The sequence below is a fragment of the Hylobates moloch genome, unplaced genomic scaffold (genome assembly GCF_009828535.3).
Source record: "Hylobates moloch isolate HMO894 unplaced genomic scaffold, HMol_V3 SCAFFOLD_6, whole genome shotgun sequence".
Classification (NCBI taxonomy): Eukaryota; Metazoa; Chordata; class Mammalia; order Primates; family Hylobatidae; genus Hylobates; species Hylobates moloch.
This window is the reverse complement of record NW_026652281.1, coordinates 4,272,639-4,335,497: the sequence shown is the minus strand read 5'-3', so window position 1 is coordinate 4,335,497 and position 62,859 is coordinate 4,272,639. Positions and strand designations below refer to the sequence as shown.

Genomic DNA, 62,859 nt, shown 5'->3' with positions numbered 1-62,859 from the left:
GAGAACCACATCCCAGTAACTATGGAGACCACCACCCTGACAGGAGAGGCCCAGGATGTCTGTTTAAACACTGCCTTCCTCCCAAGGCCTCCAGTGGGTGAGGAGCTCTGGGTCTCTGGGACTCTCAGGCACAGTTTGGAAAATTGCCTCTTATTGCAGAAGTAATTTAGCACAGAGCTCAGCTGACCTCAGGGCAGCCATTTTACCAGCAGGATCTGCAAATGGTTTTGAGCTCCTCAGAAAGCTGGCACTGAGAGAATCCCAGGCATCGCAGGTGATTCACAGAACAATCAGATTCTGGGAGGTCTTGCTCTGAGCTCCAGGGCAGGACTGGTAGAGGCAGTAGGTGATGACATCCAGGGTGGGACTATAGCCTTTCTTAAAAGCCCCCCAGAGGAAATCCACTCAACAGTGCAGGAGAGATCCACGGCTGAAACCCTCAGACCAAGAACCACTGCTCCCTATGTGCCCAGGCCAGGTACTGAGGCCAGAGTTTCAAATATATTCAGGCCTAGGACTGAAAGAGGCAGTGGAGGCTGCTGTTTGTTTGAAGGCATTCTGACGCTCAGTCACACGTGTGAAATTGTCCTGGGATATCCAGGGCACTTGGACTGTGCACATGAAGAGGATTCTGCTTCTAAACATTTTCTTCCCATTAAAAAACAGACTCATGGCCCAGTGCGGTGGCCCATGCCTATAATCCCAGCACTTCAGGAGGCCGAGGTGGGCGGATCACTTGAGGTCAGGAGTTTGAAACCAGCCTGGCCAGCATGGTGAAACCCCATCTCTACTAAAAATACAAAAAAATTAGCCAGGCATGGTGATGCACACCTGTAATCCCAGCTACTGGGGAGGCTGAGGCAGGAGAATTCCTTGAACCCGGTAGGCAGAGGCTGCAGTGAGCCGAGATCGTGCCACTGCATTCTAGCTTGGGCGACAGAGCAACAGTCCACCTCAAACAAACAAACAAACAAAACAAGACTCATAGGGTGGCACGGTGGCCCACACCTGTAATCCCAGCACTTCAGGAGGCCAAGGTGGGCAGATCACTTGAGGTCAGGAGTTGGAGACCAGCCTGGCCAACATGGCAAAACCCCATCTCTACTAAAAATACAAAAATTAGCTAGCTGTGGTGGTGGATGCCTGTAATCCCAGCCACTTGGGAGGCTGATGCACAAGGATTGCTTGAACCCGGGAGGCAGAGGTTGCAGCTGAGATTGCGCCACTATGCCCCAGCCCGGGCAACAGAGGGAGACTATTTCTTATTTCTTTCTTTCTTTTTTTTTAGACAGAGTTTCCCTCTTGTTGCTCAGGCTGGAGTGCAGTGGCGCGATCTCGGCTCACCACAACCTCTGCCTTCCGGGTTGAAGTGATTCTCCTGCCTCAGCCTCCCTATTAGCTGGGATTACAGGCATGCACCACCACGCCCGGCTAATTTTGTATTTTTAGTACAGATGAGGTTTCTCTAAGTTGGTCAGGCTAGTCTTGAACTCCTGACCTCAGAAGATCTGCCTGCCTCAGCCTCCCAAAGCGCTGGGATTACAGGCCTGAGCCACTGCGCCTGGCCGAGACTATTCAAACAAAAAAAAAAGGAAAGGGAAGAAAATAGACTCATGGCCAGGTGCCATCGTCAAAGTCTGTAATCCCAGCACTTTTGGAGGTCAAGGCAGGAGGATCACTTGAGCAGTCCAGGCCACGCGAAAGAGTGAGACCCTATTTCAAAAAAACAAAAACAAAAACAGACTCGTTCTCATTTGGCTTCTCTTTGATGACATTAGTGAGGCAATTTTCATACGTTTCCTAGCCATTTGAATATCTTCTTTTGAGCCGTGCCTAATCTGGAAAGAAGCCTTGTATTGTTTTGTTTTGTTTTGTTTTGTTTTTTGGAGATGGGGTCTCTCTCATGCAGGCTGGAGTGCAGTGGTGTGATCATAGCTCACCGCAACCTCAAACTCCTGGGCTCTAGCGACCCTCCCATCTCAGCCTCCCAATTAGCTGGGACTACAGGCGTGTGCCATGGCACCCAGCTCTGGAAAGAAGTCTTTTGCTGGGTAATTGCTGGGTAATTGTATTACAAATATCTCCCACTGTGGGATTTCCCTTTTCACCACCCTGTTTTTTAATGAACAAAAGTTCTTAATTTTAATGTAGCACAACTTATCATTTATGTGTCCTGTTTAAAAATCTTCGCCAAGCCCACGGTCAGGAATATATCCTCCTGTTATTGTCTAGAAGACGTATCGTTTTACTGTTCATATTTAGACCAGGAATCTGTGAGATACTACTACATACTACCAACATGTCTAAAATCAAAAAGACTGATGGCTGGATGAAGTGGCTCACACCTGTATGGGAGGCCATGGCAGGCAGATCACTGGAGCCTAGGAGTTTTGAGGCCAGCCTGGCCAACAGGGCAAAGTTCTGTCTCTACAAAAAAAGTAGCTCAGTGTGGTGACGCACACCTGTAGTCCCAGCTACTCGGGAGGCTGAGGTGGAAGGATTGCTTGAGCCGGGAGGTCAAGGCTGCAGTGAGTTATGACTGCACCACCGCACTCCAGCCTGGGCAACAGAGTGAGACTCTGTCTCAAAAAAAAAAAAAAAAAAAAAAAAAGGCTAATAACACAAAGTTCTGAAGATCTGAGGACATGTGGACTCTCAGACACTGCGGGTGGGAGGTTCAGCTTGTACAATCACTTTGTAAAACTGGCAACATATCTTGAAAAATGAACACACACACACTCCCCTAGCAAGTCCACACTACATATCCTGAAAGAAAAGCATACACAGGTGTGTGGCAAGGCACGTGCAGGAATGTTAACTGCAGCATTAGCTGTATCAGCCCAAATCTGGAAATAACCCAAATATCCATCAACATAGAAATGGATAAATTGGGATACATTGATACAACAAAATAACACACAGCAGTGAAAATGAATAAAAGATTGCTACATATCAGGTCACAGGTGAATCTCTCTCACACAGTAAGAATACTTATTGTCTGCTCCTGCTTACATAGGCTCAAAGCCAGGCAGAACGAGTCCAGGGTGTGGACACAAGGGCTCCTGGGTGCTGGGGCATCTTAGAGCCTGTCCTTTTGCTCACCTTATGAACCTTCGCTGAGCTATACACTTATGATTTGTGTCCTTTTCTGGGTAAATATTCAATAAATACGTTTTATTTTCAAAAACACCCTCTGCCAAATATATCTAAGATTAGGAAACAAACAAAATTTAGGGTATTCACATAGTGGGGTCCAAACAGTGGTTCTAGAAATGAAGTGTTTACATAATCCTGAAAATATGAATTACAATTTTTTTTTTTTTTTGAGGCATCTCATGTGTTCCCGGCGGTGGAACACTTTTATTGGCAAGATTGTAATTCAAGGCCGGGCGCGGTGGCTCACGCCTGTAATCCCAGCACTTTGGGAGGCTGAGGAGGGTGGATCACCTGAGGTTGGGAGTTCGAGACCAGCCTGACCAACATGGAGAAACCTCATCTCTACTAAAAATACAAAATTAGCCTGCATGGTGGCGCATGCCTGTCATCTCAGCTACTTGGAAGGCAGAGGCAGGAGAATTGCTTGAACCTAGGAGGCAGAGTTTGTGGTAAGCCAAGATTGTGCCATTCCACTCCAGCCTGGGCAACAAGAGCAAGACTCCATCTCAAAAAAAAAAAAAGCGTTCTGGCCAGGCATGGTGGGTCACACCTGTAATCCCAGCACTTTGGGAGGCCGAGGCGGGGGGATCACGAGGACAGGAGTTCGAGACCAGCCTGGACAACATAGTGAAACCCCATCTCCACTAAACATACAAAAAATTAGCTGGGCGTGGTGGCGGATGCCTGTAATCCCAGCTAATCGGGAGGCTGAGGCAGAATCACTTGAACCCAGGAGGCAGACGTTGCAGTGAACCGAGACTGCGGCATTGTGCTCCAGTTGGGTGACAGTGCGAGACTCTGTCCAAAAAAAAAAAAAAGGTGTTGTACCATACATCTCTGTCAACAAATTTAAATGTCAGACTTCACAAGTCAAAAATAAAGAATCCCAAGATTTAGGAGAGAGATGATTAGAAGGATATTCAGCCAATGGGGGGATTTTAGGTGATTTTGCTTTTTTAGTTTGTACCTTTTTGTGTTTGGATTAAAAAAACCAAAAAACCAACAAGCCATTATCCTGGTGACAAAGGTAGAGCTATTTTGAAGGAAACAGGGATCAATACCCTGTCTCTGGGGGCATGTCCTGCACATGCAGGGACTGGGCCAGGGCCCGACACCAGACAGGCAGTTGACAGAGAGGCCTTGCTACAGAGCTGCCTGCTGGAAGTGGGGAGTACGTGACAGACTACAGACCCAACTTCTCAAATATTAAGTAAAAATAACAACCACAGGCGGGCGCGGTGGCTCACGCCTGTCATCCCAGCACTTCGGAAGGCCAAGGCTGGCGGATCACCTAAGGTCAGGAGTTTGAGACCAGCCTGGCCAATATGGTGAAACCCCATCTCTCCTAATAATACAAAAATTAGCCAGGTGTAGTGGTGGGCACCTGTAATCCCAGCTACTCAGGGGGCAAAGACAGAAGAATCGCTTGAAACCGGGAGGTGGAGGTTGCAGTGAGCTGAGATCACGCCATTGCACTCCAACCTGGGTGACAAGAGTGAAACTCCATCCCAAAAAAACAAACAAAAAAACACCAAAAAACAAGTAGGTCTTCTATGTGTAGGATGCTTTGGGAGACAGAAAGCAGTGTAAAGCCCTGTCCTTTCTTGCCATCCTGGCTCCAGGGCTGAGATGGCTCACAATCTGTCCACTTTATATTGCTCCAATGTTCTTTTTTTTTTGAGCTGGAGTCTCGCTCTGTCGCCCAGGATGGAGTGCAGTGGCGTGATCTCGGCTCACTGCAAGCTCTGCCTCCTGGGTTCACGCCATTCTCCTGCCTCAGCCTCCCAAGTAGCTGGGACTACAGGTGCCCGCCACCAAACCCGGCTAATTTTTTGTATTTTTAGCAGAGATGGGGTTTCACCGTGTTAGGCAGGATGGTCTTGATCTCCTGACCTCATGATCCGCCTGCGGCAGCCTCCCAAAGTGCTGGGATTACAGGTGTGAGCCACAGCGCCCCCATGTTGCTCCACTGTTCTTAAGCGAGATCACATTCACACATTCTTTGTGAAATAAATTTTGAAAGAGCAGAAAATCAGACGGCCTCCTGTGGAGACAGATAACAGGGTTCATTCAGGAGGCCTGAATTCTGTTAGGTCGACTCCTATGAAATTGCTGATGTTTGAGGTTTTGACCTACTAAATTAGCAATTTCATAACGTTCAACCTTATGCCCCAATTCTTCAGTCCCTGGTTGAACATGTGCCATTGGCCAAATTGCTTATTTCTGTATATCTGAAATTCGTAGGACAGGTGCGGTACCTCCTATCTGTAATCCCAGCATTTTGGGAGGCTGAGGTGGGAGGATTGCTTGAGGCCAAGAGTTCCAGACCAGCCTAAGCAACATAGAGATCTTGTCTCTATAAAAAATAAAAAAAATTAGCCAGGTGTGGTGGTACGCACTTGTGGTCCCAGCTACTTTGGAGGCGGAGGTGGGAGAATGGCTTGAGCCTGGAAGGTCAAGGCTATAGAGTCGTGATTGTGCCACTGCACTCCAGCTTGGGTGACAGACCAACTCTGTCTCAATAACAATAATAATAATAAAATGAAATTCTTCATACTAAAATGCAGGTTTTGGTTAAAGATCAGGGTTATTTATAGCATGGCCTGAATCCACCTGCTAAAAATGCAGGATTTGGGCCCCAAATCTCAATGAATCTGAATTCTCTGGATCTGAGCCCAGGAATCTGCACAAACTTTGTAATATTTTACTGGTATTTATGCCTTTTGCTTTTTTTTTTTTTTTTTTTTTTAAAGAAATGGGGTGCTGCGTGTGGTCGCTCAGGTAATCCCAGCGCTTTGGGAGGCTGAGGCAGAAGGACTGCTTAAGCCCAGGTGTTAAAGACTAGCCTGGGCAACATATCAAGACCCTGTTACCAAAAAAAAAGAGAAAGAGAGAGAGACAGATGGGGTCTTCCTCTATCACCCAGGCTAGAGTGCCGTGGCATGATCATGGCTCACTGCAGCCGCAAACTCTTGGGCTCAAGCAATTTTCCTGCTTCAGCCTTCTGAGTAGCTGGGACTGCAGTGTGCCCCACCACGTCTGGCTAATTTTAATTTTTTTTTTTTGTAGAGATGGGGTCTCAGTATGTTGTCTAGGGCGGTCTTGAACTCCTGGCCTAAAGTGATCCTTCCACCTCTGTCTCCCAAAGTGCTGGTATTTCAGGTGTGAGCCACTGCACCCAGCCCACCTTTTATTTCTTAGATTACATTGTAAGCTCCTCAAATGCAGGCGCCATGCTTTCCATTTCTTTGTATCTCAGGATCTGGGACAATAAAGGTGTTCCCGAAATCCCTGCCGGTTCGACTACTTTCTTTCTTCCTTACACTTGTCTAGTGAAGGAGGGGGCATGGGAGAATGGAGATATTTTTATTTTTTCTTTGATTTTCTACCATGAACATACATTGATTTTGTAGAAAGGAAGAAAATGTATTAAAACCGGGGTAGGGGGTGAGCAAGAATGGGGAAGGGGAGGATGGAAAGTGGAGGAAGAGATGGCTTTTTGCTGGCAGCAGTGGGGCTGCCCTGTGCAGTCCTCTGCCACACCCTCTGCTGCTTACTGGGTGTGCGGCCTCAGGCAGTCACTTCTGCAGCCTGGGCCTTGGTTTCATTGTCTGTTCAAATGGAACTGTCATAGGGTTGCTGGGAAGGCAGATGTAAAGTGCTCTAATTTGGAAATGAATGGTTGGATTCACTCATTCAATAAACGTTCACTGAAAGTTTCCTATGAGTAAGTACCTCTCAGGTCAGTCTGGTCAACAGAATGTTGACAACAACAAAAAACCAGTTAAGAACTTTTTTCATCATGGCTCTAATATTCTAAGTATTAGCAAAAGCGTTCTGGTCTCCATAACACCCATGCAAGCAGGTGTTATCACTAAGAGGTAACTTGCCCAAGGCCACAGAGATAGAAAGTGGTAGAGCTGGGATTCACTCCCAGTAGGCTTTGGGAGCAGCACCCTAACCCCCAGCCACACTAGCTCCTCCTGCTAGTGGAAACCGCAGGGGCTGTCGCAGCTCTGCCGGGTTATCTTAAGAATGGGGGCCAGGCGCGGTGGCTCATGCCTGGAATCCCAGCACTTTGGGAGGCCAAGGTGGACGGCTCACTTGAGGTCAGGAGTTCGAGACCAGCCTGGCTAACATGGTGAAACCCCATCTCTACCAAAAATATAAAAATTAGGCAGGCGTGGTGGTGCGCACCTCTAATTCCAGCTACTCAGGAGGCTGAGGTGGGAGGATCACTTGAACCTGGGAAGCGGAGGTTGTAGTCAGCCGAGATCGCACCATTGCACTGCAGCCTGGGTGACAGAGAGAGACTCTGTCTTACACACACACACACACACACACACACACACACACACAGAGAATGGGAAACAGGCACTGCTGGAAGCAAGAACAAGATTTTTTTTGAGAAACTCCAGCCTTGAAGAAGAATCCGTATTCTTAGTAATGAAGGGAATGCAGAGAAGAGAACCTGGAGGCTACTGAATCCTGGCCCACCTTACAGGTTTCACTGAACTCCTCAGTGACGGTGGGCACCCAGGGTGCTTGGTGGAACTTGGGGGTCCTGCCTCTGGGGGCCGAGAGAGCAGGCACTTGGGCCACAGAACGTCATGAGTATTCTGAACTGCAATTCTTTAGGTGTATTGATGGAATCTAGAATTTTTTCAGCCAGCACTAAATACAGGATGCTAGTCTGCTTTACAAGGTAACACAGCAAGTGGGAGCCGAAGGGCTCCTCTAGTCAAACTCAAGTGGCCGCTGTGCGAGCGCCTGTAACTTGGCTCTGAAAGCAAAAGACCAAGAACATGATTCTTGGCTGTTCTAAAGCTGGGCTAGAGCTCCTATTCCACAGAAGTCTTCAGATCGCTTCTCTAATGACAGCACTTCAGAAACCTGCAAGGAAACATCTTCTCTGAGAAGTTAATCCTAAAAGGGAAAAAAGGCTCCTCAGAAGAATGGTGATTCACTTCTTCTTCTTCTTTTTTTTTTTTTTTGAGACACAGTCTCGCTCTGCTGCCTAGGCTGGAGTGCAGTGGCATGATCTTGGCTCACTGTAACCGTTGCCTCCCGGGTTCAAGCAATTGTCCTGCCTCAGTCTCCCAAGTAGCTGGGACTACAGGTGCACTCTACCACACCCAGCTAATTTTTGCGTTTTTAGTAGAGAGAGGGTTTCACCATATTGGTCAGGCTGGTCTCAAACTCCTGACCTCAGGTGATCCACCCCTCTCGGCCTCCCAAAGTGCTGGGATTACAGGCATGAGCCACCACGCCCAGCCGGTGATTCGCTTCTAAGAAATAACAAACTGGATTAGATATTATGTCCCATTCAAGAATATTGTGAGGATTTTAAGGAGTAACGAGTCAACTTTATGAGGATGAAAATATTTACATTATCTCCTGGATTCTGAGATGTATGGAAATGAAGTCAGATTAAGACACCACATACCTGAGAGTTGGCAGGGGCAACGCTAGCAATTCCTACCAGGCATTTGATTGAACTGAAAAAAAAAAAAAAAAGTCCAATGCATAAGAGGCATTAAGAGTTGATGGGAAGCCTGAAGAAATGTCAATTACTAAAGCGGAAGTCTATTTTTAAGTTCAGCTATCTTCACTAAAATTGTTAAAAATGTCCATAGGGTATAGAGTTTGCTGTTCAAGGCTATTTTTCTGCTTCCATTTACCATGATGCCATAAAGTACCTACTGTGGCAAGAGAAGTATAACGCTAAAAACGAGGTTGTGGAAACACTGTCTTGCCAATGCAAATCACAACAAAAAAGGCAGGTGTGAAAAGCTGAGAAACACACTTTGCAGAAACAATAGGTTTTTCAAGACAACTACCAGAAAAATACGCGATTAAAGTAGTATCAGGATGGAGTAGAGGATCACTTGAGCCCAGGAGTTCAAGGTTGCAGTGAGCTATGACCCTGCCACTGCACTCCAGCCTGAGCGGGAGACCCTGTCTAAAAATAAAATAAACCAAAGCTAATTATACAAGGACTTTTTACATCCAGGAGGCTTACAAACACCAGATCCATGGAAAATTGACTTGAAAATTTAACTAAGATTTCTTAGTTTTCTGCTCTAAAGCCATCCAATTTCATTAGCAAAGTTGACTTTTCCTTAGTAAGTGCACTGCTTTTTAGGGTATTTATGAGGTTACTGCCTATCTTTCATGTTTAGTATCCTCGGATCTTAGAGGTAACCATGACTAGAAACAGAATATGACATTTTCATAAAACCTAATAATGTAGTGTCTTACTTCTTAATGGATGGACGCTATGAAATATGAAAATGGCCACCAGAATGACTGTAAGCAGATGGCTGGCTCTAAAGGAAGGTGTCTCTAAACGTACGTCAATATAGGTGTAACCCCTTTCAGATTTAGTTTAAGAGACAGGGTCTTGCTTGTTGTCTGGGCTGGCCTCAAAATCCTGGGCTCAAACCATCCTCCTGCTCAGCCTCCTGAGTAGCTGGAACTACAGGTGCACGGCACTGGACCCTGGCTTCAACATTTTGTAGGGCAGCTTTTCAACATACATACTTTGTGTTGCTCCTGTAAGTCTTTGCCACAGAAAAGCAGAGTGTGAGTAAGTCTCAGGTGACTCTGCAACAGGCTTGTTCTTTCATCCCCGGTGGGGCAAGATAGAGCCTAAGCTCAGGGCCAGACTCCGTCTTTTTGGGGAGGTGGTAAGAGGGACGCAGCACAGGCCACCCAGCACAGTGTGTGGAGACCGAGAGAGAGGGATCAGCACAGGGTCTAAGGGGTCAGCAGAGGCTTCCGCTATTTTTACAAGGAATATAGGAGCAGGTATCTGCACTTTGGAAATCTGTTTTGGCTTTTCACAAATATATCCTTCCCTTCAGGGCATCTCATATGCTTTCTTTAGAAAATTTAAGCCTGACTCAGCCATAAACAGGGAACAGGTTATGTGGCTTAAGCTTTGGCCTAAATCCCAAATAGAGGACAGCGCATGCTCCTGGGAGGCAGGAGGAGAACCAAGGAAAAGAATTCCACAGGGAGGTGGCAGAGGGAAAGCCACCTTGAAGAGTTTTAGGGAGGCTGTGTCGTTAAAATGCCTCCCAAACTAGCCTTCACCACACCTTCATTCGAAGTAGCCTGCCAGTTCCCCTGGACTTCTAACTGGAGGGGGCCTACGCTGCTGTTTCAGTCTCAGGACAAAACAGCTTCTTAGTGCAAATGCTGGAGCTGATTCTTCTCCCTTTATGAAACAAACCCAAGCCCATTCAGAACAAGACTGCCCACCTCGCTCCAGCTGTGATGCTTTGGCATCTAAGGGCAGGGGAGAGAAGGGGACTGCACAGGCACCTCACTCTTTCCTGTTCTCCGCACGTGAAAGAACGCCAGTTTAAAAAATCAAGAGTAAGAGGTATTTGAAGAAAGGGGAAGAGAGAATTTGGTGGATCAAATAAAGCACATTTATTGTAGTGATGTGTGAACTTTTTTCCTGTGTTAAGAGAAAATAGTGACTGCTGTATCACAAACCCTTTCAGTAGGTCACACTGATCGTTACAAATTCCTCCATGGAGTCGAAGAAAAGACAGTAGGAAAGGTACCGCTCTCTGAACTTTGTACAAAATAATTCATATAAAAAGGAAAAAAGGTAAAGGTGCCATGAAGATTCCCTCTCAATTTCCTAAGGTTTCGTTAGAAAACTTGACCAAAGGTTCTAAGTATAAAAAGTACAGACGTCATTCTGTACAACTTGGGAAGTCTAAGTCTTGTTTTTCCTAATACAAAAGAAACGATCATTTCCCTTTCCTGGCCCTGCAGGCATGTGAGCTTTCTGGGTGGCTGAAGAGCACCACAATGAGCTCCTGTTACCAGAGATGTTTGCTTTTGCCCCTAACGATAAAGGCTTCTGTGGCATCACTGGTGTCACTCCCGCTGTGCACAGCTGCGGTGGCTCTGTGAGCCGACACCGTGTGGAGCAGTGCTGTTCACAGCCTGGCCTACCTGACCACAGAAACACCCACACAGAGCTTCTCAAACAGCTCAGCACCAGCAATCCACGTGTCTACCCTGATCCCAGGACGACTGGACGACATCAAAATTCAAACAGGATAAAAACTCACAAACACACTCATTGGAGTATAAGATGTGGGCTTTTTCATTTTTAAAAAAGATAGTTCAAAAGCCTTAAAAAGTATTCTCTCCAGATTATAAAAGGTTAGTTAAAACTGTTTAATAGGAACAATCTTGCACAAGCAGAAAGAGCTTTGATTTGGAGGATTATAGCAACATACAACTGAGAGAGTCCACAGGGACAGTCAGATGGGATGTCTGCACCTCTTCTAGAGAATCTGTGTTAAAAACATGACCGACTGAACATTCTGCCCCCTTTCAAGGCACATGCCACTTCTTAAAACGGTCATCTTTCCACACAAGCTACAAGGTATTTTATTTACATTTAAAAATAGGTTTTCTTCTTCAACGTAGTAGAAAGGCCCGGAGCCCAGTCACAGCGGTGCCTGCCTAGCACAAGTGCAGGACAGCTTTATTGATCTCTGGGTTTGTCCAGTCATTCCGAATGTCATCCAGGTGGTTATCGAAATCCACGAGCGTCTCGTAGGACCGGCTGTCCAGGAGCGAGGCTGAGATCCTCTGTGCCTCTGGCCAGTCTTCACAGTAGTCACTACGGGTCAAACATGAAGAAGTCAGCATCTAACAGTGAAAACGGGCGGCTTGTAACAGCATCAAGAGAGAAGGCCAGCCATATGCACAGTGGTATGAGCAGAGATGATGCAGAGTACTGAGAAACGTGCATTTCAAACGCATGAAGATGTACACAGAGCATAGAAAACATGGTTAATACATGGAAGGGACGCCCTTCACATGGAATTCTGAGAAAGTTGGAGGCAGATGACTGAAGCTTTCTGAGTGGCCACAGATACACCAAAGCAAAGGCCTGGGAAGAGTGTCTGTGCCCTAGGGCCTGGGGTGGGAAGACCCGTGAGTACCACTGAGGTTCCCTCTACTGCCTGGAAGCGCTGGAGCACTGGGGCCTACAGGAGCCGGGGAATATGCTTGGTATCGTGCCTCTGGAGAAAATGCTAACTGAAAACACAGGCTGGGTGAGAGTGGCTCTCACGTGGCCGAGCGCTGGGGGAGCCCAGCCCGCGCGGCAGCATGGGGCGCACTCACTGGTGTGGGTCTCTGCACCGCCATCTGTTCTCATGGTGCTCGTACACGTGGATCGTAGGCGCTACGCAGTCCATCGTAAACTTGGTGTTGTCTACCTGAGCACAAGGCAAAGGACACGAGAGTGAACAGAATGCTAGCCAAACAGCAGCGGCAGGCGCCTCCTCGGGGCTCTCCCTGCAGCAGTGCCCACGCCGGCTGGGGCAGAGACTCTTCCGACAGAGCCGGTATGGAGAGTGGCGCGAGTGTCTGGCCTGAGGAAAACTGTTGTGTTATGCAGGAAAACGTCAAGTCCTTCATTGTTTTTTCACAAAAGCAAAGCTTCCAAACATGACTTCTTCCTTCATCCTAGGATTCTGTCTGAATCAAGGCTGTTCAGCAAGGCCCTCGATGTCATCTGCTCACATACAAGCACCTTCCTTCCCTGCGCCCCTAGACGCTGTGCTGGCTCTTCTAATTCTGTGCTTCTCACACTTGGCATGTTCAGATCAGAATCATCTAGAAGGTGTGTTAACATGGACTACTGGGCCCCACCCCCCCCATTTCTGATTCAGTGGGGTCTGGGGTGGGTGCCTGGGAATTCGCATTTCTAACAAGTTCCCAGAGGCTACTGCTGGCAGGGGACCCCACTCCCACTTGTGTAGTGATGCAGGGGCACAGAAGCCATGGCCTGGGATTCGAGTGGTCTGCAGCTGGGAGAAAACTGCAAGAGGCGGCAATGGTCTCAAGCAGATAAATGAGTGAAGGGGTTAGCGGAGAGGAAACCGCCGCAGAGCAAGCTCCAGGTTGGTCAGAGGAGGTGCAAGGGCCTCCCACATGCTGCACAGAAGTGACTTACCATGATGAGCGCAGTGTCGCTGAAGCCCTCGGCGATTCTGGAGGCCACTTTCTCTGCAACCTGGTTTGGACTGTCAAAGAAATAGTCAGGCTACCACATTCCAGTTAATGCCATTCAACACTGTTTACAAAAGGCACAGTCAACACCACTGAGACTTAACAAGCAATGACACAAAGACTGGCAGAGCCAACAGGCTGCACGTGCTCGCTTCGCCAGTTTACTTACTATTTAATTTTTTGGTAGAGATAGGGTCTTGCTCTGTTGCCCAAGCTGGAGTGCAGTGATGCAATCATAGCCCACTGTAACCTCAAATTCCTGGCCTCAAGCAATCCCACCTCTGCCTCCTGAGTAGCTGGGACTATAGGCACAGGCCACCACATCCAGTTACCTTTTAGCGTTTTTTTTTTTTTTTGGTAGAGATGAGGTCTTGCTATGTTGCCCACGCTGGTCTTGAACTCCTAGCCTCAAGCAATCTTACTGCCTTGGCCTCCCAAAGTGCTTACAAGCATGGGCCACTGTGCCCAGCCTACTTATTTGTTTGTATTGCTGGGGAGAGTGTGTGCAGTTCCCCACATATGAAGAAATCGCAGGGGTCAGCACATCTGGAGTGCAATGGACGAACCTTGCCCTGGGAAAACCACCTTTGTGATCTTGGTGTTTTCCCTGCCAGGTAAATATGTTTTGCCCGTTTAAAGTGGCTGATGACAGCCCCACTGTGATGCGTGTGGCCAGCAAGGATGGGGAACGCTGTTGGGTAATGGGGCACACCGTGCAAAGCAGGTCCTTGCCTCGCTCCAACCAGAAAGCCCTTGTGACGGGGATCTTGAGAGGGCATCTCCTAACGGAAGGCTCCCAGGAACCCAGTGGAGAGTCGCCTGAAGCGGGCAGTTAAACTGCTGCTGGGCACCTGCCAGCCCCTGGGCCAAACTCCAAGCCTTCTGGGCCCGCCTTCTCCATCTGCACGCTAGCAAAGCAACTCGTCCACTGCAACAAGTAAGAGCAACCTCAGGGCAGCTGGCAGTCCATCACCGTCTGAGAAATTCCTCAGCCTTTCCACATCTTCTCCACGCCCACGAGCCTCCACTGCTGGCTCTGGCCCTGCCGCCACCCAACCCTGATAAATGACACCTTTCCACCTTAAGTTAGTAGAGCTAATAATAGAGCAGCTACTCCACCATTCCTGCACCATGTCTCCAAACACAAAGTTATTCTTCCATGCTATGCCAGGAAGGGGCCTTCTCCTCGGGGGCCTTATTTATATTCTTTCTGTGCCCAAGCCCCAGTTCTGCCTTCAAATCTGTGTAAGTCTTTATTTTTAGGGAGAAACAAAAGCATTGAACTGGTTCCCTCTAGCTGCTGTCCAGCTTCCCTCCTCCCTTCCACGCGTGTTTCTTCAACTTCTTTAACAAGCCGCTAGTCTTGCTCCATGTTCTCACCACAGCTCTGTGCAATCTGCCATCTAACCCATTCCCTTGCAGAGCAGCACTCTGGAAGTCTCCTGATCGCTGCCTGATGGCCCCAAGACTGCTACTCCCTCAAAAGCCTCCCAGCGGGAACCCACCACCCTCAGGCAGGCCAGTCCATTTCCAGCCTCTCCGACCTGAGGCCACCTTTCCCTTTGCTCTTCCCTACCCTGCAGGCCACAGGTCCTTTCTCTGCTCTCCTTTCCTGCATTCTCCCTGCCATTTATTTCCTTCAGTCTCTCACCTTAGGCAGGGGCTTCTATAACTGCTTCCTAACTGGTCTCATAATTTCTAGGGTCACTCACTCACTCGCTCTCTTTTTTAAAGAGACAGGGTCGGCTGGGTGCAGTGACTCACGCCTGTAATCCCTGGACTTTCGGAGGCCGAGGCAGGTGGATCACCTGATGAGGTCAGGAGTTCGAGACCAGCCTGGCCAACATGGTGAAACTCCGTCTCTACTAAAAATATAAAAATTAGCTTGGTGTGGTGATGCACATCTGTAGACCCAGCTACTCTGGAAGCTGAGGCAGGAGAATCGCTTGAACCCAGGAGGCGGGGGTGGCAGTGAGCTGAGACCATGCCACTGCACTCCAGCCTGGGCAACAGTGAGACTCCACGTCAAAAAAAAAGACACAGAGTATCGCTTAGTTGCCCAGGCTGGAGCATGGTGGCTATTCACAAGTGTGATCATGGCCACAAAGTCCTAGTGTCCATCAATCCTTCCTGCTCAGCCTCACAAGCAGCTGGGACCACAGGCACGGGCTACAAAGCTCAGCTTAGGCTCTTCTTATCCGATGTAACCTGAAAATTCTCCTGAACTAAATTTTCCTAAAACAGAACTTCCATCACGTCCCCTGGTGCTCACAGCCCCACAGACTACTGTTCACCACTGCCTGCAAGATGAAGGCTGCTATTCTCCGGCTGGCAGAGGCAGGCCTTCGTTACGGTGAACTGAGCTACCGTGTGCAGCCACAGGGGCAATGCTGTGTCTTCAATGTCAGGAAATCCGCCTACATGTCATCTCCCTCACATGCCCGTCTTATTTCACTCACACTGTCCCGTCCGGCCCTCCACACCAAGGCCTCCTTACTGAATTGCTTCCCCTCTTTCAATGCCCAGAAGACATGCCACCCTCACCACAAAGCCCTGCTAAACCACCCTGGATGAGACCCCCTGCCCTGCTGGAGTTCTGAGGATTTACTTCTAAGAGGCTCTAACACGGAGTCCATGGCACGTGCTGCTTTCCTTCTGTGCATCCTATCTGCCCTGCACAATGAAGGGTTTCAGCTTTTTGTGGCAGGGACTGAGCCATCCATCTTTCTTTTTTTTTTTCTTTTTTTGAGATGGAGTCTCGCTCTGTTGCCCAGGCTGCAGTGCAGTGGCATGATCTAGGTTCACTGTAAGCTCTGCCTCCCAGGTTCACACCACTCTCCCGCCTCAGCCTCCCGAGTAGCTGGGACTACAGGCGCCTGCCACCACACCTGGCTAATTTTTTGTATTTTTAGTAGAGATGGGGTTTCACCATGTCAGCCAGGATGGTCTCGATCTCCTGACCTCGTGATCCGCCCGCGATGGCCTCCCAAAGTGCTGGGAAAACAGGCGTGAGCCACCACGCCTGGCCCCATCTTTCTTTTAACAGCCATAAAAATACATGGATTATTGTGAGTTATTTAACAAAGCACACTAAATATAATTACAATCCTTCCCTTGTGATCAGGCTAAAAAAAATTAATAATGTTTTAAAAAAACATTATTTTATATGACTATTCTATTTTCGTTTTCAAAATTTAGTGATGTACTGATTATAAATCTGCAGTGTTAAGAAAAATATGACTTAAAAACGTGACTGTGTTAAGAAAAATATGAATTAAGAGGGAAGGAGAGGTTTTCAGTTAGAAGCCAATCGTACTGAAGAAAGCATTGTGATGGTGGCTCCTAGCGCAGAGGGAAGGCAGTGCTTCACTGCACTGACCAGGACTCGGTGAGCGCCAAGTCCCCACAGCACTGACGGCAAGTGGTGAGGAGTGGGTATACAGCCCTCAGGAGGCCTGCCCATGTACCCACCTCCGCCTGCTCCTGCATTTGCTGAGGAACTTGGAAAGCAAAAGGCAGGGCTGCTTGGCATGAAGAGCTTGCAAAGCCCTTACCCTCCTACTCAACACTGATCATGCTGGTTGGTGATTTTTATTGGGAAGAGGGTAAGAAACACACATTAAAAAGAAAAACTACCATTGTAGATGCTCAAGAACTCTTTTTTTTTTTTTGAGACGGAGTCTTGCTCTTTCACCCAGGCTGGACTGCAGTGGCGTGATCTCGGCTCACTGCAAGCTCCGCCTCCCGGGTTCACGCCATTCTCCTCCCTCAGCCTCCCGTGTAGCTGGGACTACAGGCGGCCACCACCTTGCCCGGGTAATTTTTTATATTTTTAGTAGAGACGGGGTTTCACCGTGTTAGCCAGGATGGTCTCGATCTCCTAACCTCGTGATCCGCCCGCCTCGGCCTCCCAAAGTGCTGGCATTACAGGCGTGAGCCACTGCGCCCGGCCTTCAAGAACTCTTAACATCTATCTTTCTTTTCATCGATTTTTGAGATGGGGTCTTGCTCCGTTGCCCAGGCTGGAGTACAGTGGCGAGATCATGGCTCAACGCAGTCTCAACTGCCCAGGCTCAAGTGATCTCCCACCCCAGCCTCCCTTGTAGCTGGGACCACAGGTGTAGGCCACCACGTCCAGTTAATTTTTGTATTTTTTTATAGAGATGAGGTCTTGCTATGTTGCCCAGACTGGTCTTGAACTCCCGGCTCAAGAAATCCTTCCGCCTTGGCCTCTGAAAGTTCTGGGATTACAGGTGTGATCCAACATGGCTGGTCTAAAATTTATTATTTTAAAAGAAGTCTAAAAATTTGTAGTTGGCCGGGTGTGGTGCCTCATGCCTGTAATCCCAGCACTTTGGGAGGCTAAGGTGGGTGGATCACTTGAGGTCAGGAGTTCGAGACCAGCCTGGCCAACATGGTGAAATCCTGTCTCTACTAAAAACACAAAAATTAGCCAGGTGTGGTGGCGGGTGCTTGTAATTCCAGCTAATCAGGAGGCTCAGACAGTAGAATAGTTTGAACCCGGGAGGTGAAGGTTGCAGTGAGGCGAGATTGTGCCACTGCACTCCAGCCTCGATGACAGAGTGAGACTCCATCCGCTCTGCCACCACCCCGCCAAAAAAAAATTTGTAGTTAATGAACTGTCAAAGTATTTGAAAGAGCTGCCAACTTTGTATTTCTCTGTCTTAGGCAGTGAATCTCCAATACTGATCCACTCGATCCTGAATGAAGACTGCCACACTGTGGTTCCTGCTAGTCAGGAACTCCTTGTTCCTAGGAAGAGCCAGCTGCCAACCGAAACTGCAGGCACCCTGAAGGCAGACCACTCTGCTCACCCTCCCAACAGCACCATGTCGGGCAAGCGTGTAGGTGCCATCTTACACTGTGTATCTAAAAGCTTCTTCCTGAGTGTCTGCCTCAGGCCAGGGCTCTCTGCCGGGCACCGAAACTTACTCATAGCAAATGCTAACTATGAAGCAAAACACTGGCCAACAATGAATCATACAATAAAACTTGATGGAATGACCTAAAGTTTAGGAAATTCATAAAAGTTATTAACACTACGTTGGAACAGTAATAGAAAAAGTCATCACAGCACTAGTAACAGCACCAGCCATTACTGTAAACCAAGCACAAGGACAAACACACTGCGCTATTTCATTCTGTCCTCATGACTCTCTGAGGCATGAGCTCAGCTCCACTTTAAAGACAGGGCCACAGACGCCCAAGGAGGTTAATCAGTAAGTCACCTAGAATTTGAATCCAGGTCTACTTGGCTCCAAATCATGCTGCAAGACACTCTGAATCAGGCAATATTTCTAGAATAAGAAGAGGAAATTTTCAGCTAGGTCTGGCTGAAGAGAGGGGAAGGTTTTCCAGGCAGAAGCAAAACCATACTTAAGTCAGAAGTTGGCAAGATCCTAGCTCCTGAGCTCCCAAGCTGTGTGGCCACCTTGTCTGGCTAGTTTCTTCACTTGTGCACTGTTGTGAGGATGAAATAAAATGACCCCAGTAGAGCCCGAGGATAGGACAGCATTACCTACCTGAGGTTTCCTCCTCAAACAACTGGGCACACCGGGACAGGGGGAGGTGGATTCCCTATTCCAGGGTGGCAGACCCCTAGCTAAGGTTTATCCTCTCTACACATCTGACAAATGGCTGCTCAGGATGCATTTAAAAGTCAGTATTAATGAAGGACTGCAAAACCTCCTGGAGGACGCAGAAGGACATGGACTAGGTGAGGATAGGGAGGACATTCTAGAAGGAAGGTATGGAGAGTAGGAAAACTGTGTCTGAGTAGGATAATTCCAGGCTGGGCTGTAACGAGGTCAGCACAGAGGTAAGAACATGAGAGCTGGGAGCCGGATGAGGCATGTGCAGAGAGGAGGATAGGAGAGCCTGCGCGGGTCTATATGGGGCGACCACATGAGGCATGGATTTGTGGGTGGGGGCTTAAGGAAAGGGAGGCCTCTGTACTCATCTGACAACCCGTGCCATTCCCACTTGCCCAGTCTCCTCTCCCTTCTGCAGGGACAGCCACGGCAGACACTGCTTGGTCCAGGAACACCTTCCTGCCAAGGGTGCTCCCCACTGCTTGCAAGGTGAAGTTCAAAATGCTTCTGAGCACGGAGGAGCCCTCAGGTATGGCCCACCTACCTGTGCAGCCTCACTTCCTAGCATCTCCCTCCATGTGGGCACGGCCCCAGCCCCTGCCACGTCTTCACTTGTGTCTGCTGTCCCCCAACCAGGAATGCTGACCTGATCTCCACGTCTGCACTTGACAAGGCCCTGCTCACTCTCAAGGGCATGGTTTACAGGACACCATGCCCTGGCGCTTCTGGGATCATTCTACCAGGTCTAAGTCTCCTGGCCCCTGCCGCCAAGCCCCCTGCAGGGGCCACTGTCCTACACCACAGCCTGTGTTTGCACTGTCCTTCATGTTCAACTCAGCCACGTGAGGGCAAGGGATAGAGGGCTGCGCTTTCCTCAGCCCAGGCCTAGTCTTTCATGTAACAAAGACTAAGACGGATGTGGTGGCCCCGTGGGTAGGCTCTCACTCAGTGAAGGATGGGAGGCACTGATTCGTCAACAAAGGGAGGCAGGCGATATCAAACAGAGGACATCCCAGTGAGAAGCAGAAGAGATGCGCTGAAGGCGGAGAGGCCAGTGCTGCTCGTGGGCTCAGAGGAAGCAGCAGAAAAGCCAACGTGCAAGGGGTTCCACGCGCTCCCAACCGCCTTGGCAGACGCTTCAGTGGACTGACTTTGAGTGCAGCATCTCCTAGGACATCTGCCTCCCTCAGGATCCTGTGCCTGGACCCAGTCCTCCAAGGGTAAGATAATTATGTTTCTAAATTTGGGTTTCTTTTATGATACCATGTTTCTCATCAGAAACATTGGTGCCTCATCAGTGATAGCAATGCTGTCACCAGCTTAGTGTATTATTTCCAAAGTGCTTGAGCTCACCTTCTCATCTGTGCTGAGCAAGTGGACCCAACAGCAGGGCCCTTCACTGCACCCCCATCTCCCCAGACACTGGAGGGTTGGCTCTATCTGACAACATGAGGAAGCCATATCAGGGCAGCCTGACGCATGCTCCTGTTATATACGGCGTGGACTTTCCAGCTGCCCATCTGGCTTCTGGCTGGGTTCAGCCAAAGGAAAATGGAAGAGGGACATCAGGTACTGGCTGCTCTGGGCCACCCCTCCCCTGATGGGAGGCCACGTCAGGCTGGCTGTGGCCACCTGCCCAAGGGCACTGCTCTTCTCAAGGTGGACTTCTTTACCCAGCTCCTTCCTCCCCACCCTTTGGGCTGTTGTCGCCAGCCTTGTTTACTGTATGACCCCCTGTGCGTTATCTACAGCCCAGGGCTTGTGAACAGTCCGCTTATTAAGCCCTCCTCAGATTATCACCACCTGAATGTGTCATCTGTTTTTCTTTTGGGACCAAGATGACGCAGACATATAGAAAAATTCTCAGCTTTGTTATTAGCGAGAGCCCCAGTTGGGGAAGGATCTGGAAGAAGGAGCCAGTATAAAGGGGGCAGCAAATACCACATTTTCATCAGAATACTGACCCCTAACCTGCAGGCTGGTCTATTTACCGGCAAATAGAGCAACATTCCTTCCCAGTGCTCTGCCCAACACCACCCCTAGTCTGGAAAGGGGAAGCAAGGCAGAGCTGAGCAGGGAAAGAAATTGGAACCCCGACTGTTGCTTTCATTGTATGAATTCCCTTCATGCAAAATAAAGAAGACACAAAACAGAATCCCAAAGTTAATAGAAATGTTTGCAATTTCTTTTGTTTGGAATTATCCACACCACAGTTCGCCTCAAATACTATAAGCACAGAGGGAAGGGGCGTGGGTCTCACAGGTTTCGTATCTGGTCGAAAAGCACACGAGAGACAGGGTCTGCCCGTCACGTGCTCACTTCCTCGCCTACAGAGGGTTCTACATCCACGTACCTGGCATCCTTTACTCGCTCATTAGCTTGATAATAACCAGCAATCACGTAGCTATGATCTTTGCACCATGAATCAATCTGAAAGAGGAACAAAAATTGGGAAAAGATGAATGATTCTCCCTTAAACACCAAGTCGCAAAAACCACAGATCTCACCCCCACATGCTGGGACAAGACATGACAGAATCTTAATCCTCATAACCTGCTCTCCCCAGAAGAAAGGCTAGGACTCAGGAAAAAATGGTCAGGAAGGGCAGGACTTTGAACATAAGGAATGACTGCCTTCCTCAGTCCCAGCGACAAGACCCTTTGTCAACAGGTACTGGATTGGTACAGTGCTGCAGAGAGTCGGAGGGAAGAGAATCTTCATCTACCGTCTCTTATAATATAAAGAACTGGGGCTTTAGAAATCCTTAAAATTATTTAAATTATTATCCTTCATAGTTAAGGAAACAAAGCTTAGAGAGGTTCTAAGTTTGCGCAACCAGATAGAAACAGAGCCAGAAAGGGAATCTCAGTCTCTTTCAAAACAAGTCTTTTAGGCCAGGCGCGGTGGCTCACGCCTGTAATCCCAGCACTTTGGGAGGCTGAGGTGGGCGGATCACCTGAGGTCAAGAGTTCCAGATAAGCCTGGCCAATATGGAGAAATCCCATCTCTACTAAAAATACAAAAATTAGCTGGGCGTGGTGGTAGGCACTTGTCATCCCAGCTACTCGTTGAGGCTGAGGCAGGAGAATCACTTGAACCCCAGAGGGGGAGGTTGCAGTGAGCCAAGATCATGCCACTGCACTCCAGCCTGGGCGACAAGAGTGAAACTCCGTCTCCGTCTCAAAAAAAAAAAAAAAAGTCTTTTAATATTCCATCTCAGCATTCTAAGCACCACATCACGAAATACCCCTCAGTTGGGGTGTAGGGTAAGGAGGTCCCAAGTTAGGAAGGGGCACGTGCACGTCCTTAGTTCTCTCCGGCATGCTTTGAAATGGCAGCATGGTGGCAGACCTTCGAAGTTTTTGGGTTTCTTTTATGGTACCATGTTTCTCATCGGATGCAGCTTCCCGCAGGTCTAAGGCCATTATTCAAAACAGCAAAAGCTCATCCTGTTCTGACATAATGGAATTTGAATACACTGTAATAAAGTCTATTCTTAGTCTGCACAAGAGGAAACAAAATTGGTACCTTGATTTTTTTTTTTTTTTTGTAGGGAATAAACTGGTTAAAAATGCACGCATGTGTGTGTTTTTTAAACACAATCCTATTGCTCTTTTTCCTAAATTCTGGTTTGGGCCTCTGAGTCTCCTTCATGACCAAAAGCAGACAAGACGGTTACAGTCCAAGTGTCCCTGGCTCGCACAGGATTAGGATATTTCTGGCCTCCTAAGAGTTCACGAACTGCCATATTGGGTCAAAACCAGGGCTCAGTGAACCAACTAGACATTCTGGTCATCCACCCAAAAGATCAGGATTATGTCCGTAAAATATCTATAATGGTGCTATCATTGTGACTTTGCTGAAAACAACTCCAAAACGACTCATACTTTGTTTCTATCACCTCTTAATGGAATAGACTCTAGAAGCTTTCTACTGCTGCTTAGAACAAACATCTCTATGCACTATCAAAGGGCCTTGCTTTAAATTTGGTCAAGTTCCCTAATGAGCTGATCCTTGAGCACCGTGCTCCCAGCCTTCATGTGCCATCACGGGCCGGCCTCCTGAGTGTGTCTTCTCCTAAGGTGACCCACGTCACTGCCCCCTGGGTGTCCCTATCCCTGCTCTCCAGTGTAGCCTGCCCTTATTTTCATAGATTGGCCACTGTCTTAATTTCCTATTGCCCTTGTGAGAAGTTACACACACTTAGAGCCTTAAAACAACACTTTTTTTTTTTTTTTGAGACAGTCTCGCTCCGTTGTCCAGGCTGGAGTGCAGTGGTGAGATCACAGTTCACTGCAGCCTTGAACTCCTGGGCTCAAGTGATCCTCCCACCTCAGCCTCTTGAGTAGCTGGGACTACAGGTGTGCGCCACCCTGTCCGGCTAATTTTTAAATTTTTTGTAGAGACAAAGGTTTCATCATGTTGCCCAGGCTCATCTTGGACTCCTGGGTTCAAGCAATCGTCCTGCCTTGGCCTCCCAAAGTGCTGAGATTACAGGCACAAGCCACCATGCCCAATTTTTTTTTTTAAGGAAAGTAATAAATTTTATTAAAGGATTTTTCACCATCCAGAGAGATTATCGTATGATTGTTTTTCTTAGATTTTTTTTTTTTTTTTTTTTTTGAGACGGAGTCTCGCTCTGTTGCCCAGGCTGGAGTGCAGTGGCGCAATCTTGGCTCACTGTAGGCTCCGACCCCTGGGGTTCACGCCATTCTCCTGCCTCAGCCTCCCGAGTAGCTGGGACTGCAGGCGCCCACCACCTCGCCCGGCTAATTTTTTGTATTTTTAGTAGAGACCGGGTTTCACCATGTTAGCCAGGATGGTCTCGATCTCCTGACCTCGTGATCCGCCCACCTTGGCCTCCCAAAGTGCTGGGATTACAGGCGTGAGCCATCGCGCCCGGCCTGTTTTTCTCAGAATTTTTAATGCATACATTTTTGGATTTTCTAACTTCGAATTCCCTAATTTCTTCTATTTCTGAAATAAACCGTACTTGATTAAAGTGTATGTTTTATTTTTTAATTTTTATTTAAGTTCTGGGATACATGTACAGAATATGCAGGTTTGTTACATAGGTATCCATGTGCCATGGTGGTTTGCTGCACCTACCAACCCGTCACCTAGGTTTTAAGCCCCGCATGCATCAGCTATTTGTCCTGATGCTCTCCCTCCCCTCGCTCCCCAGCTCTGACAGGCACTGGTGTGTGATGTTCCCCTCCCTGTGTCCATGTGTTCTCACTGTTCAACTCCCACTTAATGACAACATGCAGTGTTTGGTTTTCTGTCGTTGTGTTAGTTTGCTGAGGATGATGCCAGCCAAAATTTTTTACCTTACTGGTCAGAAGTCTATAATGGGTCAGCAGAGCTGTGCTTCTTCAGGATGCTCCAGGGGAGAATCCTTTTCTTTACCTTTTCCAGCACCTAGAGGCTGCCTGCATTCCTTGGCTCATGGCCACATCACTCTGACCTCTGCTTCCATCATCCATCTCTTCCTCTCACTCTGACCTTTCTACCTCTCCTTTACAAAGGCCTTTGTGATTACATGAGGCACACCCAGGTAATCCACGATATTCTGTCCACCCTCAAGCCCTTAACTTAGTCACATCTACAAATCCCTTTTGCTACATAAGGCCTGGGGATTAGGATGTGGACATATTTGGGGGGTTATTACTCAGCTGACCACACCGTACAACATTTTCTAGGAAAAAGCATAGGACATGTTTTTTACTTAGCTACCGGCAACTTCCTGAAGACCCCCAGCAGCAGTCTCAGTTGGCTCCTCCATCTCTTTCCTGGGCTGAAGCCACCTGGTCAGGACTCATAGCCCAGTAAACACATATGGTATCACCTTGTACCCGCTCTCAAGAGCACAGAAACCACCTGGTACAAAACATGATTCCTATGACAAACACATGTGCATCTCAACTTACATTTTGCCTGCTGAGGGACAAATTCCCATAAGAAAACTCCAAGGGCCCGACCAAATTCTAGCAGAAAAATGTCACGACCTGGAACTTTAAGTAGACCTCTTTGAAGAGGTTGCCCTTAAAGTGAACCAGGTCACAAAAGCTCTGGCCTGGCTTTAGAATTTAGAACTTTTGAATGACACACGAGAATAACCAAGTTAGCTGTATGGATGGCTATGAGGGGCACACACAGCCCGTTCACCAACTGAGGAATGGAGAACTTGAAGGGAGGAACGGAGACTCGGCCAAGCCTCAGCACTCATAGCAGCAGGGTGGACGAGTTCTAATAAGGGCAGTTTCCTGTGACAGTTTGGAATCTGGAACTAGGCATCAGGTGAGAGTGCCCCGGAGTGGAGTGGAGTGGGCTGGGGGAAGAGGATGGGACGTGCTGGTGGTGTGGGTGTGCAGCCAGGTCTCCAGTGGCTGCAGGATCCTGCCCTCAGCCCACATGGCTCCTGCATGAAAAGCTGCGGTGGATCTAAGTGGCAGCTACGAGTCAAGGCAATTAGCTTCCTCCGAAGCGAGGCAAGACAAGGCAGGGCTGAGAAGCCACTCAACCTCTGTTCCCAACAAATCCATTTCCATCTCCCTGCTTCGCTGTATGACACCCCACACCCTGATGTGCGTCTTGTGAAAAATCAACATGAAAATAAAAGTTCAGGAGAAAACTCTGTGGAGACTGTTGTCAATGTAGTCAAACTGACTCTGAATACAGACACCTTCCACATTCTGCACTTACTCATGCAATTTCTTTTTAGAAGTTTTTAGAGAGAAAGGACATTTTCACCTTGGCAGGAGTCTACCACCCTCTGCTCAATGCCCTTTTTGGCTACTTCTGTTCCAGACATGGAAGAGAACTATTAAAAGGGCTGGGGCCACCCCATTCATTCCCAACTAGACTCTGCACAGAGGCAGTAGCTCCTCACAGCAGCCTTGCTAAAATCTGCACTATCCCCCCACGCCCCTTGTGACTGTACAATAACCATAAAGAAGGCGAGGCAGGGACCGCAACTTGCCACTTAGCAAAAAGCTGAGGGTAACCTGCTGAGCCTTCCTAACTGCAGCAAAAAGTAGGCCTTGGAGTTCAGAAGTAGAGGAATTGTTACTGTCACTGAGAAGAAAAGCTCCTTTTCAAGTCAGCTGCTGATCTTTCTATGGAATGAGAAGGAGCAGGAACCATGAAAGAAGAGCTTGGGAAGTCAATGGGACTGAGATGGAGGGTGAGGTTCAGGGGGAAGAACTCAAAGCGGGAACCACAGCATCCCTCTCCCCATCCCTAAGGTGGCACATGAATGTTCTGGAGATGAACAAAGGGCAGGAGGGAGTAGGGGCATGGGAGAGCTCCAGGGCAGCTGCTGTGCAGAGGAGCAGAGGGCAGGCCCACATGGAGGCCACAGCAAGAATTCTGGGCTGAAATCATGGTGACGAGGCCAGTGAGCAAGCAAGCAAGTCACCTGAGCAGAACGCAACAGAACGCTACTCCACCGCACTAGAAACCAACAAGGGGAAAAGGGCAAAAAGGGATTAGAGAAACAGGTTCAACCTAATTTTCATACTAACATTTTATGGGTTTCTGCTATTAGAAATAATTCCTTCACTACCTACGTCAAAGGGTTATAAGGATAAATAAGTTAATAGGCGTAAGTACTTAAAAAAAAATAAAAAGCATGCACAAATGCAAGGATTTTTTTAAATGGAAAATAATGAAAAGCCTTTCAAAGGAATCTAATGTTGCCCTTTGATGGACAGTGTATGGTTTTTCCCCCTTATCAAAAACAATTCCAATAGGAAGCTCTGAATGGAACAGAGCCATGAGAATAAGGCCTCATTTACACAGCTGCATGGATTTAGATGCTTTGTGAAAATTGCATCTTCTGTGGCTGATAACCTCATAAACTATGGCTCTAAACACTGAGAGTTTTCATTGCCTTCAGGTTAGAAAGTCACTAAGTCAAAAGGTGAATAATATAAATAGCTTAACTGAAGTACAAAATTTGTGGATGGACTCCAGCTGCAAATTTTTCTCTGTAACTTTCCTCTAAAAGTTATTTCATGGGCACTGGATTGCTGTCTTTTTCATATTTGTCCACTGCTGAGGGAATGAGTTTTTGTGAATATGAGAAAAGTCAGGGCCGGGTGCAGTGGCTCACGTCTGTAATCCTAGCACTTTGGGAGGGCAAGGCGAGCGGATTGCCTGAGCTCAGTAGATCGAGACCAGCCTGGGTTACACGGTGAAACCGTGTCTACTAAAATAAAAAAGAAATTAGCAGTGCATGGCGGTGTGCGCTGGTAGTACCAGCTACTCGGGAGGCTGAGGCAGGAGAATCGCTTGAACCTGAGAGGCCGAGGTCGCAGCGAGCCAACATCGCTCCACTGCACTCCAGCCTGGGCGACAGAGCGAGACTCTATCTCGGAAAAGTCAGTACAAGTAACTACTGCTTGGCAAAACTTGCTGCTTGTTTTCACTGCTGAAGAGTAGTTACTGCAGGCAGTCAAGTGTGGCCCTTACTTGCTGGATGGGGACTCATGTGGTAGGGGGAGGTGCTGGAGACTGGGTGTCTACAGTGCAGAGTGTAACTAGGAATGAGGCGTGGAAGCAAGGTCAGAGCGGGCCCCTGTTGTGCCCGGTGCCCTCTCACGCTCAGGTAGCAGGCAGTCAAGGTCCCCTCTGGGCATCTTTCCTCCCTGGTAAGTGGTTTGGGAGGCAGCCCTGCTCCCCCGTGGAAAATGCATGTACAGGTGACTTGAATGCAGTTGTTTATAGTTCCTGGGTTCAACGCCGTCAAGTACTGCATTCATATCCCATAGTCGGAACAGAAGTGTTTAACTCTGTCGAGCTTACTTAAGAATGAGAAGAATAAGCGACATCTGACATTGCAAGTGAGGTTCAAGTTTGTCTTCAAGAAGCTCCTAGAAGTTTCTGACAGGATTTTACATGGCTAGCAGCCACCACACCTTCTTCTCCCACTCCTGGGCTGGTCCTCAGTTGCTCTGTGACTCCTCCTCCACTCAACCCATAAAAGCCAGAGTGTCCCCCACGCCATGTTCCTGGGGTGTGATGAGAGATACCGGTTTTCCTCCCCCTTCCTGGCTTCTCATGGTCCTGGTTAGTCTTTTGATAGAATGCCAGGTGCGTGAGCCTTAGGGGCACTAGGACCCCACCTTCTCCTGCCCTCCTTGCACTCCACTGCTCCCCTCTCCGCCTTGCTGATGGTGGGTCTTAAGACCCTCCAAGAAAGGGTCCCCCCCTAGACCCCTGGGGGAAGGAATGCTGATGTCATGAAGCTCCCATAAAAATCCAAGAGGACGGGGAGCTTCCATGCCCCTTTCCCCATACCTCGCCCTATGTGTCTCTTCATCTGTATCCTTTGCAGTGTCCTGTGTAATAAACCCATAAACATAAGGGTTTCCCTGAGCTCTGTGAGTTGCTCCAGCAAATTAATCAAATCCAAACAGGAGGCCATGGAAACCCACCTTGAAGCTGGTGGGTCAGAGGTTCCAGAGCCTGGACTTGCTGCTGAGCCCTCAACCCGTGGGCTGTGACACTATCTCCAGGTAGGCAGTGTCAGAACAGAATGCGGGGACACCTAGCTGGTGCCCGCTGCTTGGTGTGTGGGGAAACTCCTACACATCTGGTCACAGAAGTCTTCCTCTGTGTTTATTGTTGGTGGTGGGAGCAGAGGAAACACGCGGTTGGAGAGCTTTTCCGTACGCAGTCCCCAAGCGCTAAGACCTGCTCTCATGGCTTCAGAAGTCACCGGCACACCGCTGGTTCTCAATCTACATCTCTGGTCTCTGTACCCAGACCCATTCTTCACCTTTCAACCTAGGACTTCTTCATTTGAACATCTCAAACTCAACACACCCCAAATAGAAGTAATCACCTCCCCTCCAAACCTGTTTCTCTGCCTCTTCCCTCAACAAATGGCACCACTTCACCATTGTCCCAGCACACAAGCCAGGAACCTAGGTATCACCCTCACTTCCTTTTCCCCTAGGTCCATGCACGATTAGTCACCAAGACCTGTGGATTCTCCCACCTGCTCTCTCTTCTGTTCCCTTCTCCGTACCCATGCTGCACTCAGTTTTGCCACCTCCCTGCCTCTAGTCTTGGGTGTACTCCTGTCTCCAGCATCCTCTCTGCTGCAGGCTGGGGCCATCACTCGAAGGCACAGATCTGATCACGCAACTCTCCTCCAGTGGCTTCCATCTGTCCTCAGGATGGTGCCCAAATGCCTCTGCATGATCTACAAGGTCACTACAAAGCAATCTGTCCACCACTCAACTCTCTCTGCCCGCTGCCCCTTTACGCTCCACGCTATTGCTCTCTGCAAACTCCCCCATCCGCTGTTCTCTTCCGCTATTTTCTCCTGCTCTTTGCACATGCTGGTCCCTTGAATGCTCTCCCTCCATCCCCCATCTCCTGAGGGTCAAAGGCTGGCCCACTGCCTGCATGTCTCTTTCTCTGGGCAACCTGACTGCCCTGATTGCCCAAGCCTAGGCTGGCTGACTTCTCTCGAATCCCTTGCCACTTTTTTACTAAGCTCCGCCTATGAGGTTTAGGTACTGTGCTTGCTGGCTTGCTGCACCTTCAAGTGCTAAGCAGGTACTGTGTTTCATCCACAGCCACATCCCTCCTCAGCACAGGCCTGGCACAAAGCAGATGCTCAAAAACATTTATTAGAAAACTGAATAATCCTGCATAAATGCTACTGATGAATATAGCTGCCTGCAAGTCAATGCATTTCACAGATACAGTAATTCTCTTGATAACAGAACAATTAAGATGGTTGGAAAGGCTGAGCGCAGTGGCTCATGCCTGGAATCCCAGCACTTTGGGATGCGGAGGCAGGCATATTACTTGAGGTAAGGAGTTCAAGACCAGCCTGGTCAACATGGTGAAACCCCGTCTCTACTAAAAATACAAAAATTAGCTGGGTGTGGTGGTGGGCACCCGTAATCCCAGCTACCTGGGAGGCTGAGGCAGAAGAATCACCTGAACCTGGGAGGTGGAAGTTGCAGTGAGCTGAGATCGTGCCATTGCACTCCAGGCTGGGTGACAAGAGCCAAACTCCATCTCAAAAAAAACAAAAAGATGGTTGGAAAGACCTGGATTAAAACATACATACACACTCCCCAGTGGTGTTTCAGTAATGACAGCACATTTCTTCAAGAGCTAAAATACTTAGTTTTATAAATATCATCTAAGTATTATAATCATCTGAATCCTACCCGGAAATGATACGAAGTTTAACTTTAACAGGCACTCAAAGATGTGCCCAGTAACCTTACGCCAGGACTGTTTGCCCAGAGATACTTCTTGCTTGCCCAGAACTGACTTGGGTGTCATAATTAGGTAAGTTATGAAATGGTAGATTATGAAATGGCTTCGTTTTACTTGGTGGAGGAGGGACACAGATAAAGAAATTCTACTTATACCTTCTCAAGCTTAGCTACTTCTTACATCAATTAGCTACTATTTTTTAGCATCACAGTTTATTCTTAAATGAAAAACAAATAGCATCTCAGCTCAGGTATGCAGGTCTGAGGCTACAGTTTACTTTTCCTTCAGGTTTTAACAACTCGATGGAATTTATAGATGGTCTTTTTCCCTTCATTGATCACCGTAACTGAAAAGCTACTGCCTAAAATTCAGTTACCAAGTAGTCTACCCGCATGCTACATCTGTTTTCCCACTGTAGTTCAATAAAGCTGTCATAGCAAACAAAAACATAAAAGCGTGTTGGATAGATCGCCTGCTCCTGCTGTTTAATTTCACAGAAATTCGTCTTTTTTTTTTTTTTTTTGAGACGGAGTCTTGCTCTGTCGCCCAGGCTGGAGTGCAGTGGCGCGATCTCGGCTCACTACAACCTCTGCCTCCTGGGTTCGAGCGATTCTCTTGCCTCAGCCTCCCGAGTGGCTGGGATTACAGGCGCCCGCCACCACGCCAGGCTAAGTTTTTTATTTTTAGTAGAGAAGGGGTTTCACCATGTTGGTCAGGCTGGTCTCAAACTTCTGACCTCAGGTGATCCGCCTACCTCGGCCTCCCAAAGTGCTAGGATTACAGGCGTGAGCCACCGCGCCCGGCCCCACAGAAATTCTTTAGCTTTTAAAAGCCATGGAAGCATTCTAGATAAGTTGTTAACCACTAACGGGAACAAATTCTCCTTACACAAAGCTCAGGCACATGCAGTCAAGGGGAACCAGGCCTGAGATACATCACTCGACGACACAGATCTAATCACGCAACTACCTTTCTACAAGTGTCTGAGCTCCGGGGTGCCCAAGTACCGACAGCCAAAGAAACATTTACACTTTGCCAGAAAAGGAATCGGCTCTGTGAAGGTGCGAAGAACCAAATGCTAGCGATTAATGTCCCAACAAAGTGAACACTTCTTGCAACTCGAAATCCTCAATGGAAACTCTGTCGAATCCTCACCAAGTGAACGATAACTTGTTTCTACAAAGGCTACTGATTTCAGGAAACTAACGTATAACTCGTCGCCTTAAAGCGCCTCTAAAAGCATCCGCGACGGTTAAAGTCGCTGCTACTAAGGGACGCTATTTATTCAGCGCCAAGACCCAAGCGCCATCGTTGATCACCCCCTTCCTGGCCATGGCGACCCTACGGAGCGGGTCCTAGGAGCCTGTTGGAGGGCGACCGCTGGGCCAGCTTCCTCTCTGCTGACTGAGGGGAGGCCAGGCTGCCTGCAAGGGGAAAGGGCCCTTTCCGCGCTTACCAGGGTGAGGGCCACCTCCAGCATGGGGGCGAGGGCCAGGGTGCCGTGGAAGAGGGGGATGCAGTCCACGAAGAGGGTGTGGTGGGCGCCCGGGCCGCCCAGGGGGAGGTGCTCCTTACGCGGCTTCTGCTTCTCGGCCACCAGGAGCCCGTTGACGGCGCAGTGCGGGTACTTGGCGCCGTGCAGCACCATCTTGCAGTAGGCCTGGGTGGTCAGCTTCACCCCGGGCATGCTGACCCGGGAGGGCCCCGGAGGCCCCTGGGCACGCAGCTGAGGCCTGGACCCGCTGCCCGGCCGCGCGGCGCCTCAGCCGAGAAGCGGGACGAGACGGCGGCGATTGATGGCGCGGCCACGGGCTGGTGGGGGGCTCCTCAGGCCCGGCCCCGTTTGGGCCTCGGCTCCTGGAAAAGCGACTCGCGCCCCTGGGAATCCGCAGCCCCAGACTCCAGTCGCGTTTCTCGCCCGGCGCCGCCAGAAAGCGACCTCTCCAACGCCTGCCGGAAAGCAGCGCGGCCCGGCATTTTACGACGTTTGCAGTGCTACCCTTTTCCGCTCCACGGTGACCTCCGTGCGGCCGGAGTCTTCCTCGATCCCGTGGTGCTCCGCGGCGCGGCCTTGCTCTCTTCCGGTCGCGGGACACCGGGCGTAGAGGGCGGTCGCGGCGGGCAGCGACGGCAGGTGAGGCAGGAGGTGGCCGGTGCGGCGCCTCCAGGCTGGGCCGGGTCGGGGGGCCGGGAGCCATCAAGTCTGCACGCCCGCATCCTGGCCGCCCGGCTTCGGCAGGAAGCACTGAATGGGCCTCGGAGGCAGGTGACATTGAGGCCGGCCTGTGGGGACTCCGGGCTCGGTGGGTCCAGGTTGGGGGCCCGCCGCGAAGTGCCAGGTCCATCTTCCCCCGTCGCGCAGCGGCTGCAGACCGGCCTCGGGCACTGACCTTGGAGCGCCCGCTGGCCGAGGGCGCAGGCTGCGGGGAGGCGGACCCGCGCACTGTGCCTGCAGCCTCCGCCCTTGCTCCTTCAAAAAGTCCCTGCAACTCCTCCCGGGTTTTGCGGGGCTCCCGGGCAGCGCTCGGATTTCCAGCCTGGAAGGCGCCAGTTGTTTGCTCACGCAAGGGCTCGGCCCGAGGAGAGAAGCTAGACGCGGGCGTTCAGCCCTGACGTCATGCTTGTTTATTCTGCCCCAAGGAGGGTATTTTCCCACCTCACTCTCACCGGTCCTCCGAAGGGTCGATTTAAAGGGGGCCGTGTAAGGTTGATGGGCCTGAATCGAGGAGGGCCCGGGTGAGGCGGGGGTCTCTTAGGTTTTCCGCTCTCCTCAGGGATTGGAAATTGACCGGGGCTGTGTTGGCAGCCTTCTCCAGTTTCCCCTTCTAGTCTATATACATGCGGTATTAGGTTTTAAACAAATACTCGGTTGAATGTGATGCGTGCCACCGCCCCTGTGAGCTGTTACCTCCCCGCGCCGCCCCCTGAAGAATGGAGCCTGTCACGACAGCACAGTGCTCTAATGATCTCTAGCTTTTTCAGAGTCACCTTGTTAACATTTTTTCTTCTTGCCTTTTTTTGTTTGAGACGGAGTCTTGCTCTCGTTGCCCAGGCTGGGGTGCAGTGGTGCGGTCTCGGCTCACTACAATCTCTACCTTGCGGGTTCAAGCGATTCTTCTACCTCAGCCTCCCAAGTAGCTGGGATTACAGGCGCCCACTACCATGCCCAGCTAATTTTTGTATTTTTAGTAGAGACGGGATTTCACCATGTTGGCCAGGCTGGTCTTGAACTCCGGACCTCAGGTGATCTGTCCGCCTCAGCCTCCCAAAGTGCTGGGATGACCGGCGTGAGCCACCGCGCCTGGCCTCTCCTTGTTTTTTAAAAAGGCCAATGTTCTGTTAATTACCTGAAGCGCGTATATATTATGGCAGTTGATTTATAATGAAGCTCCTTAAAAGCATGCCAATTACTAAGAAAAACCTCAGCCTAGGTTATTTTGTGAATTCAGAGACAGTGATAAAGAATAGATCATTTGCGTTGGGTAGAAGCAAACAAAAAAATTCCAAAATGCTGTGGGGCAAAAAGAAGACTCATTCCTTGCTGTTTGCCCTTATTCATAGAGAAGGTGTACATTTTTATCTTTCAGAATGTTGGCTACCCGGGTATTTAGCCTAGTTGGCAAGCGAGCAGTTTCCACCTCTGTGTGTGTACGAGCACATGGTAAGTGTGACTTTTCTTACTTTTAAATAGGCTGAACTAATTTCATTTTGCTCCTGTTGTGTATAAGGCCCTGTGCCGGAGTTTTAAAGACCTTAATTCGGTTCTTGAGGGTCTTTAGGGGAGATATAAATGTTCTCACAGGGCTTGGTTCTAGATTAAGAAGTGTTTATGAGTCAAATTGAATCTCTTCTGGATCTTTGGTTATACTGATACTTCCCCCCTTACCCTTCCCTTCCTATCCACTTTTTTAAGCTTTGAGATCTACCCCTTTCAAAAGATCTTCTGCACCATAACTGACCTTAACGACCTCCCTCCCCACCTTGCCCCCAGAATTCCCAACCATTTGCATCGTCTGTTTACATTATAGAGGCAATGGAAACGAAAGAGCCTGGACTTCCTAGCCTGAGCTGGGTTTTCATCTCATTTCTATCAAGGACTAGCTACTGAAGCTTAGGAATCTTTTTGCTCACCTGAAGTATATGGACAGAGCTTAGTTCTTTGTCTGGCATACAGCACATTTAGTTTTGCATGTATCCGGCATCTATCTATTTTGTACCAGACACTGTTAGGCACCGAGAAGAAAAAGAATATGAAATACACACTCTTTCCAGGAGGCTGTTCACAATCTGAAGAGGGATAGATGGATGAAGACTGTTTTATTAAGAGCTGGCTCCTGGGTAGAAGCATTTAGCCAGATGTGGGGTTCACGGAAGGCTTCTGGAGGAAGCTCTCCATGGTCTTTTCATTGCCTCAGTAGAGTCTACACCCTGCCTGGTTAGAGCTGGTCTTGCCTGCCTTTCCGTTCTTATTACTGACTGTTGTACTCAAAACCCAGAAACTACCATCAGAACCACCCCTCCCCACTTGCTCACTGCCCCAGCCCCCTGGCCTTACTCCAATCCTCCCGTAGAGCCCCGAGTTGTGGATGGTCACTCCTGTCTAATCATTCACCCTCAATACAAATGTATTAGAACGGCTTCTCCTGACCACCCTTTGTCAGGAAGCTCCCTGTCACCTCACTTTGCTCTGCTTTTCCTTATAACACTGGATGCCTCGTGAATGCATGTCTGTTTGAGTGTTGCTGTCTCAGCCTCTTAGAGCATAAGCCTTTTGAGGCCAGGAAGCCTGCCTGTCTTACTCATTGCCGTATCTCCAGCACATAGGAGGCAGATGAAGACGAACTGCAGGCTCTTAGACAAGCCTTCTCTGTTAAGTTTTAACTTACGTAAGTCATACATGAATAATACATGAATCTGTTCTCAACATAAGATATTAAAGCAGTCTGGAATACCATCAGCCGTCACTGAAGTCAGTTGGGATATTTGTGTGGTGATGCACCTGAGTGAGGGGTGCCCAGATATACCAGATCTCCCCAGCAGAGGCTCAACAGAAATCCGTCCATGTTGAAGCGGTGACAAACATTCCTTAGAATCTGGAGTCTTTGTTTTTCTCTCTCTGTAAAAGAAATGTTTGGTATATTAACCGTTGCTTTTCCCTTAATTGCTGGGGGACCAGGCCTGAAGCCTGAAGAACCCCTGAAACCATGAATTGGCCATTCTTATTCTGGAAGATGCAATTTTGAAGTTTGCATGCACCAAGGTTTTGAGGGTTTACATCGTTCTAATAGGTTTTTTCCCCCCAGTCTTCCTGTCATGGCATTTACAACAGCTTTACAAGATGTAATTCATATAACAGTCACCCATTTGAAGTGTATGCTCCAGTGGTTTTTAGTATATTCATTGAGTTTTGTCATTAGCACCACAGTCAATTCTAGAACATTCTCATCACCCATATTTACATTTATTTTTAATAACTCTCGTGTAAGCTGAGTATTTTAAACTTTAGAAACTTCTGGGGGGTGCTGAACTTGATAAAAATATTCAGTATACAACTGTTCTTTATAGTTCACTCATCGTTTTCATAGAATTAGGGTTTTAAAATTAGAAAGTAATTCAGGCCATTTCCGTCTCATGTCCCTCAAATCCCACCTCAGTTTTGGGATGAGGTGTCAAGTATAAGTTTGTAAGTACACTAGTCATTTGCATGGCTAAGATAAACATGTAGAGAACTCTATATACGACTTTGCTTAAAGCTGAATGTTGATTTACTGTTCACATGATTTGGGAGATTTTAGTCATGGGGACTGAGTTAATGGAGTTGAAGCATTGTTGCGGGCATCATACTTCCAGACCAGTGTGTAACACATAGAGTTCTTGCAGATATAGGACAGAATTGGAGAAACAGCTTCTAACAGTGGGAAGATTCTCAGTACAACCAAGCTATTCCTTACCTTTCTGATTTCTGAACTTTTTTCCACGTGATATCTGCTGCTTTGAAGGCACTAAAATAACAGAAGCAGATAGAGCAGAAATCCTCACTCAGATCTTTCTGCCTCCTACGTGTAACAGTTTGTGGCTTGCCTTGTCTGTTTTGTGTGTTTCGTTCCGCGTATGTGAGTATGTGCACATGATTTCCAGAAAGGAGAAGTGCGCGATACTGCCCGTGCTCTGTGACTCCTGAGTGCACGCTCCCTCTGCATTTGGGCTCCTAGGTCGCCCTCGTCCTGTGGACGTTGCCCCTTGTTTCCTGCCATCCACACATTCCTCATGCCCCCCTGCTCTACTCTTTCTCCAGAGTACTTTTTCCAAACATGTGATTTGCACATTTGTTATGTTTATTTTTTGTTTTCCACTTCTAGAAGTGTGCCACTAGGCAGGAATGTTTGATTTGTTCACTGATGATCCCAGATCTCTAGAACCCTGCCTTGCCTGTAGAGGGTGCTTGGTAAATGTGCTCTGAATGAATGGCTCCATGATCCTCGTTTCTAAGAGCTAGCACGATTTCTCACTCAGTCCTGGTTGGACACGGGTTCCCTGGAACAGTGCTGTCGTGGTTATCTTTTCATGTGTCTTTGTTTCTGAACTTGAAATGCTTTGAGGTTTTTATTGTTTTTGTTCTTCCTCATTAGTTTGAGTCCCTTGCAGATAGGCTTTCGTTTTGTCCAGTCACCTGTTCAGGGAGCCCTGAGGGCTTTGACCCATGTCTGCAGGTAACTGGTTTTTTTATTTTTATTTTTTTATTTTTTATTTTGAGACGACGTCTCGCTCTGTCACCAGGCTGGAGTGCAGCGGTGCGATCTCAGCTCACTGCAACCTCCGCCTCCTGCGTTCAAGCGATTCTCCTGCCTCAGCCTTCCGAGGAGCTGGGACTACAGGCACGTGCCACCACGCCCGGCTAATTTTTTGTATTTTTAGTAGAGACGGGGTTTCACCATATTAGCCCGGATGGTCTCGATCTCCTGACTTTGTGATCCGCCCACCTCAGCCTCCCAAAGTGCTAGGATTACAGGCGTGAGCCACTGCGCCCGGCCCTGCAGGTAACGGTTAATGTAGGAAGTGCTGCCTCTGGGCACCTTGGCCCCAGGGTTCATTAGCAGTTGCCCCTGGAAGGTTTTTGTTGGCTGTGATGAAAAGTGCTTCTGTTCCCCCTCCACCACACTCCTTCAACTGTTTAAACAGTGGCTGTGACCCCCTGAGATGACCTGGGGTTTCAAGGTGTGCACACGTCTGTTTCGGTTTTCAGAAGTATCACCTTGTGTGTGACTCTCAACCTAGATGGATTTTCAAAGATTTATTCAATGTGTTTTTCAGAAAGTGTCGTGAAGAGCGAAGACTTTTCGCTCCCAGCTTATGTGGATCGGCGTGACCATCCCTTGCCGGAGGTGGCCCATGTCAAGCACCTGTCTGCCAGCCAGAAGGCCTTGAAGGAGAAGGAGAAGGCCGCCTGGAGCAGCCTCTCCATGGATGAGAAAGTCGAGTGTGGGTATTGAAGGGACCCGCAGGCACGCCCAGCAGCTCTCGGAAGTGTGTGTGTGTGAGAGCCTCTGCTCACTTCTGGGCCTATTGTCTAGAGAGCAGTCTTGCACAGGAGGGTTGCTCTGCTGGGTTTCGGGGTCACTGTCCCAGGGCCCCAGTTTATGTGCTCACCAGTCACTTAGCTCTGCCAGCTGACAGGATCTTTTGCTAGGCCCCCTTCTCTGTGCTGAGTGGAGGTAGCCTCTCAGCATATCTGCCGGGTAAGACATTGTTAACTGTAAGTTACTGAAAGAAACTCAGCAAAATCCATAGTGTTTGGTATGAAAGGGGCATAAAAATGACGAGATTAAATAGACCCTAACTCTGTAATTCAAGTAAGAAGTAATTTTGCAGTTTTAATTTGCACCTAAAGCGAATTCTATGCATTTTCTTCCTTCCTTGCCCCGTCACATGCCTGCGTGGGCACGTGTGTGCACGTACCTGCGTGAACAGGATGTGACCCGGGTTGGTGTATCCTTCAGCTCTGTGTTTCCTCCCTCACAAGTGTGCTTTTGGGGAGAAGTGGTTGAATGTTGCAGAGGAGGGAGCTGCTGACCTTTGTGCCTATAAATGGCTGTCCTCTCTGCCCTCAGTGTATCGCATTAAGTTCAAGGAGAGCTTTGCTGAGATGAACAGGGGCTCCAACGAGTGGAAGACGGTTGTGGGCGGTGCCATGTTCTTCATCGGCTTCACCGCGCTCATCATCATGTGGCAGAAGCACTATGGTGAGTAGAGAGGGAGGAAGGCACGGGCGCCTGGACTGGGGTTCTAGCCTGCAGTGCCCAATGGTGGGCTGTTGGGGGACCTCCACACCTTGAGGCCATGAAATAGGGACTGCATTCCAGAGTTCATCTCAAGATTGTTTTCCAGGCCTTGGTGACCTGGAGAACTGAAGTCGTGGGAGGTTAGTTTATAAGCCAGCATCTGATTATTCATAGTCAGCCATGCTTGTTGGGTGGTGAAATACCTTAACTACTTCGTACAGCACACCACGGTTTCAGTAGCAATTTATGTGCTCACCAGTCACTTAGCAAAAGATAACTTCGTGAAGGTTCGAGCAAGGAGAAGGGGACTCATTCATTTAATGACTGTCTCGACTGTTGTGAGGACTGCATCTCAACAGCCAGCATCTGGAGGTCCCGACCTGATAGTTTGTGTGTGGGCATTGCCGGGTTGCTCGCTTGTGGTAATGACTCTTCCCCGAGGTTCTTTCTGTCCAGGCAGAACAGGCATTTTTGCAGTCTGAATAGGTATATTCTCATACTTTTGGTTTGAATGTGGATGTGGGTTAATAACAGACCCGAATCTGTTTGATCTTCCAGGTCACCTTGGGCTCTGTTTGTTAGATCCTGTTATCCATAGCCTTTCGAGAGGACTTTCTGCTTTTAGCTTATTTTGTTGCTAACTTTTTACAAACAAAGGGCTAATTTTAAAATGTCGATGTTGGCAGTGGTCAGAAACCGTGTGTTTGAGCGGGTGTTGAGTGGCAGGTGGCTCTGCTGACCTAGTGGCTGGTGTGTCGGGAGGATTTAACCTGTACGAGGGATTGGCGTAGAAACAACCTGTTGAGACAGTCTTGCCCATAACCTGTCTTACACCGTAGTGTACGGCCCCCTCCCGCAAACCTTTGACAAAGAGTGGGTGGCCAAGCAGACCAAGAGGATGCTGGACATGAAGGTGAACCCCATCCAGGGCTTAGCCTCCAAGTGGGACTACGAAAAGAACGAGTGGAAGAAGTGAGAGATGCCTGCCTGCGCCTGCGCCTGGCTCAGTCACCACCATGCAACTCCATGCCTATTTACTGGAAACCTGTTATGCCAAACAGTTGTACCACTGCTAATAAATGACCAGTTTACCTGAAACCCTTTGTGATCAGTTCTTCAATGATACCTAAATGAAAGCTAATTAAAACAATAGGTTTCTCCCAAGGGTCTGGAGTAAATATATTTTGGGTGCAAATGAAATGACAAAAATCTAGTATCTTAAATTGTATAAGGGGACATTATATAAAAACTGAAAATATAGAATTCCTTGATGTAGGAAATTTGAGGTTTTTGGCAAGAGATCTTTATATAAGTAAAATCCCATTACAGTAGGCACACCGGCAGGAGTTACTACAACCTTTTTTTCTTGGGGAGACGGAGTCTTGCTCTTGTCACCCAGGCTACAGTGCAACGGCACAATCTTGGGTCACTGCCACCTCCACTTCCTGGGTTCAAGGGATTCTCCTGCCTCAGCCTCCCAAGGAGCTGGGATTATAGGTGCTCACCACCACGACCAGCTAATTTTTGTATTTTTTAGTAGAGACGGGGTATCACCATATTGGCCAGGCTGGTCTTGAACTCCTGACCTCAGGTGCCTGCCTTGGCCTCCCAAAGTGCTGGGATAACAGGCGTGAGCCAGTGTGCCCGGCCTATGAACCACTTTTCTTCTGGGGCTGTCCCTCCCTCCCTGCAGTTGTCATGTTGGCTAGGGTGGGCAGCCCCACTCTGAGCTCTGACTGAGGTGTAGGTGCTGGCCCCGTCTCCCTTGGACTGCCTGTGGCCTGCTCAGCTCCCTGGCTACTCACAACTCTTTGATCTAAAAAGTAGTCACAAGGCCAGTGTCAAAGCGGTGGTCTTACGAGCATCATCCTGGCCCCTGGCAAGCTCTCTCCAGGACTCATCCTGTTACCTGTCCCACTCAAGCACCACTTCCCACACTGGAGACCCTGTCTGGAGAAGAGAACAACAAATCTGCAGCCTGTGTGCCGGGAGTAGCAGAGGTGGCTGGCAGAGAGGTCTCCTGCGAGAGTAGCAGAAGTGGCTGGCAGAGAGGTCTCCTGCGAGAGTAGCAGAGATGGTTGGCAGGGGTTTCCTGCCAGCACTGGTGGATAGAAATGACGGAAGGGGACAGAATGGCCCCGGAGAAGCACAGCTGTAGCCAGGAAGGGAAAGGGGACCCTTAGATCTTGCCCAGAGGAAATACATGGGACAAGGACCTTGGCTGGCTGGAAGGTTTGGGCTCTGAAAAATCAAGAGCAGGTCAAATACACCCCAATCGAGCACCTTCCAGTGCTGTAGAAATGCCCTTGATCCCTTGTTCTCCAAGGACCAGCTGAGCCCCCTGGGAGAGTGGGATGCAGGGGGCTACGGGGCCATGGAGTCTTGCCGTGAGGACTCGTGTGAACCCCTTGATGGTTTAACCACAAAAGCCCACACTGCCTTATGGGGGATAACATTTTCAGTTCCTTGCCCGAGGGTGGGCTTCTGGGGGTGGTAGGGGAAGCTGAAGTAGTTGGCCCTGGCCCCACTGGTCCCTGACCCTTTGCCTGGCTCTGGTGGAGCCACCTGCCCTGGGCCAGGCAGCAGGCCAGGCTCATCACCGCCTGCATCTCCCTCAGGAGAGGCCGAGAGGAAGGAGCTGTCACCCTAGGATGGAGGTAGAGGTGTCTGCCTGTGGAATCGAGCCTGCTGTACAAGCCCTCTGCTTTTAGCCTGCAGTAGCTCTGAGTGAGTCCTCTTGAGAAGTCAGGCTCTTCCTGGCCTTTCCCTCCTACCGCTTAGGAAGCTGTGCCCTTGACCTTGCTAACAGAACTGCCATTTGTCCATTGGATTCAGATTCCAAAACGTGGCTGTCCATCCTGATTTTGTCCTCATGCTTAAAAAAATAAAATCCCTTTACTGCCATTTCAGTGGGAATTTGGGAGGCCGCAGGGGTTCACGGCTGGATTCAGCCCACGATCCTTCATTGGTCACCCGCATGCCATGGGGACGTGATGCTAACCTGACCCCAGGTGCTCACTTTCCCAGAGGCTCACAGGGAGGCAGACAACAAGTAAATACACAGAAGTGGAGGATCCAGCAGGGTGGAGGGAGGAGGCACAGGGAGAAAAGGTTATGGGTGGGGGTTGGTTGGGCAGCTGTCACTGAAGAGGTGACATTTCGGCTGAGACTTGAAGATGAGACAAGCCACTCACGGTGAAACTTGAGGGGAGGTCGGGCTGGCAGGTGGACACGGCACCAAGCATGCGTGGCAGGCATGACACTGGAGGCAGAACGGGGCTTGGTGTGTTCAAAGGACAGCAAGACGGCCACCAGGCAGAAGCATTGTGGGAGGAGGCAGGGTGGGGGCGCGGCAGGGGTGCTCAGATGCTAGGGCACATGGGCCGCGGCCCACAAGAAGAGGAGGACCGAGCTTTTTCTGAGTGTGTGTATGCGGGGTCTCATTTCACCCCTAGACTGCCCCTCCCAGGGTGCTCAGGGAAAATATTGAGGCTCCTTAACGAGGCATGAAATTGGAGCAGGAGGACTTCGAATAAGATGAGCCCTTGGAACAACCCCGACTTACCTCACTGGAGGCTGGAGAGGGCTCTGTGTCCCCAGGCCGGGGCCTCAAGGGAAGATGCCTCAGAGATGAGGCCCCTCACCCATCCAGTACCTGCATCTCCACGTAGGGCCATCACAGAGACCTCACCCCCCAGCCTAACCTTGAAGCTCCTTGGAATTTAAGATACACTCTGTCCCTCTTTGTCACTCTTCCTCCTTCTCTGCTCATCTTCCTCCCAGCTGGCAGTTTTCTACTCTCCAGAATTTAAAAATTCACGGCCAGGCATGGTGGCTTGAGCCTGCAATCCCAGCTACTTGTGAGGCTTAGGTGGGAGGATTGCTTGAGGCCAGCAGTTTTTTTTTTTTTTTTTTTTGAGATGGAGTCTCACTCTGTTGCCCAGGCTGGAGTGCAGTGGTGTGATCTCAGCTCACTGCAGCCTCCACCTCCTGGGTTCAAGCAATTCTCCTGCTTCAGCCTCCTGAGTAGCTGGGATTACAGGCACACACCACCACACCTGGCTAATTTTTGTATTTTTAGTAGAGGTGGGGTTCCACCATCTTGGCCAGGCTGGTCTCGAACTCCTGACCTAAGGTGATCCACCTGCCTCGGCCTCTCAAAGTGCTGGGATTACAGGCGTGAGCCACCGCACCCAGCTGAGGGCAGCAGTTTTGAGACCAGGCTGGGCAACATAGCAAGACCCTGTCTCTTAAAAAAAAAAAAACTGCTTATAAAAAAATCATTACCTATATAGGGCAGGACAGCAGCAGACATATTAAAAGACATCTTAGAAGCTGGAAGATAAGGGAGCAGTGGTTTCCTCTAGATTAATAGTACCAGCTAAGCTTTTAACCAAGAGGAGGGAAAAAATGAAGAGTGTCTACCACTAGCAAGCCCTTGCTGAGAAGAGTGCTGAAGGACGTGGCCCAGGAAGAAGAAAACTGCTCAAAGAGGAGTGAGACGCAAGGAGAAACGGTAGGCAAAGGAACTGAAAACCATGAAGGCAAAGCCACTCAAGCACTGGCTGAATACAGCAGTAAAAATAATGGTGGACAATTTGGTTTAAAAAGCAAAGAGGAGGGGGTTCCGGGAAGATGATGGCACAGTGTTTGAATTTCCCTGAATCCCCATGTAAAGACAGAGTAACTGGATAGCAAAACCATAAACCCGATAGACAATACTAGGTGAGGAGACAGTCCCACGAACCCCTCACGATCTGCGGAATACAAATGGTTGAGGACAAGTCACCTGTGCCACAGCCCGGCACAGCATCTGCTTTGGTGCAGCAGGACGCGGAGGGAAGCAAAGGGACAGCGGGTGGACCTGGGACACAGCAGCAGGGCCCTCACTGGGAAGCACAGCGACCCTCCTGTGACGTAGAGAGGCGATTGTGGGGCTTCTCAGTGGGTCCTGAAGGGGCTGAAGCGCTCTCTACACCCACTCTCCCAGGCTACCGTCCCCAGGCAGGGACCCACGCTGCAGAGAAACTGCCGGGAGTGGAAGTGAACTGACCAAGACAGGCAAAGAAAGCACAGGCAAGATCCAGATTCTCGTGCGGAAAGTATAGAGAGCCCGAAATCCCAGAGGCCAGGTCCATGCTTTTGAACCTCAAAAGAAAACAACCCCAGCAGGAGGTCTTGTGAGTAGAAAAGTTTTCCTGAGCTCCGCCTCCTTCCAGAAGTACAGGAAAGAGTTTGGGCTGCTGTGAAGAATCTGCGCTGTAATGGATTGAAATCCCTGGGTGGAGAGACAGGCAAAACGGCAGGAGAGCATGCGTAGGGCTCAGAATGAGAGCGGGGGACACAAGCTGGGGCCGTGGAGAAGGAACCATGGCACAGGGACGGAGGCATGACATGGCCCCGGCCACATGGCTTTCTATTCCGCGGTGAACAGGTCTGTGCAGACCCACCCCCAAAGGCCGAGGGAACCCAGAGGCCGAAGAAAGAGGCTGATAGTTAACTGCAGCCTCGCCCTCCTGGGATCAGGCGATCCTCCCGCCTCAGGTAGCTGAGTAGCTGGGACTACAGGCATGTGCCACCAGACCCAGCTAATCTAAAATTTTTGTGTGCAGACAGCGTCTGCCTATGTCGCTCAGGCTGATCTTGAGCTCCTCGCTTTAAGCAAACCTCCCACCTGGGCCTCTCAAAGTGTTGAGCGTACAGGTGTGAGCCACTGCACCTGGCCAGAAAGAAGTAATAGGAACAGAAATAGGGACTTACGAACAAATAGAGACTCCCCATACCTGCCTTCCAGAAAGTCACCTTTATACGGCAGGCGTTTAAGGTAAAGACGTGGGCAGCTGATCGCGCCTCAGACTTTCTTGCCAAAACTCGTTAGCACTGGGGAGGTTGGATAAGCATCTTTGGGAGGGGTTATGAACGCCAAAGGCATTGTTTAAAGACTTCCCTGCAGAACAGCTTGGTGCGCAGGAGTCCAGCACTGGTCATCACGGCAGGTTTGCTCCGAGATGGCACCACTCTTGCCACGCGACAGACTGCCTCCTTACCGCTTCCTCTCCCCCGGGTGCCTGCAGGCACTGCTGTTCAGGTGCCCTGAGGTGGCAGCTTCATGAGGGAGCACCAGGCAGCCACTCAGTGGCAGGTGGGTGACATTAGACCCCCTCCTCCAGGGGAGGGGCAGAGATTTGTCCTCCAAGAATAGGCCCATATTCTGGAAATGGAGGTGCCTTCCCTGCAACAGCACCGTGCATGCCTCGTTTGCTGTCTGAGCCTCCCACACATCGCTCTAATCAAGAAGCTCACTCACTTCATAGCCAGAGAGTAAAGGGTTAGTTAGGGCTTATGCCTCAGTGGTGAGGACGCCACAGGCCTCACCGTTGCCCTCATTGGAAGCAGCCGCCCAGGTGAAATGGTCATCCCAACACTCCGTGACAGGCCAGTGAACGCTAACAGATAGACCACATTTTTGTACCACAAAAATATCCCACGTTTTGTTTTTCCACTCATCTGTCTATGGAAATCAGGTTGTTTCCACCTTCTGGCTACGGCGAATCATGCTGCTATGAACACAGGTGCACAGATATCTGCGGGAGTCCCCACTTTCAGTTCTTTGGGGTGTATTCCCAGGAGTGGAAGCAGTTATGCAGGTGGCAATGCCTCACCTGTCCCCTATCGTGCAGGCCCGAGGGCCTCCCCCCTGTCAAGGTCAGTGTTCTCTTCTTCCACACAGCACTGTGCTTTGCGTGGGAGACCACTAGAGCCTGAACGTGCAAGTCAGGGCTCCATTCACGATCACCCGTAATAACCACTTACATGATTTATTTATGTTTATTACTTATTTAGTACTTTTAAAAAAAATTTTTTTGGTAGTAGAATTCATTCAAATGTGCCTTAATATAGGCACTGGGGCTTGGCCATGGTGCTCTTGATACATAAGGCCCGGACATTCCGCCAGTTTTTCTTGGACAATGACAACAACAAGTTGACAGCCAGGTGAATGTTATACTCAAGCTCCTCATCTGTCATCTTCACGTGACCCACAGCCACAGCCAGACATAACACCTTCTGCATTTGGAATTGATTGTGGACTTCGCCTCATCCACTTTGGCCGCCGTGTTTTTGTTGTGTGTGAGCAGGGAAGGGAACTTTCGTGCCTTATTTAGGCCTGGGCGGAGGATTCGTGGAATCTGCTTGATCAGAGACTCTGAGGCAGAAATGCATCATACTTCTTGGCCGGCTTCTTGACCAGTTTTTTCTTCCTGTTGAGTTTTTTTCGCACCTTGAGGTCCATGTGGGGGATATCCACGGCCTTGGCCTCGTCACAGTGCTGCTGGTCCTCCAGGACACACACGGAGAACTTGGGGCGGGCAGCGGACTGAAGCCTGACGATGCCCAAGAAGCGCTTGTCCTTCTGGGGGTCATAGTTCTTCAAGCTGATCTTAACTCCACCATCTCTAGGAACTTGTGGTGCCTGTGCTGGTTCCCATGTAGCACTTCCCACACTGCCTCATACAGGGTGTCGTGAGAGACTTTGCTGCTCATGGCTTCTCCCACTATGCTAACTGGAAAAGAGCACTATTATTATTATTATTATTATTATTATTATTTTTGAGACAGAGTCTTGCTTTGTCACCCAGGCTGGAGTGCAGTGGTGCCATCTCGGCTCACTGCAAGCTCCGTCCCCCTGGGGTCACACCATTCTCCTGCCTCAGCCTCCCAAGTAGCAGGGACTACAGGCGCCCGCCACCACGCATGCCTAATTTTTTTTTTGTATTTTTAGTAGAGATGGGGTTTCACTGTTTTAGCCAGGATGGTCTCGATCTCCTGACCTTGTGATCCGCCCGCCTTGGCCTCCCACAGTGTGGGATTACAGGTATGAGCCACTACACCCAGCCTATTTTTTAGTAAAGACAGGGTTTCACTATGTTACCCAGGCTGATCTCGAACTCCTGGGCTCAAGTGATCCTCCTGTCTTGGTGCCCCAAAGTGCTGGGACGATAGGTGTGAGCCATTGTGCCCGGCCGCCTATTACTTTTTTAGAGACAGGGTCTCTGTTGCCCAGGCTGGAGCGGCAGTGGTGCAACTGTAGCTCACACTTGCAGGGTTTTTTTTTTTTTTTGAGATGGAGTCTTGCTCTGTCACTCAGGCTGGAGTGCGGTGGCACGATCTTGGCTCACTGCAACCTCTGCCTCCGAGTTCAAGTGATTCTCCTGTCTCAGCCTCCCAAGTAGCTGGGATTACAGGCGTGCGCCACCACAGATGGCTAATTTTTGTATTTTTAGTGGAGATGGGATGTCGCTGTGTTGGCCAGGCTGGTCTTGAACTCCTGGCCTCAAGTGATCCTCCTGCCCTGGCCCCCAAAAGTGCTGGGACGACAGGTGTGAGCCACTGTGCCTGGCCACCTATCGTGTTTTTAGAGACAGGGTCTCTGTTGCCCAGGCTGGAGTGGCAGCGGCACAATCGTAGCGCACACTTGCAGGGTTTCTGTGTCCCATTTCTGAACATTTTCTCTGCTGGTTTGGAGGTCTTGATTCCCAAGGGAATGAATAATTCTACCAGGAGACAGAACAACGGTTCTAATGAACTAGGAATTGAGATTGCCACAACAATCTCCATTTGGGGCTTTTCCTGCCACTGAACCAGCAGGAAAAGAAGGGGGACTTCCTCCCCTACTGTCTGAAGTGAGGGATCCTGCTTATCAAGGGGAAACCGGATTTGCGCTACACAAATGCTGACAGGGAAGTCTATGTCTAGAACGCAGGGGATTCTCTCGGGTGCCTCTTAGAACTCTGCAGTCCAATAGTAAAAGTTAATGTAAAGCTACACAAACAGAAGTTTTATAAAAATCGCAGTCAGGCAGAACCACCGAGGCTTTGGACCCTACATGAATGAAGATTTGGGTTAACCCATAACGTGAAGAACCCCAACCAGCTGAGACCTGGCTAAGGGCCAAGGAAATATGGAATGGAGAGTGGAAGAAGGAAGCTGTGAATACGAGCGACGGTTTCATGACCAGTTTCAGAAATAAGGACTCTAGCACCTATGCATATATTTTTTCTTGCTGGTTGAGGGTGCATGCACATGTTTCTATTAACTATTTTTTCTTCTCTATCTTCCTTTCCTTAACTGTTTCATACAAGTTTGTTGGAGGTTAATTTTACAATGCACTCTTTAGGTAATATTCAGAATATTCAGATGGGAGTGTGACTGAATTTGAGTGGTAATTCACATAGCTGAGAGATCTGCACAATGACTGTTGGAACTCAGCAAATCTTCATTTTGGGGTGAGGATGCGAATATCTTCCTTTGTGTGAAGACTATTTGCATCTGTTTGCTGGGGACCTACAGTTGTTTTGATATCATATGGAAGTTCATAATGTGCAGAGGAACATGGATGGTGGGTAAAGAGGTCATCACGCCAGGCAAGTCATCGTCTCTCAGCTCTAAACCCACCTTCCACACTCGGCTGATGGATGTGGGGGCTGGGGTGCTGCACACTGCAGTTTTGCTTGGCCAGCTGGCTTGGCCTCTGCCAAAAGGGGCACTTGGGAGCCTGGAATGCTGGGGGAGAAGGAAGAGACTTGCTCTTCCTGTCTGCTTCCTGTCTGCATCCTGTCTGCTTCCTATTTCCTGTGAGCTTCCTGACTACCATTCTTTCTATTTCCTGTCTGCTTCCTATTTCCTGTGAGCTTTCTGTCAGTTTCTTCTCACTTCCTGTGAGCGTCCCCACGGCATGCTCCTTCACCCTGGCAGTGGCAATTCCTTTTGTAGCAGCAGCTGAGTCCAGCTTTCAGTTTTTCCCACACTTGCAAGGGTCAGCCCATTTTGCCTCTCAGAGACACTAGCACCAATCGAATGGCACCCCCTCTTCTGGATCTGAGTTTCAGCTCTGCATGGTCTCTCCCCAAATTTCTAGATTTTTTTTTTTTTTTTTGGAGACAGATCTCGCTCAGTTGCCCAGGCTGGAGTGCAGTGGGGTGATCTCGGCTGACTGCAGGCTGCGCCTCTTGGGTTCACGCCATTCTCCTGCCTCAGCCTCCTGAGTAGCTGGGACTACAGGTGCCCACCACTACGCCCGGCTAATTTTTTTTTTGGTATTTTTAGTAGAGATGGGGTTTCACTGTGTTAGCCAGGATGGTCTTGATCTCCAGACCCTGTGATCCATCCGTCTCGGCCTCCCAAAGTGCTGGGATTACAGGTGTGAGCCAGCGCGCCCGGCCCCAAATTTCCAGATTTTTAATAGTTTCAACCTCTTCCCTTTGTGCTTTAGCCTTAGGAATGGTGGTCACTTCTTGAGCTGCTGCTTCCATGATACCTTTCTTTTTACCGTTTGAATGACCTAGTTAACAGTAACCTGGTTAAACATTCTGCATATTAAATTCTGTCTGTTCAAACAGTCGTTATGCTTTGTGTCTCCTGACTGGCCCCTGACTGATACAGCTTTCCTGTAATGCAGAGACAGGCTACATCTTCCAATCTCCTTTTCAGCTCAAGTTTTGGATGCAAATTGTGTGAATTACATGCACTCGGAGGAGACCGGAAAGGCAGGAGTGAAGCAGTGGCCCTCTTGCTAGGAAGATTGCATTTTCTGCCAGCAAACATAGTCACACTAGGTTTTCTGCAGCAGCATTGGAGGACCTGCTGCTAAACTTGGTGGGTGTCAGTTTGACCCTCACTGACAACAATGGCAGGTTTTTTTTTTAAAATTTGAGACAGGGACTCACTCTGTTGCCCAGGCTGGAGTGCCGTGGTGTGATCATGGCTCACTGAAGTCTTGACCTCCTGGGCTCAAGCGATCCCCCTGACTCAGCCTCCTGAGTAGCTGTGACTGTAGATGTGCACCACCATGCCCAGCTAATGTTTTAATTTTTTGTAGAGATGGGGTCTTGTTATGTAACCCAGGCCGGTCTCACACTGTTGGCCTCAGGCGATCTCCCTGCCTTGGCCTCCCAAAGTACTGGGATTATATTTGTGAGCCACCACTCCTGGCCTGATAGCAGCTCTTGAAGTGGTCCCAGCGTCAGCCTGGGTCTGCCACCCTACAAGTTGTGTGGAAGACAGAGCTCTTCTAGTGAGTCAGCTCTGTTTCCTAAAATTCCTCTGAAGGCCCAGTCTGCTGCTCCCTTTTCCAGCCTCTCCTGTGGTTTTCTAAGCACCCAGTTATCTGTATTCAATCTCTTTCGGCATAGAATTTCTGGAGTGGTTTTGCACAACTATATTCTAACTGACAGAGATGTTATGCATTCTGGTTTTTTATTGGTTTAGGGGTTACTCATAAAATTTTAACAAGCTTACTTCACTTAATGAAGTCGGTTTCACTCTCCCTTTCTTTTTCTCATCAGTGGCTTTCTATTTTATTAGTCTTTCTCACACTTTTGACATTGCTGATAATCTCTATTGTTTTCTTTCTGTTTCCTTAATTTGTGCTCTTTATTTGCTCTTTTTTCAGGCTAATTTGCTGTTGTTTTTTGAACTTCTTGAATTGTATTTTTACAGTTAGCCTTACTAATTTTCAGCCTTTTTCCGTGCATTTTGATACTGCTTCAGTTGCAGCCCACAAGTTATGATCTGTAGAATTTTCATTCTTGTTCAGTGAAATATATGAATACTTTCTAATTTCCACTAGGATTTCTTTTCCAACCATCTAGGAATTTTCTAGTTACCTTGTTGCCATTAACTTCAAGTGTAATTGCATTATGATCAGAGAATATGCTCTGTGTTATTTCAGTCCTTTAGATTTTGTTGATACCTGTTTTAAGGCTTTACACCTGGACATTTTGACTGCCATTCTGTGTGCTGGAACATGGCACTTGGTCCTCAGCTGCCCTGTGCAGTGTTCTTTCTGTGTGTCCGATGGGCCCATGTTTGTTAGTTGTGTTTTTCATATCATCTGTTTTTTTTTGTTTTTTGTTTTTTTTTTGACACAGTCTCACTCTGTTGCCAAGACTGGAGTGCAGGATGTAATCTCTGCTTACTGCAACCTCTGCCTCCCGGGTTCAAGTGATTCTCGTGCCTCAGACTTCCAACTAGCTGGGACTACAGGCGCCCACCACCACACCCGTCTAATTTTTGTATTTTTAGTAGAGACGGGGTTTCACCATGTTGGCCGGGCTGGTCTCGAACTTCCGACCTCAGGTAATCTGCCTGCCCTGGCCTCCCAAAGTGCCGGTATTACAGGTGTGAGTCACTGCATGTGTCATCTCTTACTGATGTTTTTGTCTGTTCATTCTATTCCTCACTGATGTTTTGGTTTGCTTGTTCTATTTCTGAGACAAATTTTTGTCTATTTCCTTGTAATTTTGGTACATTTTTGCTTTATATACTTAAGACTATATCATTAGGCATTTACAAATTAAAATTGGTTATAATGTCATGAAAGTTGAAATTCTGTCATTATGAAGTGATTCTGTTTATCTCCAATAACACTTTAGTCTTAAAGTCTATTTTGCCTAATACTTTGGTTATTATTTTCATAGCGTATGTTTTTGCATTCTTTTTTCTGAGTTAGAGTCTTGCTCTGTTGCCCAGGCTGGAGTGCAGTGGTGTGATCTCGGCTCACTGCAATCTCTGCCTCTTGGGTTCAAGCGATTCTCTTCCCTCAGCCTCCTGAGTAGCTGGGATTACAGGTGACCACCACCATGCCTGGCTAGTTTTTTTGTATTTTTAGTAGAGACGGGGTTTCACCATGTTGGCCAGGCTGATCTTGAACTCCTGACCTCAGGTGATCTACCTGCCTTGGCCTCTCAAAGTGCTGGGATTACAGGCGTGAGCCACTGTGCCCAGCCCATATAGCAGTTTTATATGTCATTTTTTTTTTTTGGAAAAACTTCTGAACTGTTTTCCAAAGTGTTCTACACCATTTTATGTTCCACCATCGAGCTGATGTGGTTCCCGTTTCTTTGAGAAGTCCAGGCATGGGTGGAGAGCAGCCCGCAGCAAGGCCTAGGATGCTGAGGAGCGTCCTCATGACCTTGAGTGCAGTTCTATGGCTGTCAGGTGTCAGGTGGGGCTCTGCCTAAGGGGTCCCTGGGCCCCACAAAGAGTCACACGCTGCTCTCTGAAAAGGAGTGTCACCACGGTAGGTTCATTTGTGTTTGTGCCCTTTATCACCAGTCATTCCCAGTTCCTACCCCAAAGCTAGGGCTCAGATGCCTTTTATTTTATTATTATTATTATTAATATATATATTTTATTATACTTTAAGTTCTAGGGTACATGTGCACAGTGTGCAGGTCTGTTACATATGTATACATGTGCCATGTTGGTGTGCTGCACCCATTAACTCGTCAATCCTAAGCCAAAAGAACAAAGCTGGAGGCATCACACTACCTGACTTCAAAGTATACTACAAGGCTACAGTAACCAAAACAGCATGGTACTGGTACCAAAACAGAGATACAGACCAATGGAACAGAACAGAGCCCTCAGAAATAGTACCACACATCTACAACCATCTGATCTTTGACAAACCTGACAAAAACAAGAAATGGGGAAAGGATTCCCTATTTAACAAATGGTGCTGGGAAAACTGGCTAGCCATATATAGAAAGCTGAAACGGAATCCCTTCTTACACCTTATACAAACATTAATTCAAGATGGATTAAACACTTAAATGTTAGACCTAAAACCATTAAAATCCTACAAGAAAACCTAGGCAATACCATTCAGGACATAGGCATGGGCAAGGACTTCATGTCTAAAACACCAAAAGCAACGGCAACAAAAGCCAAAATTGACAAATGGGATCTAATTAAACTAAAGAGCTTCTGCACAGCAAAAGAAACCACCATCAGAGTGAACAGGCAACCTACAGAATGGGAGAAAATTTTTGCAACCTACTCATCTGACAAAGGGCTAATATCCAGAATCTACAATGAACTCAAAGTTACAAGAAAAAAACAAACAACCCCATCAAAAAGTGGGCGAAGGATATGAACAGACATTTCTCAGATGCCTTTTAAAGGGTTGTTTCCAGCTTGCAGGCCTCTCAAACCGCAGCGATGGGAGGCATGGGGACCTGCATGTTAGTTAGACCTGCATTTCTGTGGGCTGCATTCTCAGGTCTGGACAGCAGAGGGCGCTCTGAGACATAACCCGTCCCGTTTGTAGAGCGGGGACGTCCAGAAACTGGTCCCAGGGTCAGTGAGCTTTTCTCCTTGGAGCTTCCTCCAGCCCAGAGGGCAAGGGAGGGACACACCCTCCTCTTCACGCATCTCTCTCTCTCTCTCTCTCTCTCTCCCCTCTCTCTCTCTCTCTTTTTTTTTTTTTTTTTTTGGCTGGAGTGCAGTGACATGACCTTGGCTCACTGCAACCTCCGCCTCCCAGCTTCAAGCGATTCTCCTCCCTCGGCTTCCTGACTAGCTGAAATTACACGGATGCATCACCACACCCAGCTAACTTAAGTATTTTTAGTAGAGACAGGGTTTCACTGTGTTGGCCAGGCTGGTCTCACACTCCTGACCTAAAGAGATTCTCCTGTCTTGGCCTCCCAAAGTGCTGAGATTACAGGCGTGAGCTACCGGCCTGCCCGCATCTCTTCTTCCAGTGGCGCTTTGCCCACAGGCAGGGGACTTGCAGGATGGCTCTGGCCAAACCCATTACTCACCAGGCAGCTGCTGTGATTCCCTCTCCTCTAGCTGCCGGGCTCTGCCTCCTACAGGGTCCTTGCCAGCAGGAACGTCTTGCAGCAGGTCACGGCTCTGCAGGCTGGAAACATAATTTCACCACCAAGAATTCTTTGCACAGACTCTGACTTGGCACAGCCCCTGAAAGCAAGCACACCGTTTCTAAGGGTCTGCGGCAGGCTTACAATGCTGGAAAAATCTGCCTTTTCCCAGCTTCAGTTGCATGTAGCGTCTGGCATTGCTCTGCCCTAACTCACAGTGCACAAGGACTTTATTCTTGAAGTAGCCTGGCAGAGGGCTAAGTGCAGGGTCACTGACTCGACAGACCTGGATGCGAGCCCTGGCCCACTGCCTCGCATGCATTATTTCCTCACTGTAGCCCATGGGGTTTTTAATCCCCATTTTACAAGTTAAGGGTCAGAAGCACAGAGAGGTTAAGTGACTTTCACAAGCTCAGACAGCCAATAAAGCTGGAGCTGGGATTTGAATTTGCATCAGGCTACCCCAGAATTCAGTCAGTGCAATCCGGGGGAGTACCTTGTGAGCACCTAGCACATAGTAAGTGTTTACCGAATCAACGAACACGTGCAAGCCCTCGGCATGGGCCAACCTCTAAGGGTCTTTTCAAATAACTTCCTCATCTTTTGTCCCTTTGCCACTACTCCAAACCTAATCAAAGGTCAACAATGAAAGCAGATAACTCAGATATCCAATGGTCTCCAACTAACCAATTACCCCTAGACCTGTGCTGTGGGCAGCACCTCGTTTTGGGATGGACGTTAAGAATCCCATTCCCAGGCTAGGCATGATGGCTCATGCCTGTAATCCCAGCACTTTGGGAGGCTGAGGCGGGCGGATCACAAGGTCAAGAGTTTGAGATCAGCCTGGCCAACATGGCAAAACCCCATCTCTATAAAAATACAAAAATTAGCCGGGCGTGGTGGCAGGTGCCTGTAATCCCAGCTACTCAAGAAGCTGAGGCAGGAGAATCATTTGAATTCCAGAGGCAAGGTTGCAGTGATCTGAGATTGCACCGCTGCACTCCAGCCTGGGCTACAGAGAGAGACCTTGTCACAAAACGAAACAAAACAAAACAAAACTCCATGTCGGCCCAAGGCCTTCATTCCAGCAAGTCTCAGTGAAGGCTGCACATTAGAATCACCTGGGCAACTGTTTCAAGGCGCCCACCCCAGACACAGCTATAGTTTCAAGTTCCCCTCAGGTGATTCTAATGCAAGTTCAAGGCACTGCATGCATCCCACGTTGCCTGATCACGAAAGTCACCTGGGAAATTGGTTGAAAACACAAATCTATTGGCTCCAACCCAGAGCTACTTAATCAGAATCTCCAGGGGAACAGATCTGAGCTTAACAGCCCACAGGTGAACACCTTGAGGCCAAAGGAACCCATTCATAAAGGGGTGGGGGCCCAGCTTCTTCTGAAGAAGGTTGGCGGGGTCTGGGCAGAGGTCCGCAATGCAAGGTTGCCCTGCACACATCAACCCCTCCCCCAGGACTGTACCCACCTGCCCGCATTTGAATCTGGGCCACCTTCCCGGCCTGCGGCGCGGAGTTGGTGGTCATATCCCGCGTGAGCACCAGGTGGCGCCAGGGCCCCGCGCTTGTCCTGGAGCCCCGGCGGCTGTTCCGCCTCCCCCAATTAATCTCTCTTCTAAAACCATCTGCTGAGAAGCTGGAGAGGGAGCCTGCGCCCTCTGGATTACGGGGCAGTGACCCGATTGTCCTGCCACGCAGGTCAAGTTCCTTTAAAAGTCTTGTGCTTGATCTCGAAAATCCATGGGAATTTCCCATTTTGCTCCATGGTACACTGCTGTGGTTGTTTTAACAAAGAAATAAGTATTTCCATAAATTCCACAAGATACATCTCCCAAAGATGCACCTGCTTTTACAGGTTTCTTGGCCCTGCACCCCCTCTGAGGTGAATGGAGCCTCCCTGGTGTGAGAAGTGCAATCCACGTGGTCGGAGTGTAGTTCTCCCTCCTGACCTAAGAGGGAGAAAATGAGATGAGTGGGCTCTCCCCACACCCGTTTCTTCATCTTTGCCACAGTTCTGCTAGGGGAAGGATGGGGCGGCCATCCTCAGAGCCAAGCCAGAGCATTCTCACCTGCTCAATAAATTTCAATTTACTTCTGAGCACGTGTTGTTATCAAATTATCTGTGTGGTGCTTTCCACTCCCACTCTTCTGAAGATGAGCGTGTGTAACAGAGCGGAACACATCTGGGCAGCCGAGGAAAGGCCTCACTTTAGGAACCGGGAAATAGAAACTCAGGGAGGCGGCAGAGAGGCCGGGCCCTGCGGAGTGGGTGGCGGGGGAGCCATGGTGGGGCCCAGCTCTGGACGGAGCTCTGGGCTGCCCCGCATCCTGGGTGAGGGCCCTGCCCGCTTCCTGCTCGCTTTTACCGTCGGGAAGGGGCCTAGCCATAGAACTTCTGGCAGCAGTGACTTGTGAGGATTCGAGAGCAGTTCCCATTGTGCTGGCTGCAGATAGTGCTGGCTCACTAAGGCGCTGGCTTCTTGTGGACTGTCTGGTGGAGGTGATACTGGAACCCACACTGCTGCATCCAAGTCATCCATGGGCTGTTCAGCCCCATTATGTGGCCCCTATGCTGGAAATACCCGGTTTTAAAGGGAAAACAAAGTTTCCAGAGACCTTTTCAGGGCCTTCTTATTTTGATATCCTTTTGGCTCTACGAATACAGTGGTTGCATCCAGGCCTAGCTTCCTTGTCTCTTTAGATTGCAGAGAGACACTTGAGTTGGCAGAAGAGACCCCTGTCTTCAAAGGCTCGCCCCACCCCAACACCACTGGGAGAGAGAAGTGTCTTTTCCAGAGCGGCTTAGCAGCCTGGGTTTGTGCATCTGACCCCAGGCTCTGCGGACCTCCAAACATATGGGGTGGTGGCCCGAGGGGTTTGGGGTGGGAGGGTCAGTGAGTGTGTGGGGGTGGTTAGTGTCTCAAAAGCCACAGATATAAACAAGCCATGTTTTCCTGGGGTATCATTTTCACTCAAAGTTTTGGAAAAAAGTTCTTGTTGTTTATAAGTAAAACAAACATGCATATACAGTGGAATGAAATAAAAAGCCCAAGTCAATCTTAAAATACACATATTCAAAGAAATTTGCATTGCAGGCCAGCTTGAGCTACTCTTGGGAGAGGGTTCTCCTTTGGTTAAAGCAACCTGAAGAAACATAAGTCCATCAACACTTATTTCTGGAGCATCTACCATGTGCAAGGCACTGTGCTAGATGCTGAAGGGGACAGAAAATGTGAGGTACAGTTCCTGTTCAGAAGGATCTTGTGGTCTAGAGAGAAGTCTTGGCTTCATCTTCATCATCACCATCACCATCATCATTATCATTGCCAGCATCACCATCACCATTATCATCACCATCACCATTATCATCACCATCACCATAATCACCACCATCATCATCATCACCATCATTTCATCATCACCATCTCCATAATCACCATGACCATCGTCATCATCATCACCATCACCATCATCACCATCAACATCACCATCCTCATCATCATCGTCACCATCACCATCCTCGTCATCACCATCATCACCATCACCATAATCACCATCACCGTCACCATCACCACCATCGTCATCACCATCAACATCACCATCATCACCATCACCATCCTCATCATCACCATCATCGTCATCATCACCATCACCATAATCACCATCATGATCATCATCACTGTCACCACATCACCATCACCATAATCACCATCATGATCATCATCACTGTCACCATCACCATTATCATCACCATCACCATCAGCATCATCTTCATCCTCATTGTCATTGCCACCATCACCATTGTTAATTTCATAGGCTTAAAGACAATGGTGTCTGTTTTGTTTCTCCTGTAACCTTAGCTTCTAGGATATTGTCTGGCACATATTAGGCATTCAATAAACACTTAATGCATGCCTTGTCATCATAAATCATGCTAATGCTATGTTATACATTGTGTCAACTATTCCTACAATCCTAAGAGATAGGAGGTATGGTTTTCTGTTCCAGATGGAGACATAAAGAAAGGCAGAACAACTTCCAAATGCTGTATGTCAAACAGGTGATAGGATCGGGATTCAGACACAAGTCTGTCTACTTCCAGGGCCAGGGTATTCAGCCTTGAGCCATGGTAGCCTGGCCAATAGCACAAACTTCAGATAAGCGTTGAGCTCAGAGGGAGCAAGGCTTTGAGGCTAACTTGGTCGGGGATGGCTGTGGCTTGGCTCCTCCAATGGATATCGAGACAAGCCATGTCCAGATACCAGAGAGTGCCAACTAGAGTTGACCACATGTGGTCAGAGGGTGTCGCCAGCAGGGGACTCAGGCAGTCATTCTGTGTCTGGGCTTCCTGGCTAATGGCCGTATAGGTTTCTGGTGCTGCCCAGGCATCCCACACAAGCTGTGGGTGTGCTGGGCTGCAGGGGGGTCCCTGGGGTTTTCCCTTTGATCAGGAGCCTTCTGGGGATTTGGGGGAGGACGCGTCTTCAGACTCTCTGGGGTCACCTGGGAAGCAGAGTCATGAGGCTGCCCAGAGGACTTTCCCAGCCATTGGGGCCAGTACTTCCTCAAACCTCCTCGTGGTCTTTTTGGAAAACCCCAGGTTGGGATCCTCATGGGTGTGGAGGAGCCAGTGATCTGGGGCTGTTTGGGATACGAGCCAGGGTGATCGTGCACGCACGTCGGGTTGCCAGGGTGCACCGCCTGGTCAGAGCCAATGGCAGGACTGCACAGTGGGTGTGACAGTGTCCTGGGATTGTTGTAACAAATGGTCCCATTCTGGGAGGCCTAGAACAACAGAGATGTGTTCCCCACGGTCCTGGAGGCCAGAGTCTTCATCACAGCATTGCCGGGGGGCACGTGTCTGCGGGCTCTGGGGGAGCGGCCGCCTGGCCTCTTCCAGCTTCTGGCGCTTCCTGGCGTTCCTTGGCTTTGGCCACTTCACCCCAGTCTCTTCCTCCAATGTCTCATGGCCGTCTCCCTGGTGCCTGCAAATCCCTCTCTGCTTTTTCTTATAAGGACAGCTGTCATTGGATTTAGGGCCCACCCTAATCCAGCATGACCTCATCTTAACCTGATTACATCTGCAAAGACCCTATTTCCAAATAAGGTCATATCCATTGGCTCAGGACTTCAACAACTTTAACATACTTCTGGGGTGGGGGGACCTAATCCAGCCCACGAATGACGTCACTGCCTTCCCCAGCACAACCCTGCAGACAGGGCACCAGAGTCACCAGGCCTCGTCCAGGACTGGCCACAGTAAACTACCCAAGAGCTTAGCTCGAGGCTCAGGAGTTTGCCTGTTCCAGAATACAAGGGTTGTTCAATGCCCTGCCCTGCTCTGTAACCCCTTCGGCAGAGCAGCACTTGGATTTCTGGTGGGGAGTCACACTTCCCATGCCCAGCCACGTGGAGGCAGGTGACTCAGCATCCCCCAGGCCGGGGGTGGGCGTGGGACCTGGCCCGAGCCACCTGCACATCCCAGTTTTCTGGGAGAGCGATTGTTCATGGATGGGCATGTGATGTATATGGGTTCACTGGACTCCAGAACTTCTGCTGGAGTGACTGAGGGACAGCATTGCTTTCTGCTGCGTGTGGAGATGCAAGGGTGTGTGTGTGCACCCATTTGGGGGGACCCCAGGTGGAAGGCGCTCGCCTGGACGTGAAGCCCTTGGAGACCCCGTTTTCTCGTGTGATTGGCAAGCCCTGCTACTCCTGGACCTTTTGCTTATGTGAGCCAATACTTTCCATTTTTCTCCTTTTTTCACTCAAGACAGTTTAGGTTGGATTATTATTATTATTGTTTGTCATTCATAAGAGAAACAGCCCTGACCTAACACCCAGATCCTAAGACTTTTGGAGTTCCCAGCCCCTGAAAATCCAACACAAGCTGACAATCCTCTTCCAGAAGTATGTGCAAGATCACGGAATGTCTTGCACTCAAGCTGCTAGGCCCGTGGATCTCTTCCATGGACCTTCAAGGTACCAAGAATCTCAGGCTAAAATTTACTTTCAAAAATGTTTAAAAAGTCCCTGGAAGCCTGCACTGGAGGCTTCCTGAGCCTTTCTGGGCTGGGAGATTGGTAGGACGGGCTGTCGATGGGCTGGCTGTTCCTCCCAGGCATCCTCAAGCCAGTGGAAGCTTGGGATATCCGTGTCTCCAACTCCTGCTGCGGTGTGGGCGCCTTCCTCTTCTCTGTCATTCGTCACTGCAGCGTCCCCTGCCCACCTTGTTTTGCGTAGAAATATGTCCCCCACTCTCAGACGTGGGCAGGAGGAGAGTAAACAGGTGTGACCACACTGGGGGAGCTGTCTGGCCATGCCGGGCACAGCTGGCAGTGGAGGTCCCTGCCCGAGTGTTTATCAAGGGAGGGATGGAGAAATGAACTGTGGCAGGGCTACACCCGAGAGTCGCATCCCACAGTTAATCTGGAAGCAGCAGATGCACCTGCATCAACAGGAAGGCTTTTGGAAACACGCAGGGGGCATGAGAAGAGACGCTGCTGAGGGTCTGTGCCATAGGAAGCCTCTACCGACAGATGTTAAACACAAGGTGGCAATAGACCGTTCCTATGGATGCCTTCAGCTGTAGCAGAAGAAATACAGTCATGTGGAATCCATACCAACCCCGGGAAAGGAGGGCAGGGAGGGGAATCGGGAGAACGAAGAGGCCCCCACTGTATCCGAGGTGTTTTCGTTCTCTGAAGCAAACACAGAAAAACTCTCCTGCATGGGTTTGCTTCAGGCAGCACAACTCACTCCCCAGAAATCCTGCGTCCAGAGGCCTCACCACGCTGCGGGCTTCACACACTCATGCACTAAGCATGCACACATGTGGACACACACGTGCACACACATGAACAAAGCACACACTTGCACACACATGCACACATATGTACACACACGAACAAAGCACACACACGGACACCATACACATGCACACACGTGCACAAAGCACACACTTGCACACACAGGCACACACTCATGCACAAAGTATGCACACATGTGTACACACATACACACACATGAACAAAGCAGACACATGGACACCATACGTGCATACACATGCACAAAGCACACACGGGCACACATGTGTACACATACTGACGAGTCTCTACACCCCTTCACACTGGGTCCATTCTGGGACTTCCTGGCTATGTGGGGCCATACATTTCTTTTTCCCTTGCTTCATCAGGGTGGGTGGGCTTCTGTTACTTGTGACCAAAGACCTCTAATGCCCATGCACTTCACAGGGTCAATGTGGACACCTTGGATCTGTGGGGGACCTTTTATGCACTGATCCAGTCCACCCACCCGTGTCATGGACAGAAAGACCTCAGGCTCAGGGAACTGACCTGTTAAGATGTAAAGCAGGCTGGACGCCGTGGCTCATGCCTGTCATCCCAGCACTTTGGGAGGCCGAGGCAGGTGGATCACTTGAGCCCAGAATTTCGAGACCAGCCTGGCCAACATAGCGAACTCCCATCTCTACTAAAAATAAGAAAAATAGCCAGGCCTGGTGGTGCATGCCTGCGATCCCAGCTCCTTGGGTGGCTGAGGCATGAGAATCTGTTGAACCTTGGAGGCGAAGGTTGCAATGAGCCCAGATCATGCCACTGCACTCCAGCCTGGGCAACAGATTGAGACTCTGTCTCAAAAAAATAAAGATGTAAAGCATAGTTCCCTGTCCTGTAAAAGCATTTTCAAGTTGAAGCAACCCCAGTATTTGAAACTTCAGAATCTAGCACCCACCCCACACCAGATGCACAAGAGGGGGCTGAGAGTGGGCATGGGGGTGGGGACCTCCAGGGCCTCAAGTTATCACCCCAAGTCCAGGCTCTCTCCACACTATCTCCCTGCAGAGCTGCTGCCGCCCGATCTCTGCTTGTGGAGACGAGCGTTGGTCACTGGCCATGAAACCCTTCATGAAGTTTCTGAAATAAAAATAATAATAACAGATAGTTGGGGACTGGAGCAGCGGGATGCTCGGCTGTTTATGCTGTGAGTGAATTATGTATTTTGTTCGTTTCCAGAGAACGGATCTTTCAGATGTTTATGTAATAAAGATCCTTGTGGAACTCAGGGTCAGAAAAGCCAAGTCAGTGTTTGTTTCAGGTGTCTGAGCAGCCTGCATTTTTCTTTCTTTGGGTTTGAAAAGCGTAGCAGGTTCCTCGAGTCAGGATTGCTGTTTTTATACAGCTGGTGGTGGAGGCAGGGGGACGGGCCTCGCGAGTGACCTGAACAGGCTGATGGCAGGGGGTGGGGTCAGACGGCCCTCGGAGGCCGGAGGGGCTGTGGCGGGACCCTCGATAAACCACGATTCCAATTCCATGGTGACACCTTAGGGTGGGCCTGGCGCAACGCTGTCTGTTGGGTACTTGAATCCCGAATGTGTGTTTTGGGATAAATAGTGGAGCCCAGTGCCTTTGATGCAAAGACCACCAGCCACTTGGCTAATATTCTTCCTTGTATTTTTTCAGTGCTAGGGAGGAAAACTGTACAGTTTTTTGCTTTAACATTATATGATTATTATATAATTATATTATTATGTAACTTTTTTGCTTTAAAATTATTGTAACAGATTTCAAACACACAGGATGTATAAAGGGTAATACAGTGAACCCCCATGGACCCATCAGCTGGCATAAGAATGCCACATTACCCAGGACCCCGTGTTAATCTCACCCCTGCCCTCCCCGCAGAAGGGATTCTCCTGGGTGCAGGTGTTTTTGGTTGCAGGTGTTTTTGGGTGTAGGTGTTTTTGGGTGTAGGTGTTTTTGGTTGCAGGTGTTTCTGGGTGTAGGTGTTTCTGGGTGCAGGTGTTTTTGGGTGTAGGTGTTTTTGGTTGCAGGTGTTTTGGGGTGTAGGTGTTTTGGGGTGTGTTTTGGGGCATAGGTGTTTTTGGGTGTAGGTGTTTTTGGGTGTGTTTTTGGGTGTAGGTGTTTTTGGGTGGTGTTTTTGGGTGCAGGCGTTTTTGGGTGCAGGCGTTTTTGGGTGCAGGTGTTTTTGGGTGCAGGTGTTTTTGGGTGCAGGTGTTTTTGGGTGTAGGTGTTTTTGGGTGCAGGTGTTTTTGGGTGTAGGTGTTTTTGGGTGCAGGTGTTTTTGGGTGTAGGTGTTTTTTATTGTAGGTGTTTTTGGGTGTAGGTGTTTTTGGTTGCAGGTGTTTTTGGGTGTAGGTGTTTTTGGTTGCAGGTGTCTTTGGGTGTAGGTGTTTCTGGTTGCAGGTGTTTTTGGTTGCGTGTGTTTTTGGTTGTTGGTGTTTTTCTCTGCCCCTTGATATTTCCTTCTGAAAAGGGTGAACTCAGGCATGAGTCTCCACTCACCAAAGGATCCTCCCATGTCTGTGTGGCCTGGGCAGTACGTGGGCACCTGGTGAGATGCTAGGTGGTTCTGCTTGGGGAAGTGGTGCCATCTGCCTCCAGGAGCTCAACACAGTTATCTTGTCGGCACACCCAGGGTCACAGTGGCACCCCTTTGGAGGACTCCCGGGAGGGTGGGATGGGATAGCGCTTGCTCCTCGGGTCAACAGGAAGTCTCTGTAAACACCAGCAGTTATGACTGTGCAGCCTCCAGGCACGCTCAGGCACCACCCCGGGACAGGGAGGAGAGGTGCTTCCAGTGGCTCTTGGGTCTGCTGGGGGCTTGTCCTTAGGACCATTATAGCGTCTTCCCAGACAGACAAACTGGGCTCCTTCCTCAAAATAAAAAAGCAAATGAAAGGGTTTTTTCATCAACTATTTAGCAACCCAGGCAGGGAAAAAGCAATCAGAGACGTGGAAACAGCCCCGGGGGCCACCGTGCAGGGGCTGTGCTTCCCTGCGGTGA

The 62,859-nt window shown here is 49.2% G+C and overlaps 2 protein-coding genes and 1 pseudogene across 4 annotated transcripts; 1 reads left to right on the top strand and 2 right to left on the bottom strand.

The window, feature by feature from the left end:
* Positions 1-11,263: 11,263 nt before the first annotated feature.
* Positions 11,264-32,028, bottom strand: EMC8 (ER membrane protein complex subunit 8). 2 transcript variants are annotated; one of them, XM_032156272.2, is made up of 5 exons: positions 31,531-32,009; positions 21,178-21,254; positions 13,157-13,226; positions 12,322-12,416; positions 11,264-11,812 (listed from the first exon to the last, which is right to left on the bottom strand). In XM_032156272.2, exons 1-5 carry the CDS (start codon positions 31,759-31,761, stop codon positions 11,653-11,655), a joined length of 633 nt encoding a protein of 210 aa, XP_032012163.1. In that variant the 5' UTR covers positions 31,762-32,009; the 3' UTR covers positions 11,264-11,652. The 2 variants fall into 2 exon arrangements, with proteins under 2 accessions (XP_032012163.1, XP_032012164.1); XM_032156273.2 differs by lacking the exon at positions 12,322-12,416 and having other exon boundaries at positions 31,531-32,028.
* A 40-nt stretch (positions 32,029-32,068) lies between these two features.
* LOC116470741 (cytochrome c oxidase subunit 4 isoform 1, mitochondrial) lies at positions 32,069-39,517 on the top strand. 2 transcript variants are annotated; one of them, XM_032156274.2, is made up of 5 exons: positions 32,069-32,208; positions 33,662-33,735; positions 37,386-37,553; positions 38,183-38,314; positions 39,193-39,517. In XM_032156274.2, exons 2-5 carry the CDS (start codon positions 33,663-33,665, stop codon positions 39,327-39,329), a joined length of 510 nt encoding a protein of 169 aa, XP_032012165.1. In that variant the 5' UTR covers positions 32,069-32,208; position 33,662; the 3' UTR covers positions 39,330-39,517. The 2 variants fall into 2 exon arrangements, with proteins under 2 accessions (XP_032012165.1, XP_058296390.1); XM_058440407.1 differs by lacking the exon at positions 32,069-32,208 and adding an exon at positions 32,257-32,377 and having other exon boundaries at positions 39,193-39,468.
* A 5,727-nt stretch (positions 39,518-45,244) lies between these two features.
* On the bottom strand, positions 45,245-45,895 carry LOC116470739 (large ribosomal subunit protein uL1-like; annotated as a pseudogene).
* Positions 45,896-62,859: the final 16,964 nt, after the last annotated feature.

Excerpts from the sequence above, each read along its gene's own strand:
- LOC116470741 (XM_032156274.2), top strand. The coding sequence starts at position 33,663 with ATGTTGGCTACCCGGGTATTTAGCCTAGTTGGCAAGCGAGCAGTTTCC. Across the intron at positions 37,554-38,182 it reads CATGGATGAGAAAGTCGAGT|TGTATCGCATTAAGTTCAAG; the intron begins GTGGGTATTGAA and ends CTCTGCCCTCAG. Across the intron at positions 38,315-39,192 it reads CATGTGGCAGAAGCACTATG|TGTACGGCCCCCTCCCGCAA; the intron begins GTGAGTAGAGAG and ends CTTACACCGTAG.
- EMC8 (XM_032156272.2), bottom strand. The coding sequence starts at position 31,761 with ATGCCCGGGGTGAAGCTGACCACCCAGGCCTACTGCAAGATGGTGCTG. Across the intron at positions 13,227-21,177 it reads GAGCGAGTAAAGGATGCCAG|TCCAAACCAGGTTGCAGAGA; the intron begins GTACGTGGATGT and ends TTTCTTTGACAG. Across the intron at positions 12,417-13,156 it reads GCGACACTGCGCTCATCATG|GTAGACAACACCAAGTTTAC; the intron begins GTAAGTCACTTC and ends CCTTGTGCTCAG.